The sequence below is a fragment of the Dermacentor silvarum genome, chromosome 1, assembly GCF_013339745.2.
Source record: "Dermacentor silvarum isolate Dsil-2018 chromosome 1, BIME_Dsil_1.4, whole genome shotgun sequence".
Classification (NCBI taxonomy): Eukaryota; Metazoa; Arthropoda; class Arachnida; order Ixodida; family Ixodidae; genus Dermacentor; species Dermacentor silvarum.
This window is the reverse complement of record NC_051154.1, coordinates 66,499,599-66,571,687: the sequence shown is the minus strand read 5'-3', so window position 1 is coordinate 66,571,687 and position 72,089 is coordinate 66,499,599. Positions and strand designations below refer to the sequence as shown.

Sequence of the window (72,089 nt, the reverse complement as noted above, 5' to 3'; positions counted from 1 at the left end):
GGACTATGTATACCCGCCACGCGAAGTGCGTAATTGCGAGAGAGTGCAATTTGCAGCGCTCGAGAATAACCTCTGGGCGAACTCGACTACTTACACGCGCTGCTCGAGGGGGGAGGGGAAGGCCCAGCGCGGCCCATTGTTCGCCGCACCGGCGGGGCCCACGCAAGCGGAGACAGTCGGCACGCCCAACGCCTGATTGGTCGAGGGAGAGACTCGAGCCCCTATCGGATCAGGTACGAACGAACGTCATGAAAAATTCAGCCGCACAGGCCGGGCAAATGAGGCGTTCGTCTTCTTCCCCCCTGGCAGTGATTTTGCCTTTCGTCGTTTGTTTCCTTTTTCTAATTGAGCGCTTTCTTTTCTCTTATTCCGTAGTCACTGGTCCTCACGCGTTGGGCACGGTGGGGCCTGTTTGATAGCACTTTTTTTCGCGGTGGAGGCTAGAAGGAAGGGAAATTTCTTTGCATGAACACGTAAGTTTGCTTTTAAACGCATTAGCATCACAGAGCTCTCCAATCCTTAGCGCCGCAAAATGACCTAAATGCTACGATAAGTGACAAGAGCGGGAACTCTCAGGAGAGTGGTACAAAGCTGATTCGATCTGCTTCAGGACGTGATATCCTTCCAGGTAAATTTGCGTGAAACGCCGGCGCTTCCCTTTCGTTTGCTAGAGAGCCTAACGATCGGTCACTACGTCACAGCACCCCACTTTATATGCGTACACAGTGTTATACATACTATAGTGAACCTGCTTGTACGTTCTAATGAGTGTGAATACGACAAACAGCATTCAATGACGCAGTCCGTGCTGTATAAACTCAGTACGAAACACAGCACAATCAGTTAATTCTAAAATATGCAACTGCTCTTTACTGAATTCATAGGGTGGAATTTCAAAGAAAGAAAGAAAGAAAGAAAGAAAGAAAGAAAGAAAGAAAGAAAGAAAGAAAGAAAGAAAGAAAGAAAGAAAGAAAGAAAGAAAGAAAAGATCGTGTGTAATTAGAAGAGCCAGTCCAGTTGTAGTTATCGTGCTTTTAGCCTCAATTCTATATACTACAGGTGCTCTTCCCACTGTCTCTGTCTGAATATGCTCGAAAATGTGCTCGAAATATCATGCGACCCTATACAGCTAAAAAAAAAAGGTGCATAATTTATTTTGGTCACCGGGCGCTGAAGAAGTAATAAAGCTTTTATAACCAACCTTTCTCGCTCGCTAATTACATAACGAATGACGCACACGTGAGCTGGGCACATTGTAGTGTTTGCTTATAGTTCAAGTGCTTGTAGCAACTCCTTATCATTGTAGCTTCTCTAAGCTCTGAAATAGTGGCAGCGATAGCCGGAGCAGTATTACGCGCAATAAGACACGCAGTGCTTAACACTCCAGCGTCACTTGCACAAAAAGCGGGAGGGCGAATAACCTACGCATCCTTGTCAGGGTGAAAACAGGCAGCCAACACGGTCTAAACGGAACGTTTTAGCACCCGGAACTGGCCCAGGGTTCCGAGGCAAAGAGGAGTCGTAATAGTTGAGCCAGGCCCGCATGCAACTGGACCGAGTATAGCCTTTCGGGCCAGCCCGAGTTTGTCGGGAGGTGCGCACGGGCTCAAAATAACTAGGCTCCTTTCAGCTTTTGGGTATCATATCTTTCTTTTTATTTGCGGGCTTAAACAGCGGGCCTTAAACAGGGAAATTGGGGACAAATCGGGAGTTTTGTTGTCTGGCAGGAGAACCTCAGAGAAATCTGGGTTTTCTGACTGGCAGCCCAATGTTTGAGATTTTTCTCGTAACTATTACACGCGATTAACATATACAATGTCTTCTCTTCTGACACAAACGGTCTAATTAAACAAGCGAAATCACTAATGGCAACATGTAATGGCTAATAGAGCTGCTCGCAAATCATCTGATAAACTGATCTCTACAAATCCATGTTAGCAAGCATTATTAATACTTAAAAAAACCACACGAACAAAAACAACAAATCAAGACTGGTTTGGCGATGACTTCGTTACTTTGTTCTCCGCAATTATTTAATGAAAAAAAAAAAAAAAAAGCACGGAAAGTAGTGAACAGGCGTGTGATTCGCAGGAGGTGTGATGCTTTTCCTTATCTGACAACGCTCTTCTTGATATACATTATCATATGCATTGGGAGCATTTCTGTGTGCATCCTAGATCTGTCGGGCATTTTATTCTTGTCTGTTGTAGTCTTGTTTTACTAGTTCCTAACATATGCTCTTGCAACAAAGGTAATGGAATATACGGTTACCTACTAAGTAGACAACTCAGCTACCCTTCTTTGAACGTAACGTAGTTGGGGAAACATTCTCTCAACGTCAAAGCTACCGTTCGCAATGCAGATCAATATCAGCGCTGCGTTAATTTGCTTCCTAACGCATTGCCGTCGTTTACGTGTATGTGACGTGCGGGAAATTCACTGTAATACGCCATTGCCATATCCGTGTAAACGCGGATACTAAAAATCAACAAGCTTTCTTCACTCAAGGCCGGCAGGCAATCAATTTTATTTTTTATTTTATTTACAAATACTGCTGTTTCTATTTCGAGACATATCAGGAGTGGGTACAAGATTTTAGTACAAACAAACGAACAAACACTAAGATTATACAAACAGACTAACAGGCGATCTGGTTAGGTAATTGCTCAATGAACTCTGCAAAAGGCAATGCGCGTAGCGAACCATCCAAGTTGTTCGATATTTCAACTGTGAATTATGAATTATGAGGTTTTACGTGCCAAAACCACGATCTGATTATGAGGCACGCCGTAGTGGGGGACTCCGGAAATTTGGACCACCTGGGGTTCTTTAACGTGCACCTAAATCTAAGTACACGGGTGTTTTCGCATTTCGCCCCCATCGAAATGCGGCCGCCGTGGCCGGGATTCGATCCCGCGACCTCGTGCTCAGTAGCCCAACACCATAGCCACTGAGCAACCATGGCGGGTTATATTTCAACTGTGTGCGGAAAAAAAGAAAATTTAAAACAGTCTATATGTGTCAAATATATCATATTTTTACACATTCTGGTTTTCGCTTTAGTGTTAAGCGCGAACAAGGCATGTACCATATTTATACATTAACCATAATAATAAGATGATATATCTTGACCACTTGCTCACAAATTGCTCACCTTCATTTACTATTATCTTTTACGAAGGCACAAACTTCCGGGGGAGATCGGGTTAATTCTTATTCCTATTCTTATTAATATTATTCTTATTAATAATTAATCTTATTTGGGGTGCAAAAATCAGGGATTATCTTTTTTTTTACCCAAGAACGAATGGCCCTGCAGGTACGCTCAACCATCACCAAGATATATCGTGTGTTACCCTGATTCCTCCATGCTGCCCACTCGAATCCACGTCGTTCTCGCTCACGTTTCCGCTTCTATTTCTATCAAAGCAGATCGTGAAATATGAGACACGCACAATACGTGCGCTGGAGGGCAAATTAGCTCTTTTGCTTTTCAACGTATACGAAACAACGAAAAGTTACAGTTCTGCAAGAATGACATCAATGACGACAATGCTGTGAGGACGACGACGACGCGGATGCCACTGGGTACAACCAACGCCTCCTAGATAGCACAAGGCCGGTGCACTTCGATTTATGACGTCATGATACCTTGGCCTACTGCCATAGAATCTAATGGGGATGCTCCCGAGGAAGCCGCGGCGATTTTGACGTCGCCGCTTTCGTCACGCCGGGCTTGGCAATAGAAATTTCGGTCCAAGTAGCATGACGTCATAGAGCAGAGTGCACAAGCCTGCTATCTAGGAGGCGTTGGTAGGACCTACACCGTCTATCTCTCTAGAACGCATTTATGTAATCGGAATAGATGCGAATTGCCAGAAATGGTCGTGCACATTGGGCAGATTTAGCTACACGCACGTAGAACGCAACAATGAGAACACCACCGTGGGCCAGGTGCCAAACGTCTATATACGGCGCTCTTACACTCTCATCAGCTGCAAGTGCGTAGCGAAAACCGTTTGCCTGGCGCGTGTCTTCTTTCGCGTGCACAAATTCACATCAATACAATTCCGTTACGTGATGTCACGTTGCTTAGAAAAATGCGATACAAGGAACTGAAATCCGCCTTCTGCGTTGCTTGTGGTGCCACCGTGAGGACGCTACGAGAAACGAAATGGCAGGCATCGAGCAGTCGCGATGGTAGGCAGGTACGCAGCTTGAAGGGAGCTGAAATGTGTTTGTGTGCCTATGAGCCGTGTTAAAAATCTTTGTTTTTCATCCAAGGACGCTTCCTAAACAGCACACCGATGTCAATAGCTACGCCAGAGCGATCAACGGGAGTGTGCTGGGCTTTCGGGGCGAGGCCTGCCGACGAAAACAGTCTGCCGACCGCCGCTCGACCAGTCTCCGTGCAATCTGCCGCTGAGAGAAAAAAATTGTAGTGGTAACGCAATTGTCGTAATGCCCTAATTTGTATTTCGTTGTGCCCAAAATAAATCCAAAGATGTTTCTAAATCTGAAATGCGCGAACTTTAGCACTCGCCAGACACCCACCTAATGTTTGAGCTGGTGTCGATCCCGCTCAGCGGAGAAGCTTAGCACAGCCATTGTGTGCGGGCACCTGCCACTGGCAGACCTGAAGTGAAGGTAAAGCGATCAAGACAAAGAAAACTGATTTTCCTCATCGTTCAGTTTGGTCACAGCGATGAGAACTGAACTATACTGCTGGCTACCCGCGCGTCGTCTGCTCTGCGGTCCGCTGACAACGAAAACGTTTGTGGAGCTCGCCGTTATAGCGTACGGCGGATTGTGCAAAACGCGGATTATGCATTTTAGAGTATAGCGGTATAGCATTGCTTGAACGAAACAAAAGAAGAGGCCCAATGCTTTTCTGCGAGGTACTAATTCAGCAAGTTGACTGTGGCCTGTGGCTAGGCGTCGTTTTATTGCGATAGCAATTATATGGACACTCAAAAGCAGATTTCTGCCGTCGGCGTCGCCGTCGCCGTCGCCGTGAGGTTCCGTATGACGTCAATGGAGATGAAATCGTCGCCGCGCGCCGAACGCTGTATGTGCGAGTGAAAGGGCGCGAGGGACGCGCGCTTTCACGGGGAGTGAACGCACGGCGGAGAACAAACGCGCGTTCTGCTCTGTGCTCCCTTAAGGGCTGCAGAAGTGGGCGTCTCTTTCCTCGTCTACAATCACCATATATGTAGAGCAAACGTGCCTTCTTCCGACGCACGAAAGGCCGTGGGGGGGAGGGGGAGGGAAGGGAGGCGACGTTTAGCTGCGGCACCAAGTGCCTATTTATATCAGAGGCTCCGGCAACAGTCACCAACGCCGCAAGCATTTTGAGCGAACGCGGGCAAAACGCCGACGGCGTCGACAACAGTTGTGCGTGTTGCCGGTGCTGCTGCATGTCCAAGTTTATACAGCTGATAAAGCTGCTATCATTACTCCGTATAGCTGTCTTCAAATTTGCTATCGCAATTGATGCTTCACCTTTCAGGTGAAACTGCGACAACTTTTTTACAAACGCCTCCTGTTTTCGTAATGGCATCATAGACAGCGCCTCGAGCAACATTTCTGATTACGACAACATAATTATAGTACATATGCTCATCTGTTTTTTTTTAATGCAAAGCATTTCTTGGCAAACATTTGCCACTTTGACAGTATCCGTCTATCTATATATCTATCTAGCCGGCCACCTACCTTGGTGCTCTCACGGTTAACTTGGTAGGTACCAAAATTGGCATAGTATGACAATTAAGAGCGTATGTCGAACATAAAATGATAGGTCATGATGTGAATGTCATAACATGCCTGTCATGTGGGTAATGAAACAGCCACCTAAAATGACAATGACCCCGCGGAGAAAGATTAACACTCAAAAACCACTGAAATGGGTTCGGACGTGGGTATTAAGTGAATAAAACACTAAAGGATGATGGTAAAAGTCCTAGTCATGAGCATGAGTCAGCAAAAATGAAAATGACTCAGCGAAAAAATATTAACACAAAAAAACTACTGGAATGGGTTCGGATGTGGTACTAAGGCTAAAGGCTAAAGGTTGACGGTCTTAGTCATAGTCATGAGCATGACTAAGGCTTTCGCCTTTAGGTCTTTTAGGCGTAGCTAAAGGGACTCCTGAGGAATCATGACATGACTGTCGACATGCGTGTCATGTACGTCACGAAACAGCTGCCTGTGTCTTGGTGCTCTCATGGTCGTTTAGTTAACTTAGTATAGGCTCCCCACACACTGCTTCGCATAATATCGATTCTCACAGGGCGCGGGATCTGCCAGCTTTTCTTTTGATGACAAAATGATGTCTTTTGATGACAAAATGATGTCTTTTGATGACAAAATGATGTCTTTTGATGTCTTTACATGTTGCTTTACGCTGATTGGACGACACAACGTCCACACAAGAAATGATATCGGGACCATGAACGTGACTGTCATCCGCACAGACAGCGAACAGATCCCTGTGGTGCATTTTAGAGGCGACTTGTCTCTGCGACCGATTTGGAATGCGCAGTTAATGATGTGGTGTGTGCGCGCGCATCCCCTCTTATCCCTTTATATTTTTCTGTTTATTCCTGCTTCCCCTTCCCTAAGTGCAGGGAAGCAAATCAGCTGCATTTCACTTTATCTTCCTGCCTTTCTCTTCTCCCTCTCGCTCTCTCTATTCGGCGAAAAATCTGTCAGCTAAGCTAAAATCTAAGCCCTAAGCTCCATGAGGCACACAACTCTTTTCTGAGCAAAATTTTACCATTTTTAGTAAACACCAATAATTCAAACTTCGTACCCCTTAGGGCAAGAAATTCAACCGTAATAATACAACGAATGCATTCACGACGTATGGCTATGTGCCCAGAACCTGCTTACCAACTTGGCAAGCCGAGTTACTCGCTGTGTTATAAGCACTCGCGAAAGATAGTGTTTCGTTGCTTGCTTCCAGCTCGCGCTCGCTGGATGCGCTGGCTCTCCATGTCCAGAATTTCTATCCTTTAAAAATAAAATTAATATGCTGGAATTGTTAGCTTCTATATGCATTCCAAATTGTTCTGCCATTAGCAACCTTGCTGCTGGTGCACAAAAAAATTATTAAATACTCGCAAATCTAAGCATTGGAATAGAACGCTCGCGTTTTTTTTTTCTATTTTTTTTTTTTTTTTTTTGCAAGTAGTCATATTCTTTCGGTGCTTCAGTTCAAGTGTCCCTGGCAACTGGTATTATTTAATTGGTGTACACATTTATGCACATTACGGAGAAGGGCTTCTGCTTGTATTTATCTTGCACAGAGGAATCTGCGGTACGTACTAGCGATCGAAAGCGTGCGTGTAACCCTGTTGCGTGTTGGAGCTGTTCAAAAGCTGGGAATCAAGAGGGGATAGAGAGTGCACACGTTTTCTTGTGGTTGTGGTAGCCTATAAGTGTGCTTATAAGTGTGATTATGTGGCACTGCGTAATCAAGAAGTACAGGAGGCATACGTGAATACTTTGGGAAATATCTACAAAGATTCCACAGCTACACTGGTTCTCCACTAAAAAAGCATATATATATATATATATATATATATATACATAAATGAGATGCGAAAGGCAGGGAGGTTAACCGGAAGGTAGATATCCAGATTGTTACCCTACACTGGGGAAGGGGTAAGGGGAGGCGGAAAGATAAAGAAAAATGCACACACACACAGTAGAAAGTTACCTATCAAAAAAGGGGTCAGGCAAGGAGTAAAAATCTATCCAATGCTGTTCACTGCATGCTTAGAAGAAGTATTCAAATCCTTAGACTGGGAAGGCTCAAGAGTCAGGATCAACGGCGAATATCTCAGCAACCTTTGGTTTAAAGATGACATTTCCCTATTCAGCAATAACGGGGACGAATTACAACAAATGATTGAGAACATTAACCGAGAAAGTGCAAGAGTGGGGTTGAAGATTAATATGCAGAAGACAAAGATAATGTTCAATAGCCTGGCAAGGGAACAAGAATTCAGGATTGCCAGTCAGCCTATAGAGTCTGTAAAGGAGTTCGTTTATCTAGGTCAATTACTCACAGGGGACCCTGATCATGAGACGGAAGTTTACAGAATAATAAAATTGGGTTGGAGTGCATACGGCAGGCATGGCCAAATCCTGACTGGGAGCTTACCACTGTCGCTGAAAAGAAAAGTGTACAATCATTGCATTCTACCGGTGCTAACATATGGGGCAGAAACTTGGAGGTTAACAAAGAAGCTCGAGAACAAGTTAAGGATCGCACAAAGAGCGATGGAACGAAAAATCTTAGGAGTAACGTAAAGAGACAGGATGAGAGCGGTGTGGATCAGAGAACAAACGGGGATAGCCGATATTCTAGTTGACATTAAGCAGAAGAAATGGAGCTGGGCAGGCCATGTAATGCGTATGATGGGTAACTGGTGGACCATTAGAGTTACAGAATGGGTACCAAGAGAACGGAAGCGCATTCGAGGACGGCAGAAAATTAGGTGGGCTGATGAAGTTAGGAAATTTGCAGGCCAAAGTTGTAATCAGCTAGCGCAAGACAGGGGTAAATGGAGATCGCATGGAGAGGCCTCCGTCCTGCAGTGGTGATTAACATATGATGATGATGATGATGATGATGATGATGATGATAAATGTGCGAAAACATGGGACAAACTGCTACTTAAGAGCCAGCTATGCATAATCGAAAAGAGGGTTCAACTGTGAAAGAAAGGAGCATTGCGAAAATTAAATAAGAAAGAAAATGATACGTAAGAATATAGGCTGGCACGATTATATGAGCCCACATGGCAAAAAAGCTTGAGTGCTCAACGCAACTAACGAATAAAGAAAAGGGAAAACAGCGTCCACTGTCAGAAATGTGGCGCAATCGTGAACATAATAAACTTAAGGTACAGTTTGTCATGTGGATCGAAGAACGCGTCACAGTGCACACAAACGACCGGATTATCTAAAAGGTTGAACCTCCATCCACTGCAGATGTTAACACCGAACAGGCAAAGCAAAACAGGCACGACACATGCAATGGCGTAGTTGCAAACGGCCGCTTAAATCTCAGTACAGCATTTGTATTTTATAAGATGGCACGATTAGATATTTTCACTGAAACTGGAGACGGGGTCGTATTATTAATTTTGTATTGTGCCCATCGGTTCTCGCGACCTGAATGTCTCTGCTAAACGCAGTTCTACCAGGTCGTGCCTCTCATATAGTCCAGCCACGAACAAGTCGCTGGATTTCTAAAGGAACGTTTGGCAGTGCACAGATGAGTCTTGCAAGTTGATCCTTTCGGGCTTCAGCGCTGTACATCCGGGCCTCACTAAGGAGTTTCTGTTCTGCTCAAATAAATTTCGTAAATACAAGTGAAAATTAACAGCCTGCCAAGTAAAAACTATTCGCGTGAAAGCCACCCTGAGTATAGTCAACATTTCATTATAAAACTTGGATCTGAACTTAAAGAAATAAAAAGCAAAACACTTGATGAATATTTAGTTAGTTTTATATATAGTTCAAAATCTGATGCAACTTATTGGTGATCTTTAGAAACAAGTATTAACGCGTCACGGCCCGATATCCCGCTGCAGTGCCCGAACTGAAGCCTCGGCTGCCCTATCCCACAAAAGCAGCAATACTTAAACTTTCTCGAACAAAACATAACATTACCAACAATTCTCCACACTAGCGGGCTTCGTTTTCCACGAAGAAGAAAATCTTCGCATCGGCACTTGTGGTGCAGAAGCTTGACAAGAAAAGCCGACGTCGCTAACCGACGCGAACGGACAGCGAAGTGGTCTTCGAGGGGGGCACTGTAAAGGGCGGCGCTGGACTTCAAACCCAAAAAAAGAAGGTGGAGTAGCCAGCAGCTGATGCCTGGCCCATAATTTCCCACCGCTGTCACTTTGGCCCCTCTCCATTATCCATTTCCAAGTCAAACCAACCAAAAAATGATGACAGGGGGCGGGGAGGGCGTAATGGGAGAATGCTGTTCTCGAAGCTCAAGTGTTTGAGTCCGAGGTAAAGGTTCTGCTTATCACGTATGGCTGACGTGGATAAGGTAAAAAAGTACTAAGGAAGTTTCGAAAATGAATTGAACTTGACGAATTATGCTCCGGTAAGCGCTCTTCCACTTGGCGATCATAAGCGTTGCGGCGCGAACACCGAAATGAAGCCATATTTGCGCTAAAGCTGGGACATCTGCCGTTTTCATCATGAGGTAACACTTATCTTGCGCTCAAGCAGGGCAGTTTAATAGAAGCTCTTGCACGGTAGTGTAAATTTGAATATATATATATATATGTGTGTGTGTGTGTGTGTGTGTGTGTGTGTGTGTGTGTGTGTGTGTGTGTGTGTGTGTGTGTGGTGTGTGTGTGTGTGTGTGTGTGTGTGTGTGTGTGTGTGTGTGTGTGTGTGTGTGTGTGTGTGTGTGTGTGTGTGTGTGTGTGTCTGTTTGTGTGTAACGCGAGAGAATCCCGTGAATCAGCCTCCCCGCAAACTCCCGCGCTTAAGAATTTCCTAAGCGATATTTCTGACATTCAGCAATGCCGCGCAACCGCGTACATTTTAGCGGCTGCCCTTCGTTTTCATACCAACGCAACAAACAAGAGTTTGTGTTTTTTCCCGCGCACGGGGGCGCAAACACGGAGAAGCAAACATCAAATCTGGCCACTTCCCTATCGCAGGGAGAGTTCTAGTCCGCTTCTCATATTTCCTTCGCCGTCTGACATGTGTCGTGAAAGTTCACACCGAGGGTTCTTTTTTTTTTTTTTTTTTTTGCACCGTAGCAACAGACTCTGGCCGCCGTAATTCTTGCGTACCAAACAACGTCCGTGGCGCACGGTGTTCTTGCGGAACGAGGAGCTACGATGTTGTGAGGAGTGACAGAAACCTCTTTCGAAGAGCGCGTGCTGAGACTTCTACGTTGTGAAAAATGTTAAAGCGGCGATTAGGTTGGAAAACTTATGCAGATTATGTCTCACTGCTGAGTGTATTACAGCATTATAAATGCGACAGCGTATAGAGGGATCATATGCTCGATTCTGTGCCATATTTGCAGACCCATATAGGGAAAAGTAGACAATTTTCCTGCTAGTGCGAGCTGTTTCCAAACGTTATTTTCCCAACTCTCAACAAAATGTACATTTCAGCGATGCGAAAGGATTGAGGTTAAACGAGGAGATTGTGAAGCGGTGTAATTTAACGTGCCCCTAATACAACTGTACAGGAAACAGGTGAAAACAGTCACCACGGAAGTACAGGAGTGCACGCGACATACGGAGGTTCTAGGTTCGGATTCCGCGGAAGGCTCGCCGACTTAGTTGCACTATGCTCTAGGTTGGAACAGGAACGTAAAATATACGACCACTACCATTTCAAAATATACTTCATTCCTCGTGTTCTTTCGTTGATTTAACCGCTGCTGGCTGCTGTGTTATATAGCTGGGTCAGGCAGCAGGCCCCCCTCATTCATCCGGGGTTGTTCTCGCGAAATGCGTAGCGAGGGCTGTGAATCTTACAGTGTTGCGGGTGCCCCACGCGGATTTGAGAATCTAATAGCGTGTTTCGTTCCTCACATAACGTTCTACATAAAGGTTGCTAATTTAAAGGTCGTTAAGTATCCGCCGCCATTGTCATGGACAGCGTTGGTTAGCGTCCAGTCGCCGGGTTGCGTACGCATTTACAAAAGGGAAAAAAAAAGACGAAGAAGCGGTACAAACACCACCGTTTCTTTCAGTCGGTAGACCACCGCACGCGGCACGCGAAGCTTGCGGGCCGGTTCGCATTCCTCAAGTGGCACGTAGTGTTTTCGTCCGATCGCCCTCATATTTTATTTTTTTCCCGAAAAGGAAAAAAAAGATGCAACAATGCTGCATGCCTTTAAAAGAAGAACAATTTTTTTTTCTTCGATATTGACTCTGTCTTCAGTGTTTCTTGGGGGCTTAAGGGGTTTCAATATTGCGAGAAAGGCGCGCACACAACCCCAAGTAATATTCAACGTTCAAGTGGAGCTATATTTTGAATTTGTAAACATTCTGTTGCTTCCAACAAGGCTAACATATATATTTTTATGCCGTGACGTGGCTGTCATGCTAAGAGGTCGTGAAAAACCTTCAGTGTTATGTAATTTTTAATGCTTTTATCATCATCTTCCTTTTCTTCGGTGATAGCTTTCAGCGCTTGATGGTCACCCTATAGCTAATGGATCACAAGCTCAAGTGCATTTTCTTTGCTTTCAAGACCCCAAAAGTAGGCTGTCGAAGCACTGAACATAAGAGACATTCTCAGCGCTGGGAAATAATGCGCACCGGCCACTCATTCCGTTCTCAGTCCGATATTCTTAATGAGGATTTTCTAGTTTCCCCTGTGGCATATGCTTCAGAGATATTTTTTTGAATGAAATCAAGCTCTTACTCAAACGTGGCCCCACGTCGCGACAAGGCACCTGCTCCTCAAGAACTGCAGTAAAGGCGGCGCTAGCAATAAATGACCACACCTCGGTTCTGACGCAACGGGTTCCTGTTTTTCTTCATTTTTGTTCTTTCCTCACTTACTTCAATTCATTAAACGTGCACACCGCAGATGGTGAATCCCCGTTAATCTGGGCCACCTGGCTAAAGCCTGAGTGTTAATCTGGGTAAAACCTTACTGTTTTTTAATTAAAGTTGTCTCCTGGCCACTTGCATTAATAAGTAACATCTTCTTTTTATGCGACATCATTCACGTTTAGTGCCCTCTGAAGCCATCCTAACTTCTTCTTCTTTTTTCTCTCTCGCCTTCTTTTTGTTCCGACTCTCCGACTCCACCCAAATCCTTCTTGACATTTTTTTTTCCATGCAAATATGCAGTAAAGCCGCAGTGACAGGTATGCGTTTGCAAATTGCTTCTCGCTCGGCAGCATTTATTGTAGAATATAGGTTTCGAGACAAATGCTTCGAAGGCACAAGTGAATCGCAGCAACAATTAATCTCAGCTCTGGTTTGTCCCGTAATTATTTTCTCATTAACATTTGAAGCGCTTTAATGGCAGCCAGCAGGGCGTAGGCGCTTGGCACTCATTTAACCTGCATAAGCGGACGTCTCCGTTGTCTGCTATCTGAGAGGACACACAATCAAGCAAAAAAAAAGAGAGAGAGAAAGAGAATCAACGAAAAAGTACTGAAAAACGTCCCTTCTCCTACCTGCACATCTATTGCAATCATTGAGCTTGTGTACGAAACATTTCCAGTTTAATACCCCGCGGAAACGATGATGAAGAAGTGTTAGGTTTTAATTTACATTCCTTAGCACATCTAATTCAGCCAGATAAGTCTCATAAATATCGTATAGTTTTCTTTTATAAAGCACAACTACGTTTCGAGTTTTCCTACGTGCGTCATGCAGCAGCATTGGAGATATCGTGGCTTGCACGGTCCTGCCTTAAACGCAAGTCATTCGTTTTTCTTTCTTAAAGAAGAGCATGCTTTCTCTATCCGCTCGTAAAGATGTTTTGCCTTAAAAGACACTAACGAGGAACACACACACTCGTTTGTCAGACCGTCCCAACCGCACTCCCCAGGAGAAAAAAAAAGTGAAAACAAGATATACAAAAATAAAGCCAGGCAACGACAACACGTACAAAAGAAGATCACCGCCAGGCACAAAGAAGGCAGCAGCAACAACAGGGGGGTGATAATCTCGTGGTGACTGCTTCTCCGTCGCTTATGCTCCGGAGGCAACAACAGCCACCGTTGAACTGGGCGGAATAGCAGATACGCAGATAAAAAGTACCACAGGAAAGGCCGCTCTCACGCTGGCCAACAGGGCGAGAGCAAAAGTGCAGCTGGTATAATCGGTGGCCTCTGGAGACCACTATTCTTCATGAAAAATTCACGCTGCCAACGTCGGCGCCTGCCCTCTGCCTAGCGCGCCCCCCTCAACCGCCCCCCCCCCCCCCCTCCCATCTCGCCATCCTTCTTTTCCTCTTCTTGCTCGCTTGCCTCACCCCGATTCCTGCAGTTAATCCAGACATTTATTTAGGACTTGGCTGCTCGTTATGACTTTTTAATGGCACTGCCAAAGTTGGCGGCTCCCCCCCCCCCCCCCCCCCCCGAAGTGCTCCCGCTACCTTTTCGCGTCGTTGAATGCAAGCGCGGCCTCTACAACGAGCAACTCCACTTGCTCAAAAGGCGCAAGAGCCAGCCACCCATGGCGGGCAATAAGAGACACAAGAAGGGCGTCCGACTGACCAGCGAGCGCTAAAAAAGCGCCCGCGTAAGACAAAACCAGTACAAAGGTTTCCCTGCAAAGCACAGCGCGTGAGCTGAGCAGTTCGTAATAGCTGCACGGCACGCTACGAGAACAGGGAGGGGGGAGGGGTTCGAAGCAAAGACGACAAAACGCCTGCTCGTGAAAAATGATCTTCTAGCGACTTCTGCGCAACTATGTTACGAAGGAGTTGAAGCGAGCGCCTCTCAAGAAATGCGAGGAATCCGACGCATCTCCTAGCGTAAAAAAGAAAGAAAAATAAGGGGAGGGGGGAGTAGAGTGGGAGGGAGGAGAGAGAAACAAAGCGAGAGATTTCGCAGTCAGAGGACAGTGCGTGCGAGAAGCCGAGGGCTTCGCGGCGATCGCCTAGACAGCGAGGACGCGTCTTTTTCTGTCCACATCGTCCGCCCATTTTCTCTAACAAACAAGGTGAGATGGTAAATGAAGTCGTTTCACTCATTGTCATTACTTCTTTTTTTTTTCTGGTAATGCGCAGTCTTGTTGAAAACCGCTTGCATTGCACTCAACGACTGCGACATAATTTGTGGAGTGTTACGTCCCATATATCGATGTAGGCTATGAGAGACGCCGGGTAGTGTAAAATTTCAGAATTTCGACCACCTGCAGTTCTTCGACATGCAGCGAATTTAGTTCACCAATGTCTGGTCTTCGTCATGCATATGCATGGTCATACGTCCACATAGCGGCAGGTACTTCAACAAACACTCTAAGAAAAAAACTATGTGGCTCCAGCGCTCTAAGAAAATCAGTTAAAGCGAAGGTTTCTTTGGTGCTCGTGAGGAACACTGTTCCTGTTAGCCAATCATTTGCAAGTATATAGACCACGCCATGAAGTTGGACACATTTTTAGCGCGAAAAACCTCGCTCAACGTAACCTTGTGGCGCTCCAACACCGTAAGCGCATCCGACAGTAACCCGTCTATCAAACACACAAACCTCCAGACCGAACGCCTCTTGCACGAAGTATTTTGTCAAAGTACTTGGTTGCATACGTAAGAAAAGAATAGAAAGCAAAGAAGGGAAAAGAGAAAAAAAAATAATCAAGCAGACTCAGCTCCAGTTGACATATACGTATGCGAAGCATGCTTGGTTTGGTAGATGGATGCTATGTGCGCCCCTTTTAAACGGGGTGGTGGGTTGTGCCACCAAACTCTTGCTCTCATTTTGCCTAATGTCCGACATGTATTAAAAAAAACGAAAATAAAACGAAATGAATTCCCAGCATCAAAATTTCTGAACCACTACTGGGAACTTTGTTTTTGCACGCCTCCGTTGTTTGTGGTCTCCCTGCTTTTGTGCCACTAAACCTCCAATCGCTTTTTACTAATCTCTATTGCGGACATGTTTACTTTTCCCTGAACCCAAGGGCTTCAAGGAGGCCAGCTGAGCCTAAACCAACAGCTGGATAGACATCTTCACACTTGAATAAAATATGTTCCATTGTTTCCCTAGCTTTACCGCAGTATGCACAAGCTTCTTCTTCCTTGGTGTACTTCGCTTTATAACTACACTTTCTAAGGCATCCTGATCTCCCTTCAAAAAGTAAAGATCTTCCCTTTGAGTTATCACAAACTGTTTTTTTCCTGATTTCGTTTTTACCTCTTAGGTAGTTACTCATAGCAGGTTTCTTTTCCATCGCCGCCACCCAGGATATTGTCTCAGCATCTGCGACTTTGCGTTTGACGTTCTTTGTTGCCATATTGCTTACTATACCGCGTCGCATACTTGCTGGTAAGGTTCCTAGTTCTTTGCCTCCCCTGCGAGTCTATATTTTTCCCGTACAAGTACTTCACCAATCTCGCAACCCCTTTACTTCCTTTCATATTCCTCAGTCGTACTGCGAAATAAATTCTACTCTGACCTTCCCTCACTTCAAAACTTGTCCAGCCCATATCACCCTGCACAGCTTCATTTGTAGTCTTCCCGTGAGCGCCCAATGTGAGGCGTCGCATTGACTTTTGGTTGCTATCGAGTCCTGATTGTGCCTTTGACTTCAAGCAGACAACCGAATTTCCAAATGTAAGTCCTGAAATCATTATACCTTTCCACATACCCCGGGGCACCTCGTATCTAATTGTATCTCCAGAGCGCTCTGTATTTCCGTAAGACCAGAGAATGGTCTTCATTGCGCACCTCGGAGCAACCCGAACAGAGTGAGATCGCAGGTAAGCGGACCCTTGCACTATTACAAGTGTGACCTGAAATCTAGGGCAAGGGGTGCCCCACCTTTGATGCAAAGCATGCTCTCAAGAGGCACAATGATGTCATGGTTAATTATGCAGTTCTAAGCACTTTGTTTCTGGGCATTAAGATTTTAATTTAATTCGGACAGAAGTCACGCGCGATGATTACCTAAACCATGGGTTATTTCTTTTTACTAGCTGATTTTTTTTTTTTTTGTAAACTTCACAATCTTCGGGATCGGCCCATGAAAACGCCGAGATACGCGCCAAAACACTGGGTTGACTCGGAGAACAATGTTTCGCTATAAAAAAAAAAAAAAAAAACGACATAGTCCCACTCCACTGTGGTTACATCACTGTGTATCTGGACTGGCTTCGCGTTTACGAGCAAGTGTGCACTCGCGTTCCAAGCCACTCTTCTACGCGCATCGACGCTGCTCCGCTTCGCGTTTTTCAGCGAAATGTTCACCCCGCTCCTGGCTGCTGCTCATCGCCGCCACTCGACTCTGCTCCACTTGAGATTACAAAACGCTCGCGTTCTAAGTCATGCTTTGCTGCGTATCGAAGACGTTCCTGCTCTACTCGGCGCTCCTTCCGGACCTCTGTCTCCTCCGCACTCAGGACACGCTTGGACCCCATTTTCATTGAGTTGCAGAAAGCTTTGCTTCAAAAGTGGTATCGCGTCGAACCGAGCACACCAGCTAACCACCCCTGCATACCACATGGCCAATGAGGACAGTTCGAGCCCTGGTCTTTCGTGAGCCATCGTGCAATACAGAAGACAGCAGCCAGCACTCGCAAGGTGTTCAGGAAGAGGCAAGAAGCTTTGCTTTGAAACAGGCAGTGCTGGCAACACCTCTCGCGAATGTAACTGCTTGGTCGATAGTTAACTACATTTTCGATACTTCGCGTATCCCCAGTAAAGTTCGTTCGCTCTCACAACGTACAAAAGGAGTAAATGGATTCCTTTGACCACTACGAGAGCTCTCGAACGTTTATTTTAGAAACATGGGCGATGCTATTAGTCCGAGCAAAATAGAGTTGCTAGCATTTCATTGTTTATAGACAGTGCAGCTTTACAGTTTAATGGCAAAAGAGAGCTAGAGACTGTGGGGCGGGTAGATAGGGAGGTTAACTCGCAAGGAGGTCCAGTGTTCTAACCTATAGGGGAGCGAGGATGAGGAGTGCAATAAAGGAATACAAAGCTGACAAATTTTCACATTATTCACGTGCATTAGGCGAGGCGCAGCATGTCTACAGTAAGGCACTTAATTATGTTTACTTTAGGTACTGCAGAAGCAGTCGCGTGGCTTGCTAGGCTGGCCAGGCTCCCAGTGGTGAGGCCAGGCTCCCAGGATCTTAGCATCTGTAACAGGCCAAGATGTACGTTTGTAGTTTCGTTTGTAGATGTTTCGCTACAACAGTACTCTAGACTGCGCTGGACAAATTGGACGACCGCCCCTTGATGTACGAAATAATCTTCGCAGACTGGTCCAGACTATATTCAACACAGAAGGTTTTTAACTTATAACGCGTTGCTCCACTAGTTGATGGCATGCAGACTGGGTGACCGACTCTAAACGTTGTAGCGAGTTGCATCGCCTTTTTTTGTGCACGCCTTTCTTGTATCTATCTCTTTTTATCTCTTCTCTCTTTCTATCGCCTTTCATTCCCTTCACCCCCTTTCCAATGCACAGGGTAATCAGAAGGTACATACACTCGTTACCCCTACGCGACTTTCTCTCTCTTATTCCTCCTTCTCCGATCGTCCAGTCGGATCACGGCATGCTGTAGAAAGGTGTTGTCGTTAACGGCAATGCAACAGAAACAAGTGCATACCCGGCTGTAAAAGGATATAATCATCTTTCCCGGGTAAAATCCACTGAATAAACCTTCAAAAATTATACATGGCGCTGTTGCCGCCTCTAAAAGGAAAAAAAGGAATTAGAAATATATCTTACCACTTACTAGGAAGATGACACTTCTATCCAGCGAAATTTTCAGTCGAGATAAGAGCACTGCTTAACTATTTGTGGCAACGTCTTATAAGTTCCAACCCACTCGCACCTATAGCTTATCGTGAGAGTCGCTCTTTTCCGGCTTCAAGTATAGCCCATATACTAGATATAAAGAAAGCATGGGTTCTTTATAAGACTAAGTCCAAAACGTACTCATCAATCATACAGATTAGATTTGATTTATAATACGCCAAACGTCAAGGTCCGCTACGTAAGTCGACGGAAGAGCTGGCACTCGCCATGCAAAGGGGTGGAGCTAATGACATGTACATCAGTGTCTTTTTGGCAAAGCATTGCCTTGTCGTAATAAAACACGTATGCACGGTAAAAAAGGCCATGTACTACGGTGTTCTAATTAGACTGATTCGCTGTAACTCCGGAAAATGATTTATCATGTTTGATAATACAGTGAACCAGAAGCTGAATGGTTAATGAGCCCCTTTGCAGATTAATTTATTTTGTAGCTTAGACGCGGGAAATAAAAGAGTCAGGACATTCAAGTCCTCTGTCATTCTCTGTAATACTTGTTTTAGTTTTCCTGTGAATCAGCAGGCTGTTGTATATAGCGTGCATAAAGTGAATAATATTTTGTTTTGTTTTATTTTGCGGTTAGGCACACCAATATTTCGCCAGCATGTTTGGGGCAATTTATGCTCCGAAATTTTAGTAATACCCATCATCATTCCACGTCTTCGTTTCGTCTTAAGGAGGGGCATAAGGAAACCATCTAAAATATTTACACAGTTCGCTGATGAGCCTCAGCCGCTTTTCTTTTCTAATCCTGAAAAAAAATGTATTGAACAGCTTCGTTCACGGTGCCTTCTTTCTTTCTGCTGCGTGGACATCTCACGTTGTATATGTGAAAATTACTCGCTTGCAGTCGTACCAATAAAGTGAATAGTGAATATAAGAACGTAATTTATGTGGGGTAACTATAATGACCTCTCAGTTCCGAATCGTGAATTGTTCACAAATAACACCATTTGGTTAGATCAGAGAACTTTCCTGCTTACTACAATAATTTGAGGTGGTGTATAGACTTTATTTATGTACAAATGTTTTGATCATTGCGAAAATTGTGTATGGGCAGGCATATAAGGCGTAATCTTAGTCGTCTTCGTTTCGCTTAAGGAAGAAAAAAAAATACTTCAGTACCTTTATATGTCTTGGCCTTTCGGGAATAGCGAGTCAGTTGAATCTACAAGCGTAGCTATATTTATTCCAGTTGCTGAATTGACGCCCAACAATGTCAAAGATGGAAACGATTCTTTGAGTCGTTGGTTCCTCGTCAGCGCTTGTCTGAGAAATTGAGAAACATGCGTGGACTTCGCGCATCACCACAACAACGTATTCATTTCAAATCTCTATCTCCGCACCAAGACCGACGATGATTTAGATAGCTGAAGAATTGTGCGCTAGACTTTCCAGTTTGCAGCCCCCCCCCCCCCCCCCCTCGCGCACTTACACCATGTGTCACTCCTGTGCCCTGGAACTCCCATGTGCATACCACGCCTCTGTCGGAGCTTGAAGTGGCGCAGGCGAGTTGCAGGCGTTCTTAATCGCCTGAGCTTGACAGTGCTACCTATCCGGCACTCGGCAGCCTTGAGCAGAAGGCACGACACGTGCTGATAAACCAGGGCCGGTATTTTGTAGCGACGCCTTATGCTTTATTCTATACTAGTCTTATCATCCACCGCTCACGGCCGGCTGATCCCGCTGATAACGTGAGCGGACGGTCGCTCTGACCACTAACCAAGCGCGAAAAGTGCGAACAGACATTAGCATCGGAAAGGCATGGCTACAAAATACCGGCCCAGTACAACTGGTCCTGGCGCGACGGTTTCAGCCTGGTAAATCTCGATTTTTATTGCGATAGCAATTATATGGACACTTCAACCAGATTTCTGCCGTCGTCGTCGCCGTCGCCGTGAGGTTCCCTATAGATAAAATCTTCGCCACGCGCCGTATGCCTGAGCGGAAGCGTGCGGGGACGCGCGCTATCACGGAGAGCGAACGCACTCGATCACCCACGCGCAAGCAAGGAAGCGGGAAGCCAGCGCCGGAGGGAGCGCGGGAGGGGGGGGGGGGGCGCACTTCTACTCTGCCAACAACCGCGCTCGTCGCTCGCTTGTCCGCACCTTCTCTTATCTCCACACGGCTCTGACCTTTATGCGCCGTGCATTCGCCGCTCAGTTTCCGTTGAAGCGATAGACCGCACGTACCTTCGCCCGCGGCGGCATATGCGCTCGCTGCCAGGGTTTTGACAGTCGTTGTCTCCAGTCATTCAGTGTGATCTATTCATGTTTGTTTGTGCGCGCTCACACCACGCTTCTTCATTCAGTTAGTAATAGTCGGGCCACATTTTCCAACGCACGCTAAACATGCAATGCTGCCCGGATCGGCAGTGCAGCACTACAGGTGTGTCCCTTCGCGCGCGCTGCCCACGGGAAGCGCTTCTCATCAACACCACCGTTTCACACGCGCCTTCTCGTGGTCATCGAGTCTCTCTTCATGTCGGTCTACTTACGCCGCAGCACACCTGCTTACTTAATCAGCTCATGTTTACTACAATTCATATTGCTACCAAAGCCGCTCACCTTACTTCGTATGACATTGCTGTGTTGCTATCGCATTCATTGCTTAGCCCTTAGGGCGAAACTGTGACATTTTTTAATGTACCGTCCCACTGCTCTGGCCAGTTGCATCTGAAAGATACTAGAAATGATGGTGTTGATGCGCCTGGAAGTAAGGAAGGAAAGAGTGGAGAAGGAAAGGCAGGGAGGTGTACCAGTTTAGCATAACTGGTTTGCTACCCTACATATGGGAGCGGGATGGGGGATAATTAAAGATGGGGAGGAGAGAGAGAGCATATAGCACAGCACACACATCGTCAGTCACAGTCCGTCACTCTTGCGTTGTACGTGACATCACTGTCACAGCCGCTTGTCCAAGCCCGTTTCTTTCAAAAACCTAAGTAGTCCCTTCGTCGCCTTCAGCTGCGATGTCTTCTGCGATGTCTTCTGTCGAAATTAAGTTATTTTTCAGGGTATGTTGATCAAAGTAAAAATAATAAGAAGGAGAATAATACAAAAAGCTAAACTTTGTAAGTGTCAGAAACATTTTAAGCATCTTATTTTCTTTTTCTAATAGTTTTAACTGCCGAAACAACTCTCTTCGACGCGCTTGCATCCTGTTATCACGGCGCATCGGTTAAGTGTTCTGCGAAAGGCGCGTGCGTTATCGCTGTATCAGTGTGGCAAGTGTGAGCAATATGCAGTTGGCCCTCAGTTTCCCCGTTCACCGGACGGTTGCTCCATGGGACGGGACTTAGCTAACTTAGCTTGGACTTAGCTTGGTCGTTTTGCGCAATGGCCATATTACACCACATAAATCTCCACTGACGTTGTCAGGTGGGTGATGCGCTCGAGGAGCCATAGGAGCCATCCGGAGCCATAGTGCGCGGCGCTCGCGCTAAACTTGGCCTGCATTTCAAACCCGTGTGATCTGGCTACCATGAGCCAAGTCATCGTGTTCATCCGATGACATCATCCGATTTTGGCCCAAGACAGCCCAAGTATCCTTCTACGCGGATGATATCTGCGTCTGGGCGCCTGCCGTGACACGACTGCATGTACGAACAAGGCTACAAAAGGCAGCTAAAGAATTATATTCGCCCACCGACTGACCCGGGCGAAGGAGAAAAAGCACGTGTAAATTCTCAACCATTACAAGAACACAGGAAGACTATACGCACCTCTTTACTGCAAGAGAAGCCGCTGTCACACTCATAAGACTCCAAACAGGCACATATCTGCACGGGACACTCCTACGCGCCATGTACCCGACATCATATCAACGCAATTGCATTTCTTGCATTGTGTCCAACAGCCTATACCACATGGTATGGGAGTGTTGGTGCAACTGAAGACTAAACATTACAACACCGGCCGAGAGCATTGGGGGGATCGGCTGACGTGAGCGGACATTGAGGACCAGCAAGGCTTGGTGGACAGGACCAAGCTGGAAACGCAGGTCCATGGCTTCCTAGACTACTGAAGCCACCCACCTCGGGCGAAGAATAGCCGGCTGAAATAATTGAATAAAGTTTACTCTCTCTTTTTCTCTCTCTGATGTTTTATGTGTCAAAATAATGATCTGAATATGAGGCACGCCGTAGTGGGGGAGCACCGGAATAATTTAGCCTCCTGGGGTGTTTAACATGCACCCAATACAGGGTGTTTCACTTGAGCCAAACTTTAGAAAGGAGAGGAGAGCTAATTTATTAGAAAGTATGCAAATGCTACGTAGCTGGACAGAACCGAGGTAATGTTGTTTGGCGTCGCTTGGAGATACTCAGATTATTTTTTGCATTCCGCCTAATTACATAATTAGTCTTAATTAATTATTTACTTCTCAGTTATTATAGTTAGATGAAGAGCGTCATGAGGAAATTGTAGAGCAACATGAGAAACTCCGATACAGCTTTCTGTTGCTCGGGACGTGCTACATAAAGTGTTTCTCCGAGCGTGAAAGAAGACCGCGAATACACGCAAAGTGCCTCGAGAGGCTAGTCGCGCGGCAATTTTGCGTGTATTGGCGGGCTTCTTTAACGCTCGGAAAAACACTTTTATGCAGCATGTATTGAGCAACAGAAAGCTGTATCGGAAGTTTTTCATGTTGCTCCACAATTTTCTCATTAACACCTTTCATCTAACTATAACAATTGAGAAGTTGAATAATTAATTGAATTAATTGAATTAATTGAATTGAATAAGTTGAATAATGTGGCACCTTCACAGACTATATGACAGCGCAACTTTTAGAGAGTTTTAAATTGTTCATGCTCGCTTCTTTTCTCTCTCAGCTTTCGTACACATTTTTACCTTCTCGAGTACAAGATATAGCCAACGGGAGATATTATAGTTAACCTCTCTGTCCTTCGTTTGTTTCTGTCTCTCTCTCTCTGTCACTTATCTGTAATTTCGCTGGCCACTACTATTTATATTGAACCCAAAACACTTCAGATAGTGAAGTAATTATTCTATAGATACTGCGGTAGGATGTCTCAATGTCGATTCCCGTTGACATAGCGTGTCATAAGCGCCACACAACGTGCGGCGTCGGTCGAGAAATTCAATTGGAGTAAAATATTCAGTTGGACTAGCTGATTCGTATTTTTCCAGCGCAGACGAGGCGGTGACAGAAGGCGACATAAATAAACGCTGACTTTGTTCAATAACAAGACGCCGAATATTGAGTGTTCACGCGTTTCTATTAGACTTCGCCTCTGACGATCAGAGACTCCGGACCTCGAACAAAATAAATGTTAATTTTGCTCAGCGCCTGTTTGTTCCGCCTCGCTTTTCTGTGCAGTTCCTGCTAGAAACATGAATGAAAATTCATCAACGCCGACGCTCCGTGCTCTAATACATGCGATGCGGCACTGTTGCAGCTGCAGACAGGGAAGGTGACCGTCAGTGCATGCCCACCAACCGCTATGGTCCTCGATTCCTGTTGAATGTTCGAGAGCAAGCAGGCGGGTCGCAGCCTACGAGCACCCCACTGTGTGAATGCCGGCAGCGACCACTGACGCGGCCGTCATGTTCGGCCGCAAGGTATTAATGGCTCGGAAGTGGAGTTGGCCGAACCACCCCCCAGCAACTGCGGGCGCCAGCGTGACGGCGCCGGCGGGCCCGCGCTTGGCCCGTGTCGGGCGCCGAGTACGAAGGCAGCCTCCTTCCGGCCGAGAACTGTTACTCTCGTCGCCTTTATGGATTATTAATGACCGGTGCCCAAGCCCCCGAATCTTGGCCGCGTTGCCGCCAGGTCAAACTTTCTTCATTACCACCCGCGGCCGGCTGGTTATTATTCATCAAGAAGCGGAAGCGTCCGGGGAAAGCGAGATGGCGCCGTCCACGGCGACACGCGCGCTCAGGTTCTCCGCGCCAATCTCGGAGCAGCGTTTATTTTGCATTAGTGCACCGTACTACATAATGGTTCCGGCCTGCATCATTAGCTGCAGATAAGGGGGAGACACACTTTATTTGCTCAGCGAGACTTTGCCTCCCGCGGCCATGCGCTGCATTCCAGCACCTTCGCAGCTAAGCGACCTCCGTGGCTGCCTTTATCAGACTTCCCTTCTTCCGCGCGTTTTCCCATTTCGTGCCTTATCAACATCGTCGCTGCAACGAGAAGGATGATAAAAAAAAAGCGCGAGAAGAGAGTAAAATGCAGGAAAGTCCCTTGATTCTGTTTATTGCAACCGCGAGCGAAGAAAGGTAAGGTTCCTCGGATATTATTGGGTACGAGCAGGTTGTAGAATTTACGAGCCATCGTTTACTGTCTCAGCACAAGGTTACCGGTAAAGGAGCTTTGCACAACAAGAGGCTCGGGCATGATCTCGCGGAAGGATAACGCGACCAGGGACAGGTTTAACGACTCGGCTCTCGCTTTCATCGTGCTCCCATCTCTAACCAAGGCTGGCAGCGTGGGTCATGCGCCATTATTATCGTGTGGAGTCAGCGCATTATGCACCGCGTTCATAAAAACAACAAGATGGGCGTTCATTGTGCCTGCGACTGAAACTGGCTTAGGCACACCGAAAACAACTACACTCCTTCCTTGTTACGGCCACTGACAGAAGTTTTCTTGACGGGGGAGTCACGAAGAAGTAATCTACGCAATCTTTTTAGGGCATGAGGATGTTCTAGCCTAAAGTGAAGACTTGTATCGCATGCGCCCCCCTCCTCCTCCTCCTCCCCCCCCCCCCCCCACACACACACAGACACACCAAGGTAAATACACCTGGTAGCGAAGCTTCCATAGAAGCCCATACGTTCAAAACATGGCGGTTCATCGGCGGTTCATGGGGCTTAGCGCCATCTGTGTGAGGAGTGAACACTTCCGGCGGAAGAAAAAATAATTTGACGTAATATCCATTAAAAACAGAAGTGACGTCATTTTGTTCTCATAGGCGCGAAATTTGTTTTCAGAGGCCTGTCGCCTGCCATTAGAGCTGTATATTCAAATGCCCCGCCATTCGACTTCATGGGCGTTCGGAGCTTTCAGCGCGGATGCAGGAACCTTGGAAATCCCATGTTGACAGAGAGATCGAGAGAGATAGACAGGAAAAAAAATGCTTGCTTTAATCAAACCTGGAGATGTTTACCTGGTTCATGGCTTGGAAGGCATGTGAAGGTGTTTATATATATATATATATATATATATATATATATATATATATATATATATATATTCTTCTTTCTGGGGTTTTACGCGCCAAAACCAGTTCTGATTATGAGGCAGGCCGTAGTGGAGGGCTCCGGATTAATTTTGACCACCTGGGGTTCTTTAACGTGCACTACAGCGCAAGCACACGGGCGTTTTTGCATTTCGCCTCCATCGAAATGCGGCCGCAGCGGCCGGGATGTACCGAGACACGGTTGGAATGTAGGCACGGCGGGTTGTGCCTTCACTGTCGGCTGTATTTTCTGACAAAGGCGCGGCGGAATCAAGTTGGCTGTTCGGCCCTGTCCACTCGGCACCTGTAATAACTGGCAGACGTAGACAAACACATTTATTATTTAGGTCATTTTACGCTGCCTCGCTATAACTAATTTCCCATCGGCTTGGCCATCTCTGATATTTATGAGGAAAACACTTCTAAATGCATTTGACAAATAGAACTTCATTTATTTCTGTGCAACTCTCATCCGGGAAATGATGCTCAATTCGCATGCCAGTTATAATATGCGATAGAAACCAATGCTAAGCAAACTACAAACACGATCGTCGCTGAACGAATTGTCTGCTATCGCCAGTGCATTCACAGCGATAGCTGCAGCCTTAATTGTCAGGACATGCACGGTCTCGCTGTGATTTAGCGTGACTATACTTGACTTTGACACAGGGGGTGTTTGGCCATTCGGAGGGGTCGAAAGCACGTAGCTTGGAGATAAAAGACGATGATGACGTCCATGAGAGAGACAGAGAGAAGCCCTTTATTGGACGGCGGAAATTTGTACCTGCGTGCATACGACCGTTCTCATGTGCTATATATACATGTATAATATAATCTCATGGGGAGGGGGAAGGATATTAAAGAATGCAGAGGCGAGCGGAAACAAAAACAAGAAAATACAATGAAATATAACATGAGTGAGAATAGAGAGAGAATAAATATATTTATTATGTGAATGTGGCTTGAGCGAGTAAACGCTTGTTATTGATATTTACAGTTGAGACAATGGGCGAATTCAGGTTTTCTGTATCATGAAGTGGCGTTCCTGCAAGCAACCCGTTCGAACAGACACAGAGGAATCTAAAGAAAGAAAGATGGAGGCTCGAAGTGATGGACAGTGGTCGAACAAAGAATGCACGAACGTCGCTTCATGATATAGAAAACCTGAATCGACCACTTGCCTCACCTATAAGTATCAGTGACAATTTACTCGCTCATTTTATAATTATTTTCATTTATTATACACTTTTTTTCGCTCTCCTCTGGAACCTTTTAATCCCCTTCCCCGAATAGCGGTGGAACAAGGAATTCCTTATTCGACCGCTGTTCACCAAGAAGCACAGGATGAGCGCCCACGCGCCATGATGGCTCAGTGTTTATGCGTTATGCTACTGGGGACGAGGTCGGGGGTTCGATTCCAGGTCACCGCAGCCGTATTTCGATGAGTGAAAAGTGCGCGACACGCTTGTGCACTTACATTTAGCGCACATTCTGTGACTGTCCACTAAGGGCTATTTTGTGAGTATCCGCTGAGCGGACTGTCCACTTCAGTGCGCACTTATTGGAGAGAACTCGAAGCCCGTAGGGCAGGCGCCAATGGTCACCGCCGGCTCTCAAGCTCTGTTCATTCAGCGCGCGATGAAATGGACAGTGCACTTAGTGGACACTGGCGTAATAGCCTCCGATGTGATCAAAGTAATTCTGGAGCCCTCCATTACGGCGCATCTTATAAGCCACTCGGCAGTTTCGGGGCGTTAAGCCCCGCGATTTATTTTATTTTATTGAAGGATGCCCATGAGGAAAAAATTCTGAGTCGTTGCCGCAAAATGCTTCATTATATGAATAAAACCACCTGACAGCCGCAACGATTGGAGAAGGAGCCACCAATGTCAGTAGCAATCATCATGTCAGTAACATCATCAAAGCGCCACGTCGGTAGAGATGACACGTGGTCGCGCCATAGTTGTCTTCACATAACTGTAGTCCACCTTTCCCGCTAGGGTCAGCGGCAGTAAGGTATACGATTATGAGCCTACGAATAGTGCACGTATAAACGCGACGGTTCGCCCCGCTGACATCATAAAGCCATTTTGCCAGGGCTGGACAGTATGAGAAATATATGTATCTTACATACTAAGATATTTTTGGCTATATTTATCTACATAATGATACATTCAGCGAGACGTGTATCAGTATCTGTATTCTTGATGTCCCTATCACAAAATTCACAAAGATTCACTAAAGACCAGCAATGACAGCAATTAAAGCTTATTCTACCAGACGACCATTTCATGTTCTAATTTTTCTAATACCCAAACACGACCAGCAATCTCAACAACGCACGACACAGTGCCACCTAGGAACACCGCCTTTTTTTTATAACAAATGGCAAGCGCCAGCCCACCTCAATTTTTTTTTCAGCATATAGAATGCTGTACTACCATAGTATATCAAAAATGAGAAGCGGGGTGAACCAAAACGTAAAAGCCATCCTCATTTTTTATTACAGGAGTAAATGAGCTTAAGTAACACCAGAACAATACGATTGTATAATATTTATCAATGTCCAATCATTGCCCTTTATTCAAGTGTGCTTCATATCATATCATAGTTTGGACACATAAATTACCAGAATTTAATTTATTCTTTTATTTATTGTATTTAGGGGGAATGTTGTATTGCAACAAAGCCAGTACTTGAAGCGCATACCATATTGCTAGAACCTTTGCGCGTAGAACCAGTTTTGAGAAATACAGAATGAGAATGTGTCGTGAAATGAACGGGGATTTCAGTTAAAGGGGCCCTGAACCACCCCTCGGGCTTGGTGAAATAACATATTCCGCGGGTAGCAAACGCTGCTGTGAACATCTCAGCCAAGTTCTGCTGTTGTACGCAGTGCGTGGAGCTCGCAAGCGGAGCGCGAAGTCGCCTTTCTCTCAAACGCTCTCGTTTCAAAAGACGCCATGATCCTCACTCTTTCCTGTGTGCTTTATTGCGCAATAAAGCACATTCTAATACGCGGCTGCTATTGGTCGCTGCGGTCGGTTACACCGCGGCCGCCGTGGGATGCCGCCACGAGTATACTGGCTAAGCGCACTGCGGCTAGCAGAGGACAACCGCGTTTGGCTTACGTTTAGTGCGTCGTAGGCACCAAAATCGAAAATTTGAATTGAGCGCCACAGTGACGTTTCGAAGGTGGAGCGTTGTGGCCCCGCCCCATTCCGCCGCAGCCTTTGCAGTGCAAGGTATTGAAGAAGGAAGGGGGAGCACAGTGGAGGCTGTGTTTGATTGTCAATAACTCCGCTTCTGCTGAACGCATTGAAGTACTTTTGCGGCTAAGTATTTCTGAAATAGCCTACTTTCACCTCAAATGTCTTTTTCCACTTCGATAAAAAGTGGTTCAGGGCCCCTTTGACAGGTTGCATTTTCCTCATCAAGAAACATATTAACTGGGCCAGCAATAATTCGGCTGCAGTTTACTTTGAGTGCACTTTATGAGCGGCAGATACCATCACTGTAAAATGCCCGCAGAGACGCTCCGTAGTGGGATTCGATGCCGCAAAAGCTGGTGTAAACTCGAAAACAATTTTTATTGCGTACCCACCGTGGTTGCTTAGTGACATTGCGCTGCTAAGCACGATCAAATCCTGGCCGCGGCGACCGTATTTCGATGGGGCGAATTGCAAAAAAAAAAAAAAAAAAGCCCGTGTACCATGCATTTGGTGCACGTTAAAGAATACCAGGTGGTCAAAATTATTCCGGCGTCCTCCAATACGGCGTGCCTCATAACATGTCGGGGTTTTAGCTCCTAAAACCCCAGAATCTAATTTTATTTTTATTGCACTTATTCCGTTCGCCGCGAACACCCCACCGCCACTGCAGTGGGCTCTAGCATATACAGCAGCACATCGCCCTGCACACCGTCATGCTGTTAGAAGTCACGTGATCTAACAAGACACTTGTCAGACTATTCCAAGGTAGCTGCACGGAATTATGTCAGCCATTCACCATCTGGAATTATCTCAATACTATGAGCCAGAAGAACATGGACGCGGTCACGATTAGCCAGCAGTGTGAAAGGGTGTACAAGACAAGAGAACGCTATTTCTCCAGAGTATGCGTATCAGCTACATGACTACAACCTTTACAGCCGTCTACAGCCATGCCAATTTATTGAGGGCGTAATCTGAAGCTTGATCGGGAGCGATTGGAAAACTATATACTTGCCAAACACGTAGCAAATAAGACGCTGAATTGGCCCGCGGAACAATTTATACAGGCGGTATGGAAAAACCACTGACAGCGCAGCGTACCTGGGTTGATTTGATGCACGTCCTGCCAGCCTCACAGAGTGTTGTGGAATGGCGACATACTACTTCATTAGAACGTCGAAATAATTTCATCATCATCATCATGATCATTATCACCATCATCATCAGCCTATTTTTTATGTGCACTGTAGGGCGAAGGCCATCTCCAATTACCCCTGTCTTGTGCCACCTGATCCCAATTTCCACCTGCAAATTTCCTAATTTCATCACCCCACCTAGTTTTCTGACATCCTCTACTGCGCTTCCCTTCTCTTGGCACACATTCTGTAACTCTAATGGTCCAATTTAAGTATTAATAAAAGAAATTCGAAAGGAATAAAGACTGCTGGCACGACTCAAGAAATTTGTCAGCCAACAATTGTAAACTTACAGCAGCACCTGCAGTGGGGTCGGAATTAGGTAATGTATCCAGGTACCTTAAGATATATGCAAATGGTGAGTATCTCATCGGATACAGTTAATGCGCTACTATCTCGGACCTGTATCTCAAATACTTATCGCCTTGTGTCCTATCTTACCTACTTATCATTCTGTATCATGATACATTTTCAATGTATCTCTGTCCAGCCATGGTCACTGCTTTCTGCTGTTCCGCAGGTGCACTCTCGCAAACTAATCGTGACCTGAACGCGTCAACACATGCATCGAACTATCCAACAATCAGCACCGCATGCACTAAGCTCTGGGTGAAAGTAGTGACCACTTTCTGTTAGGCCACCTTGGTTCAACAGATGCATTCTCAACACCGCTAGACAACTGTTGAAAGTAATTACGCAAGCCTCTTTACACCTTTTCCGACTTTGAATCACTTCTCATTGTTCGTATTTGTTCCTCTAGCTCTTTTTCTACCTTGAATCGCATGGTGGCGTGTCTTTCTCAACGTTTAACTTTTGATCCGCCTAGTTTGATACCTCAAAATTCTTGTGTAGGCGCCGAACCTAATGCAATGCCCATAGTAGTGTTTCTCTATCTCTCTCTCTTTGATAAACTAGAGCGAAGTTGCAGTTGTGGATAGCTCAGAAAACCAATTAGTGATAGTAAGTTATTATACTAATTAATCTTAGGTTTAAGACAATATTATTGTATTTTGGTATGAATGCACTGTCAAAGCTAGAAGCGAAAGAGAACCAAGCTGTTCTAATTTTTTTTTCTTCATGTGAAATGCTGTTTGGGCCCGGTGGAGTTAATATTTTCTTTTGAAACTTCCATTACATATGGTAGTCTTAAACTTCTTCTTTATCGCCCTCAATTCTTCATATGCTGAGCAAACAGCTCTGTTTTATCAATAACAGATGGCGAAATAATGACACCCTTTCGTTTTTTCTTGTATTGATTCTGTTGAACAAGACGTGTAAGCGAGTTGGTTCATAATACAGACTAAAGGCTGATTCACACTATAGGCCGACACGTCACCGATTTTTGTCTGCCGACTGTTGGAGAGAGCGTTTTCCTTCGTTTAAACTGTTGGCCACAGCGTTTTCCGTCCTGTAAAGACCAAAATCGCTCTCGTGTCGGCGTAGTGTGAATCAGCCTCAAGTGAGCAGAACGCTAAGAAAGACACCGACAAGACAAATAGCAGCAGCGTGTGTGTGTGTGTGTGTGTGTGTGTGTGTGTGTGTGTGTGTGTGTGTGTGTGTGTGTGTGTATGTGTGTGTGTGTGTGTGTGTGTGTGTGTGTGTGTGTGTGTGTGTGTGCGTGTGCGTGTGCGTGTGCGTGTGCGTGTGTGTGTGTGTGTGTGTGTGTGTGTGTGTGTGTGTGTGTGTGTGTGTGTGTGTGTGTGTGTGTGTGTGTGTGTGTGTGTGTGTGTGTGTGTCCGCAGCCTTGGTTTAACAAGAGTAACTACCACCATTAAGTCCCTCCCCCCGCCCCCGCCGCCACCCCGTCCTCACAATAAATCAAAATAATAAAGGAGTAAAAGCTTGCGAATAAAATAAACAAGCTCAACCATTCTGGACATGTCGTTTGTCGGTCTGGAATTAAGTACTCTAACCATTCTGCAGTTACAGCCCAGTACCAGCAGAACGCGAATTATAGAGGAGAATCTATGAGCGATAATAATTGTATTCGGTGGGCTCGATTTGTTTGTCGGTCAAAACGATACGTAATGCCTCATGAGACAGTCATTGCGGTGTGCGCTACAGTGCACGAGACGAACATATGAACCGAGGTAAAGGGAAGTAACCCGCCGCGCTGACTCAGTAGTTTTAGAGTTCTGCTGCGCTATAAGGATAGAATGAGAAAGAATAAAATAGTTGTTGCTAGTACTTCTCCGCCCTTTACGAATTTCATTCCCATACACTGCCCCTAATTTTTAGTTCACAAAGAGAAAGTTCGCTAACAGCGTTTCTTTTCATTATGTCTGATCTCAGAAACGGACATGTTACAATTGTGATATGACGATTTATTAGGCAATGACGTCTCACGCAATTGAGGCAGTCCACGAACGCTGATGGCACGCACAGCGACAGACGGAGAGTGAGGACTCTGGCGTGGAGTTGGAGGGAAGCATGAGGCCCGAGAGAGAGTGGCGAGGCGCAACAGCGCTGCGCGCAAGGACCCTTTGTCGGATAGCGTCAACCTTTCCCTTTCCTCAAGAACCACTTATCATCAGCTCATCGAAGCTCTGGCAAAGAGTGACGACAGCAGCGACAGATGAAGGGTTTCGCGCGAGAAGCATTTCAAATGCGTCGTCCTCGATGCCCTTGAGGATGTGCTTGACCTTGTCCTCTTCACTCACGGTGGAATCGACGCGGGCGCAAATATCCACGACATCCTCTATGTAGCTGGTGTAAGTCTCGCCGGGCTGTTGAGCGCGCTGGCGTAGACGCTGTTCAGCACGGAGCTTTTGTAAGGCTGGGTGGCCGAAGACTTCCGCGAATGCTGTCTTGAAAGCGGACCAGGTTTGGAGTTCCCGCTCATGATTTTGGAACGAGAGGTTCGCAACGTCAGCAAAATAGAAGATGATGGTACGTAACTTCGTCGGGCCATCCCACTTGTTGTCCATCTCACTGACGTGCTCATAGGTAGAGAGCCAATCTTCCACGTCAGTCTCACCGGCTCCGCTAAAGACAGGAGGGTCCCGCTGCCGCTGGACGGCGCCGCAAATTATGGGAGCGGCGGAAGTTGCAGGCTGATTGTCGGTAGCCGCGAGCATGGTAGTGGCTGAAGCAGTCGGCAACGTTCGGCTGCGAAGTTCCAGGGTGAGGTCGGGGATTGCAGCACCTCCACCAAATGTGATATATGACGATTCATTAGACAATGACATCTCACGCAATGGAGGCAATCCACGAACACTCATGGCGCGCACAGCGACAGACGCAAGAGCAGAGCACGTCTTCCTCTTCTTCACTACACAATAATTAGCCCACCTCATGTCCATTGCAAGGTGAAGATCTATCCCAGCGATCTCTAATTTCACCTTCCTTGCGTCAGCCAAGTTCGTCCTATGTGAAAGCATGACTCCCGAATTGCACTTCATCTTAATCCTCAATAAAGATGCCAGCTACACCCGTTTGATTTCTAATCTGTGCCGCCCTCTTTCTGTCTCTTGACGTTACGCCTACAGTTTTTTGTATGGTCACCTGTTGAATGTTCCTTCGCTTCTTTTGAGGCTTTTTTTATTCTTTTTTTATCATTCAAGTGTGAGCCCCTTAGGTTGGTACTGATAGAACGCACTAATTGTATGTTTTTTTTTTTTTCTTTTCGTAGATTATGGGAAGATGCCGTTCGCAATTTCGAGCACCTGTCATACGTGCTCCAACCCATCATTATTCGATTGTCTGGAAATTACTTAGTCGATGATCCGGGTTCACAGTCATTACTTGGATTAGATAAACATAGAAACAATAGATCACATAAAGGTGCCAATAAAGAATTATTGTTTCCTTGCCAGACTATTCAGCATAATATTTGCCTTTTCCGAAATAATCATATTAAATGTACCCTTTGGTTTTGCCTGTTCAAGTTCTCAATCATTTGTCACCAATAATTTGCAGCGTTGCTAAACTGGACAAGGTTATCTGCAAACTGCATGGTTACCGAGTTATTCCTCATTTAATCTTGCAACCATACATTTACAATCGAACATTCTGAACACTCATTGCACGTATGCACTGAATAACATCAAAGCGATTGGGTCTTCTTTCCTGATCTCCTTCTTAGCCCCTATATTTCTTTTCTTTTTAATAATTCTGGTAAGAGTGTAAGCACTATAGCTATTTCCTTAAAAATCACGTATGATTTGTCTATTCTTTCACAATGTAATGTGATGACTACTGGCATCTCGATTGAATAGAAGGCCTTCTCGTAATCTACAAAAGTCATATGTCTGTAATCGCTATATTCCGCAGACTCCTCAATTACGTCACTGATGATATGTGATCAGTTGTTCAACATACCTTTCTAAACGCAGCTTGTTCTTTAGGATGCTAGAAGTCTCGCATGCCCCTGATTCGATTCGGAATTAGTTCAGTGAATATTTTGTACAACACCTATTCAAGTTAACGGGCTTATATTCTGTCCCTTCTTTCATGTCTCCTTTTTTATGCGATCGCACTATGTTGGCATTCTTGCAAGTATCTGGTAGATAATTCGAATCGTGAGGCATGCTGCATCAATGGTCGCGAGCTTTTAGGTGCAGAACACCTTATGCGCCCGGGCTGTCGTCGTCTCCTGTGGTAATCGTCGTCGTCATCGTCGCAGTCACGGTAAGCTAGCGGCTCATGCTTGCGCTCGGCCCGCACTCGTGCCACTGCTCCCACGTTCGTACGCTCGTCGTCGTCGTCGTCGTCCTCAACAGCTGGCTGCGTTGAAGCAAGCGGTTCGTGCTCGCGCTGGGCACGCGCTCGTCCCACTGCTCCCGCGTTCGTCGTCGCCGTCGTCTTCCACAGCTGGTTGCATTGCCGCTCGTCATTCCAGCGTAGAATTTCACTTCTCTTCTGTCGTCGTAATGGGGAGGCCGCGTTTAAGGGCTTATGAGCCATTGCTTAAGCCAGTATGAGCACATTAGCGGTGCATCACTTTCACTAACGTGAAACCTCCCCAGGCTCCTCGTTAGTGGAGCTGCATTTCGCTCAATGGGTCATTCGAGGCACCGAGGTTTTTTTTTTTTTTTTTTTTTTTTTTTTTTTTTTCAGTACAATATAGCTGCCATCTTTTGTCAGATCGACTGTTAGTCCATCTTCTACTGCCACTTTTCGCATGCACATATCTTGCTAAGCTCTTCTGACTACATGCCAAGTTACACACAGCCCTGCGCTTTTTTTTCTTTTTTCTTTTTCTACAACTACGTCTAATCGGGGCTACGTGGCTGTTCTGGGTACCCTGTGGTTGAGTATAAAATTCTTTTACTGCGTGTGTTATATTATCGCCGTTACTAACAACATTGTTCTATTTATCCTCCATTCATTTATCTCCATTGCTTACCGCTTGTTCCTGCTAGGGCTAAGTGTCCTCTTGCTGATCCCCCCCCCCTCCTCTCCTTTGTTGCGTCATGAAACATTACGATGGTATAATTTCCAATTTCATTATCTCCCCTTCGTTGACAAATTTTGCTAGTTCAGCCTATTTGACCCAATGTCTACGGTGCAAGACTTAATTCTCTATCCTTTCGTCCTTATGCCTTTTGTTGATTAAATGCAGTGAGTGTAATACTAACCCAATAAACGTAATGAGCGTAACATGGCACTGGTTGTTCCTTCGGGTTGCGGTAACAATTACCTCCCCAACACTGCTTTGCAGTTTGTCTTGACATGAACCATGGTATAACACACATGCGGATTTTCCGAGCAGTGTGACTGATTTCAGCGAGCGAAAACCTACGGTGTGCTTTTTTTATCGATGGTTAGCCCAGATTTTGCAAATTGCGTCAAAGAAGCAATCAGCGCAAAAGGTTACTTTTAACTGCATCACAGGCTGCAGAATAGGTATTTCGCTGACCGCCTTTTTTCTCTCTCTCACTATCTCTCTCTCTTTTCCCCTGGTGTAGTCTCAAACTTGGCGTGCTGACAGAGCGCATTTTCGGGATGCCGTTAAAAGCTAGCCGCTTTCGAACTTGCAAAACCTGCATGCGTCATCAATTCTTACTCGCAATTCTTGTTGTTCGGCGTCGCTCGGCGTTTCCGAAGCTGTCTTAGGCATTAATTAATCATCGCACGGTATCAAAGATTGCGAGTACAGCTTGTTTTGTTGGTGTTTTGTTTTGTTTTTCGTTTCAGTCATAGTCCCGACCGCCGCTCACGACGCCTTAATCAACGCGGAAGCCGTCCAGTGCTCTTAATTTGAGCTGCTCTTCGTGCGACGTCGCAGAAGAGTTTTAGGCACTCATATCTGGTGGCGACGCCCACAAGCCTGCAGCTAAATGCTGCCATGCCCTGCGGCGCCGCGCAACTCTTCATTTATCTCCATTGGAAACAATGCGGTGCGCACTTAAGGGAAACTCTGCTTCCGTACATGGCGTTAAAAGATTCAAAGGCAGGGACATTCTTTTTTCTTTTCTTCTTAGTCAGAGTGACGCGGGAATCACTGGCTTTTGAGGGATGTTTTGTTTGCCAGGTGGGCTTTTCTTTGTTAAATTGAGAGTACAGTGAATTTAAAAACTTGATGTGTAGTAGAAAAATTCTCTAATATTTACTTACTTATTCAAGAGCACTAGCGACCAAATTGAATCATAAACAGCGACTTTAAAACAAAAGCGCGAAGAAACATTGCTATACATCAATTATCACGTAAACGCTGATAAACAACAAACCGGCCACATTAGAGCTCAATGATATCACTTTAATATAACTGCAGCGAATTCATGCACTTTGGTCACTTGCATTCAGAGGATTCATCATAGCGAGGTCACCTCACATTAGGACGAAATATTATCCCCATGAGTCAGAGTTGTGCCGTGCTCACTGACTCCGCTTTAGATTACAGGCGCAAATTCTCTTCGAGTGGTGTGTCCGTGTGCTTTTTTTTTTTTTTCTTTATTGTGTAACACCAGTTGCCGCCAGCCGCAACATTTCACCTAACTTTAGATTTCCTGAATGAAATTTTCGTTCACCACGTCAGTGAAAAAAATATTTCGCATCGCTATTACATGATTCGGTGCCGTAGCAACTTATAGAGGCGCTTTCATTATTATAACAAAAAGAAAAAGTTACGGAGGCCTCCTTAGTGCATTGAATGCGAAAGCATTCTGGGCGTGTCGACTATATCGCCGTCCATACTATTTCGACGTCCATGTTACGTGACATTTTCACATGATGTCACCATTTGGTCATGTTACCTTGCAACTTAAGGTTCTTACTTGGTCACGTGACTATGTCACATGACGTGATCACTTGGTCATGTGCTCAAATTGGGCAAAGTCAATTTTTGGGGGGTATGCCACCCATGTTTTGCGGGTGGTCCAAGACAATTTTTGGTAGGGGGCCAGGTCGGTTGTGAATGTGCGTCAACTCAATTTTTGAATTAGATGAAGGCCATTTTGGCGGTGGAGCACCCGAATTTCGGGGGTGGGCCAAGTAAATTTTGGGTGTGGGCCAGGTCGGTTTTGAACGTGGGTCAACTCAATTTTCGAATTGGGCAAAGTTAATTTTGGAAGTACGCCACCGAAATTTTGTGGGTGCGCCAAGTTAATTTTGGGTGGGGGCCAGGTCAGCTTTCATTGACATTCAAACGCGACGCCATCACTTGGTCACGTGGGCTTTGGCGCCATCGGATGTTAACGACGGACGCCGGATTTTCTGCTTCATCAGGCATATAATGTTTTCGCATTAATAACAGCAGCAATCGACTTTTTTTTTTTTTCGCGCGTGCCCACAAACAACCACGAAGTCAAAAAATCGTGTGTAACATACAGACTATGAAGTACGGTACACAACATTTGGCTCGGCACTACCCATACAGCCAGGGGCTGCACATGGGGCATTCGAGAAAGTAGGATGCGTACGTAAGCGAGTGTGGATGCATGGCAGAGATGCTCCGCTGTAAAGAGACTCCAACAAGAGACAGTGCTACTGAGTTCGGAGCGTATCAAAGATCCCGAGTACCCAAAGGATGAACAAGGGGAAAATAATAGTAACGCAATCTTTACATCTCCCGGAGATCTACTGCCTGTCATGAAAGGCAAGAAGATTGATGGGCGTATTCTACTCCTTTAATGTTAGCGCGATGCGCAGCATAGTGGCATAAGGAAGATCAGGGCCCATGGTATTTCGTGAAAGAAGCTTCTGAAAAAGAAAGCGAGACTATGCCCGTAGCTATTTGAAGGAAATGACGGGAGATTATTTAATAAATAAATAAAGTCATTATTTTCGCACCAATCAGCACATAACTGCAAGTGAATAAGCCGTAGCTTTAGGAGCTCCTGAACGCTACCCAATTTTACAGTGGTGTGATGAAGGCAAGAAGGGCACAAAAACTGAGAACAATCAAAATGACATACAGGTTTGCAACAACTTATGCATAACAAAATCACTTAGCAAAAGGGCACCTTTTCTTAAACTAAAGGGCTAGATAATAGAAAGAATAGAAATTCGCACAACGTGGCTAAATGCAGAATATTTTACAACTTATAAACACAAACACACAGAAAAAACACAACGAATCAAAGAGTAACACTCATATGCGACAAAATAAAAGAAAGACGTACACCGACCAAATGAAACTTTAAAAGGCAAGACGCTTCGGCTTTCGTACGGAAGCCTTGCTCACAATGGGGCAAAAACGTAGAAGTGCCTATTCAAGTAAGTTTTAGCACGGTGGCGCAAGAACATCGCGTAAGGGAGGGCAGGGCTCCTTCGTTTCAATAGAGCGTGTGTCCTGTTGATTGTATCTCGAGGGACTCCAGGTAGAGGCGTGACTTCCAGTTTTTTTCCTGGCCGATTGTACTAGAGTTCACCTAGTCTATATTGTGTTCAGTCGTTGCTGCATGCTCTGCTAAAGCATTTGACCCCACTATTTTCTTATCAACTTCGTTCTGATGTTATTATCTCTATTAATGGCCAGCCTATCTTGTACAAAAAAAACATCAATTTTTAGGGATCATTGTCGCCCGCGACCTCTCCTGAAGCCGCCATGCATCCTACCTAAAGAAGAGACTTCTCTCGATCAGTCACCTTCTCAAAGCCATCGCCGGAAAAGCATGGGGACCGTCGGCGCGTTCTATTCTGCAACTATAAAAAGCGCTCTTCATTGGTTCCTTGCGTTACAGCACTCCAGGGCCGGTATTTTGTAGCGATGCCTTTAAAGTAATAATGCCTTTTCGCGCTTATCGCGCTTTGTCAGTGGTCAGAGCGACGGTCCGCTCGCGTTATCAACGGGATCAGCCGGCCGTGAGCGGTGGATGATAAGACTATTCCAAAATAAGTCATAAGGCATCGCTACAAAATCGCGGCCCAGGGCCGCGATTTTGTAGCGATGTCTTGTGACTTATTCTATACTAAAATGGAGTTCCACAGCATTCATGAAAGCAGGGGGCAACCACTCCTCGAAAGGTACTTCCACATTGTCTGCTCATCGGAACTCATGTCTCCAGGTTTCGTGTAAATGCGGCTCGCATGGCCCAACAGGGGCGAAACTGACGACCTCTTGTGAGCGTCAGGATGAACAGAAATGAAGTTCAGGTACCGGCCAATACATGTACTCTGTCTGTAAACGTTGAAAGAAAGCCCACCATTTCGCCTTTTTACCAACGCGCCCAATAAAGGCAGTTGCTGGTCCACCCCCCTCTAAACCGCGAACTGAATGGAACACGTATATGTATTCACAAGAAAAGAAGAAATACTGCAAAGGTAGTCAATTTGCGAAATGAAAACTGACTTCAGTACGTGCCTATATCAAAGGCCGCGCATTTTAGGTTTAGTGGCACGATGTAACGCAAGGGCACAACCACAAAGAGATCCACAGAACACGTCACAAGTGCTTCTTTGTTATTGTCATTAGGTAAGCACCAATTAGCCGAGCAACATGCCCTTCTGCAACAAATTTTATGCTGTTGATCAGCTTAGGTAAATAGTGCGTCAACATCTCTGATACATAGTATATACATATGCGGTGCGCTAGTTCAAAAATGCTTTAGCTCTTTCCCTACCATGGGGAAAATGGGTGTTTTTTGTATGTTACGGCAGATGTTTTTTTTTGTTGTTTTTGAAGGAACTACTACACTCAATATTCAATGTAATAGATAAGCAGAAAGCAAAATGAATGCACTTTTCACGCATAAAGTTTTATTAACAAGATGTATGTCATAAAAAAGATATAAATGATTAAAATCAAGATTGTGCGATAAAATTGAACAAAATTTGTAAAGACACGCTTGTAGCTACTAAGAAAAAACGTTACGAATATTATGAGATATACAAAATGTATTGCCGTCTAATAGGCACTATCTCCGAAAAAATCCGTGAGCGGTGCGGAAGGTCTCGAAAGCAGCGTTTCAAACCATCGATAGCGGGCGGCAATTTTTTCGTTCTCCTTTGACGACCGCGAATCATCGGAGCGCGTTTAAATATCACCGCTTGCGGGAAAAAAAGCGAACTGCTTAGAAAATAAAATATAGTTCTCCTCCTTCACGTCCGATACGCAGTATGTCCGTGAGCGGCACGGAAGGTCTCGAAAGTGGCGTTTCAAACCATTGATAGAGGGCTATATATAGACCATGCCTAATGGGCGCGGTACGGAAAGAGACGACATAAAGGGTACGATAGCATGTGAAGAGCAAGTTCAGCTATATCAGAAGTGATCGAAATGTTGCGCCGGTGTTCATTGCTGCAGCGAATCGAAAAAACACGCATTGTTGACGTTGAATACCTTGACTACGTTTGTATTCTGAAGAAGCCCTAAACTGAGGTAGACTTCAAGGAGGTTAAATATAATTCAGGGCATTTTTTGAAGACTATAAAACTTATTGTGGCTCATATACGTTCCCCAAACAAGATGACAGCAATAAAGATGCGGCAGTAATAGGGACTGAAAGAGACGTTTCCCATCGGTAGGGATAAAAATCTCCGTGGCAATCGACATGCCTCTCTCAGAAAAGCTTATCTGAAAACAGTATACCTGATGTCTTAAACTCGGTTGATTTGTCGAGTGGTAAAGCCTAGAGAGAGTAGGGGTAGTGCCAGAAACCAATCAAGTCATATGAGTCGTTTCCACTAAAGTATAAAGTCGTGTCGTATGCATCTGTAATGTACACATCTCTGGCATTTTTAACTACAATTTGCATCACAATGTGAAATCGCGATTACTACTTTCCCGTGTGAATGACATTCCGTGTGCTTTCATTTGATTTGATTTATACTTTATTTCAATTTAATTACATGATGGCTTCTCCACGTTAGTGAGTTTTAATATGCTTTGCTAACACATCGATGGAGGCGAAATGCAAAAACGCCCGTGTGCTTGCGTTGTGGTGCACGTTAAAGAACCACAGGTGGTCAAAATTAATCCGGAGCCCTCCACTACGGCGTGCCTCATAATCAAAACTGGTTTTGGTACGTAAAACTCCAGGAAGAAGAAGAAGAAACGTTTCAGTAGGAGTAGCTTCTAATCACAGGTCATGCGCTGACTTTACATTGACTTATATCGCATGATCGACCTATATCGTTCTCTGGTGCAGTGTGGTTTTTTTCCTTTATTGTTTTTAGCTACGATTTTGCAATAGCAGGCTCTTCAGTAGCTTAACTTCTTATACTGTCACGTTAAATAAACAAGAACAAACTGTCCTGGAACGTGGCCGGTGGATATGCAATGAAATTATGTATAAAATCAAGACCTCTATTAGTTTATTTTTGTACACGTTAAATGGTGTAACTGACGTAGTTCCCCGCATTACCGATGCATACTAAAAATGAGAAGAACTGACAAAAGAAGAAAAAAAAAGAAAAAAAAGCAGTAGAAGAGAGATGTAGTGGCAAGTTTGGTTTAGCAACCTTCCAGAAAGCAGCTGGTATTCAGGTTAGCAACTCATTTAAAGTACTAGCGTTTTACCTTAGGTCACTTTCACTGAATGGAACGGGGAACCACATTTGCAAAAGCAAGGACACTGTATTGACTCTCCTATTGCCCCGCTTCTCAATTATCTTTTCTTAGCTAATCTTTACAATGTTCTTCGCACTACTCTTAAACATACTAATGTGTTAAGTGTTTTTTTTTATTCCGTAAACGACTTCTTGATTTTTATTTACTGTAACCCTGACTCACTTGACTTGTGTGTTCTGAGCATTCCCACCACCGTGCGTAAGTGCGCTGATCCTCTAGAAATAACGTATGAGCTCCCAGTTTCGGGAACATCAGATTTCTTGACATCATGTTTCATTGTAATAGTGACCACATCTGTTGGTGTTATGGACCTCGAGCTAACAAGCCTTTGCTACCGTTTCATTCTTCCCATTCGAAGGTTATGAAAGGGGCATTAACCTAATTTTTCGGAATGCTGTATTGAAAACATGCCCACAGTGGATGGATCAAGCGCTTCAGAGCCAAGCAACTTGCTTGTCGAAACTGGATATCCAATTAACGTACAGGTTGCTGTTGCAGAAAGATTGCTGTACTTGGCACTGTTACTTGACTTCCTGCATTACACGCTACCAATGCTATCAAATGCATGTTAAACCGACGTCCGACGGACAGCACAGAGTCCTCAATCTACGTTTCTGCGACTGATCACCGCTCATCTTCACTGTACACCATTAAATTATACACATGGGCTAAAACGTTCATTTCCGCTGTGGTGGTGCCTTTGACAACCTCCAAGTACATCTCTATATCCTTAGAATTAGAAAGACAGCTCTTCATTCGTAATACCCTATCATGCACAGAACGCTGCTATTATTGCACGAGACGTACGAAAACAGCATTCATATTATGCCGACGGTTCCACGTCGCTTACCACATGAGCAGCAACAGCTATTATTTCAGCGTTACATGTCACGCTTTTGTACCAGGTGTTACACAATACGGCATTCATAACGACAGAACATGCAGCCCTTCGCGCTGCTGTGCACTCTAGCAACGATAAAGCAGGACTGCAATGGATCGTGTATTGTGACTCGAAAGCATGCCACACTTAGAACCTCCAGTATGCTACACGCCACAGAACGTACCGGCAGTTGGGGTCCGAAATAAGAGAAATATTTCGTCAAGCTCTTGAATAAGAGCAGCACATTATCTTCCAGCGACTTTCGGGTCATCGTGTTGCCGGTAATGAGTTCGCTGACAAGGCTGCCCGGCCTGCCCACGAACGCAACCCGACGGTTTCAATTTCTTTGATGAGGACGAACGCTGCACGGAAACTTGTTTTCTTGCTGACGCAACGACACAAACTTTCTGGAATTCTATGAGCCTCTATAATTGCTGGCTGAATGACGTTTAGAAATTCTTATTCTTTCAGTATTGTAATGGCCTATACACCAACGTATGACTTTTGTGGAAGCCAGGAGACCACCCAGCACATGTTGTGCCTAATGTCCATGTCATCTCTCCCCATACCGCAAAGATTCTGGGACAAAGGCCCCAGTAGCGTGCAAATTGCGAATAGCAATTTGCACGCTACTGCACTTTTTTAAGTACATTTCCTTGAGCGACCCTTTTTAGTCGTGCTGTGCATCCTCTTGTATGCGCGCAGTGTTCGCTTTCTTTGCTTTCCTCTGTCTAACCTTTTTTTTTTTTTTTCCTTATCCCCAGTGTAAGGTAACACACTTAACGTTCGTGAGGTTTATCTAGATACATTTCCTATTTTTTGTCTTCTCTATCCTTCTTTGCTGATATAGCAGGCAGATTATTAAGAACTGCGTCCGGTTTCCTGCTCTATGAATGGATGAAGGAGATGAGGTCATAATGCAGTTAATGAAACGCGCAGTGGACAGTCAGTGCATGCATGCACATACTCTTTGTGTTAATTTGGTCCTGAATCATAGGCGATGGCTAAGAGCGGTGGACGGTGGGAAGCGTAGATAGAGATCTCATCAAGTCCATGGTCACGGATTCTCGTTTTCTCCAAGGTGTCTTTTCTCTCTAGCCGACCTAGGGTGGCAAGGAGGGCAAGCAATTGCTCCTTATAAATGAAAATCGCATAAATGGTGCTCCGTATTTATTTACAGCCCAAGCATTTCGATCAGCACTGTCTCTCTTACCGTACTTGAGAAGGAACAAGCTGTGGTGAACGTAAGATAGCTATCAATTTTCACTGTAAGCAACCGCAGATGTACAGTTGTGACCATGGATGCTTTCGGAACGCAAAACCTTAAAGAAAAAAAATGAAACGAAGTTCCTCTCCACCTTACCACACCGCTGAACTGGAAAAGAGGAATAAAAGAAAACTAGGTCAGAACTTAGCACCGAAAACTCATTAAGTATGCAATAGCATAGTAGCTATTTCCTAAGGCCGCGTCGCAAGGGCCAGGTGTGGCCAAAGAGTGGCGCAAGGACCAGGTATGGCCAAAGAGCGCCTGGAAATAAGTATTCAAGAAGCGAATATGTTTGCAGGTTGCTCATATCTTCTAACTGTCGTTGAACAAACTTGTTTTTGTTTTTTTCTAAAATGACCAAGTGAAAATAAATATATGTATGCGCGGGAGTGGACTGCGCCTGCCTCAGTCATCATGCTTCAGAGATACCGCAAAGAAGGCATATGCAGGATGTAGCGCATACGCATCAAGATAAGAAAAAAAGGGCAAGGCCCTAATGCAGATGAATATAACTTCTGGTTCTCCTTTATTGTACAAATAATCAATGATTACTACCTATAACTTTAAGCTGAATCATTTTATTTCCGCTAAATAACTACGAGGTTTTTTACAATGCTTGAAAGCGCGAATTTAAACTTTTACAGCGCTCTGCCCCCCCCCCCCCCTCTACTTATCAAAGGTCCCAAAAATTAAGGAGAAAAAAGTATTTGGTAAAGTTCCGCATCCACGGCCTTGAAGTGCTACATTCCAACATGCTGTGCACGAACTAGGTCTGCCTGTGTAATTCGCCATGTGCATATAGACGGTGGTGCCGCGGAGCGAAAGGCTTCAGGGATCATCGGCACGGTGGCTCCGTGGCATCGAGCTCATTTTCGGGTCTTTTGAAGGTATTGTTGTCCCATGATACCTAGTCTACACGCCATCGAACATAAATTTAAAAGCAACAAGATATGTTGCATGCCTCAGTGCACCAATCGCGCCGTCAAGGCCAAGATAAGCCTTCATTTGTTCCCGATGAACGCGTGTCGTGTAAAAGAATGGGTCGTAAATGTGTATGGATCTGGAAGTCTGTGACGCCACCAATGGAAGTTTGCAGAGCGCAGTTCGTCGCCGAAGTCTTCTTCGGGAGCGGAATCGGCGTCCAAAATGATAATTGGTTGTTAAAATTCTTCGCGAAATTATTCACATTTTGCATTTGTACAACACTTTATACGGCCGCTCTCTGAACGAGTCTAGTGTGGCACAAAGATACGCTAATGACTTCGCGCCTGTGCTCCACAACATAATGAAGATGGCAGGCTTAACCGGTAGCGCACCAGTTTATCATTTATAGACCCGTTGGACAGCTGTGCGTGGTTTTTGAGTACCATGCAGAGGAAACTGAAATACGCGTTATTTTGAGCGGCAGTAAATTGCTTTAACAAGCTATAGCAAGTAACATCGCTGTGTACAAAGAGGACTGTGTACTTGCACAAAACATTTAATGCATAATCGACTAATTATCAAAAATTCACTAATTAGGTTTTAACTAATTACTTTATAGACCATTTGCAATTTACAAATTCTAGCTGTGGAGTTCGCAAGGGGATTCATTTGGAACGAATTCTCAGGATGACACCAGTTTCTAGTTATTATTTCCCGAACTTTGCGGAGAAATGCATTGGCGTTCCAATTACTTACTTAACAAAATGTCGTTTTATGCATTGAAGCACAAAAGTAACTGGAACGCCAGTGCATTTTTCCTGAAAGCTCATTCGGAGCTTCGTGAAACAATATCTTTAACATGCATTCGTTATTCCGTCCGGGTCAGGTGGTGTATTTGATAACCTTAACATGACCTGTGCTACTTCCTAAGAGGATACCTCTGTGTAGTCCGAGAATGCAGGAGTGAAAGCAGAAGTTTGAAGGCGCGTTTTGAACCGGTTTTCCAATCCTTTAGCCAATTCGCGACTCAAAACAAATACTCGCCACCTAGTGGCGACACCGACAAACAGCCGATCTAGGTTCAGACTTGAAGAGAAAGAGGGTGTCCTATCACAGCATGCGCTGAATGCCTCGTAGTACTCAAATCGTCCTGATGCCGCCGCGCACAAGACCGAAAATGAAAAAAAAAAAAAAGACGGATTTCGAAACACTCTTGATCTGTACTATTATGTGTGTCACCGCGGTGGAAAAACCGCAATGTATGATTTCATCGTTTCCAGAAAGAAGCAGACGACGCGCATCGGACAGCGACTTGGATAAGAAAATTCCGCATCCTGAAAAGGGGATCGCTACTTTAGCAGTTCGTTCAAAAAACTTCACTCGGGACAACTTCTCTTTTCCCGGCGAGTAGATGATTGCTTTCGTTTTGTTTATTTTAAGTATATTGCTGGAATTTCAAATGGAGGAGTGTACTTTGTTCAGGCAGGTACTTTCATAAACTATAGTGGATAAGAAGAATGCGTGAATAAAACTTTATTTGATCTAGTTAAATGTGGTAGGGCCCCTAGATGTCCGCGGGAGCCCCCTGGCCGACATCTCTAGGCAGGCCCGGTGCACCAGCCAGAGCTGGTCATCCGAGCAAGTCGCCCGAAGAGCGGCCTCCCACGAGGAAAAGGAAGGGTTGGGAATAGGTTGTACCGATGTGGGCTTGGGGCAGGTCCACAAACAGTGAAAAAGATCTGCCCGGGGCGCTCGGCAGGTGGTACACTGTGGATTATTGAGACCAGGGAAAAATAAGTGTGCCAAATATGGGGAAATAAGAAACTTCCGCATCGTGAAAAAGGGACCGATACTTTACCAGTTCGTTCAAAACACATCACTCGGGACAACTTCTCTCTTCCCGGCGAGTAGATTATTGCTTTTTTTTTTTGTTTACTTTAAGAATATTGCTGGATTTTTAAATGGTGGAGTGTACTTCGCTCAGGCAGGTACTTTCATTAATTATAGTGGATAAGAAACTTCCGCATCGTGAAAAAGGGACCGGCTCGTCGGCCCATAAAGCGGCGAAAGCACTATTATTGTGCTTCTTGAAGATGACGGGCTTGTGTGAACGTCTGTGACTATTCGTGCAATTACTATTAGACCACACGCGTCAGCGAACTCACCCCTAATTTCCTTCTTTCCTTCCCTCCTCTCTCTCCTTGTCATCTTTGTGTTCCCCTTTCCAATTTTCCCGGTGTAAGGTAGCCAACAGGACGTTGTTGCTTGCTGGCTTGCTTCCTATGCCATGGCGCATACCCACCACGGGGGATTGGCCAAAAAGCCGGCGGTTATTCTGGTTAACCTCCCTGCCTCCTGCTTTTCTTTTTCCTCCTCTTCCTCCATAGTGATGCAGTACGTTTAAGCTTCATTTGGCTTTGATCGTTAATAGTTTTCTGCCCCACCATAAGTGGTACTAATGCTTTAAATATTCTCGCTAATGTACTTTTGTCTGCAGGCATGATAGCAGGAATGATAACCACCTCGGAAGGTCTGAAGTTGATCATGACACGTGTTATGCCACGAGGCGACATATCATTTTCATAGCATGCTTCAGTTTAGTGGTATAGGCAGAAGATGATGTTTCCTCATTCAACGCGGTGAGTTAATTCCTTGGTCCCAAGAAATTTAAAAGCAACTGCAAACAGCGCTCGTTCCAGCTTTGGAGCATGCGACCGGCGCACAGAGCCGCTTGTTTGCTTTCCGAGATTGTGCACACAGCTAAATTCCATTACAAACGGTTCGATTCGTTTCCAAGTTATGCATTTACACTAATACAACTGACTTTGCCAAAAGAAAACCCTTGCTAAATTTTGGAAACCTCTTGGAAGAAACTGAACTTGATCTGCCTGGTTGTTTTCACTTCTCTCCTTTCACCGGGTTTGAGGATTTCTACGGGCGGCAGGCGTCTGCTGCGTTCCCAAGCCCGGGCCCTACGTACTCTAACACTGCGTACTGCGAGCACGAACAAGCGCCCGTAATCGGAGGCAGACAACCTTATCGCAGGTATCAGCTAACTAAAAAAAAAAAGAAGGTGCACCCCGACTCACAAACAGAACTCTCATTTGTTTTTATATCAAGACACAATGACCACGTAACTATAGAGTTTTTAGCCTCGTTCTATCAGTGCAGAATATCCGTATTTAGATTCTGAAAGCACGACAGGCGTTACTGAATTCCGCTAAGCATAGTGCAGAGGCTGTTTTACAGCGGAGCTGTATATGGCTAGGGTACCATTGAATTTTCGTGTCCGCACACAAAAACTATCATCATCAATGGCTCATACGCTCGTAAGCACTCATACTCCCGTAAGCAAGCAAAAAATGCAATGGCTAGCACCGTGAGACAGAGGCTGCAAACACTCGGCAAAGTGAAGCGAACAGTGCTTACATTCTTTGTAATCACCCATACAACATACGGAACAGCACGTCGAAAACTGTCATCATCAATGGCTTATACCCCCGTAAGCAAGCAAAAAATGGAATGGATATTAACCCCGTAAGGCAGAGGCTACAAGCATTCATCGAACTGCAGCGAACAGTGCACCACCGTAAATCGTGTCCGAGAGGCCGACCGTAAGCGGCAGGCCAGAAGGACGACGTGTGTCGAGAATCAGAGAATGAGACCAAGAGCCGCAAAAGACTCTTCGCTGTCGAAATGCAATGTCGAAAGGTTCATGGCTACTCACTTTGCATGGATTAGTTGCGATTACACTACCCATATGGTCATTGTCGGTGATTTCAATGTGGATGTACGTGTCGGGACCGAAAAGGGAGTTTACGCGTTGCGTGTTCGAGAAATTTCGCTTGCGATGCCACACCAATCCGGTCCAACCGAACATCCAGCGGCATACGTGCATCCATTTGACATTATCAAGGAATGTGTCTGCAGTTGCGAGTATGCCGATCAGTGTATATCATAGCGACCACAAAGCCATTGTGACCATCGTTACTAAGTGACAATGAGCGATGAAATAAAGTTTTTACCACAAATTTTCTTACCACAACGTTTACAGCTCCGCTGGTCATCCAACTTCGCAGGGTGGAATTACCTTTAATTTTTTTCTCAGTATTGAACAGGCACAGTCAAGGTAAAGCTCACATGTAGATTATGGCTAGCATTGGCCCATGTAATTTAAGTACTCCTGACCTCAGGTACCAGGTCTCCCATGCAGTCCGCTTTTGGCAGCGCTGCCAGCCCTCAACCACTTGGCCCGACGAGATGCCGACAAGCTGCTTAAAACCTTACTCGGTTTGACCTACATTCCTCTGCGTACTTCATACAACTCATGTCACCTGCCTTATGAACTTTAACTGATTAGTCAATAAATTACACCCTTGGAAACCTTTTCTTCGGGCAATAATTGAACAACAACAAAGCGCATTGACAGTGAAATTTATTCCGGGCTGACTCTCTGACACGCAGGCGAAGATTTCGCCATTGCAGCCCAGGTGCCACCTCTTTTTTCGATCGTCAGCTGGAAGCCAAGGCGAAGCTCAAGTGCAGATTTTCGCTGGATCTGATCAACTTGCTTTCTCGATCACTGAGGTCTTTTTACTTGCGCTTGCCAGTTTTCTTAGGCTTGCCAGCACTCGCCCGCTTGGCCCGACGAGAATGCGACGAGGAGCTGCTTAGCGGCTTCCTAGACTTGGCCCGCTTTCCTTTGCGGGTCGACGACGAACGGGTGCTACGGGCGTGGCGGCGCCGTTTCCCGCCACTCCTGGTGCTCATGCTCGCAGTTGAGGTGCTGCTATTGGAGCGGCGGCGGCGGCTCCTGCTGCGGCCCTTCTTTCTTCCGTGGCTGGTTTCGGAGTCGGTAGTGGAATTTCCATGGCGGCTGTGTTTGCGCTTGGGGCCACCATGGCCGCTGCGGGATGAAGGCCGAGATCTTCCACGGCTAATTCCCCTTTTGGCATGATCACTGCTGTTTCTGGGGGAGTGACTACGCGAGCGGTGCTGATGCTTCGGAGGCTTGGCTATGGCAGTGTGAGCTTCGCTCGGGGAGGAGCTCCGCGGTCGCGTCTTCCGGCTCACCCTGTGCGACTTGGGTCCCTTGCTGGTGGACGGGAGATTCACATGGGCGTCGGGTGGCGGTGCCTCATTGCCCTTTCTTGCCTTTCTGGAAGACGTGGTGCCGATGGGATTTGGCGTTGCCGGCTTCGCTGACCGGGTCTTCGTTTTAGGTGTAGACGGGTCCTTCGCGGGCCTTCCCCGCGCTCTCTTGGCAGTGGGAGTCTCTTGAGAAGGACTTCCGCCATCGTCGGCAGCAGGCGGTTTCCGCTTCGTCGTCCTGGTCTTGGGCGTTGCCGCTTTCTTCTTGGCTGGCTCCTCGTCCTCCATGTTGGTTCACGCTCGGTGAGAAGCCTTGGCCTCGGGCCGCCGTGCGCAGTCGCTGCCGAACAGCGCTGTCTACCGCCAAGTCGCAGTCAGGCAACGGGTCCCGGGCCCAGCTTCGGGAGGAGCCGTGCCAGCAGTGCGAGGACGGCTGCCTGCCGCGCTCCGAGCCACCGCCGCTCTGATGATGGCGGATCGAACGGCGTTCTCGAGGCCCGTGCAACGGCTCGTGAAGTGCCGGGCTTCTTTTTCCTCGGTCGCGCCAAACTCCTGCACAGAATAGCTACCTTTTGTAATATTCCAGTGGTTGGCTCTCAGTTAGCGATGTATTTTAGATTTTCCAGCACCCTGGAATACTTATCTGTTAGTGACAACTGAAAAATCATTAATTAATCTCGTCCTTCTCCGTTAAACAACCCGATTCATGGACAATGCCTCACTGCGTACATGTGGGTATACGCCACAAATATTCAGGACAGCAGCAACAATAACAACGCTTATGATAACAAGTACAGCAACATCAAGAAATACAAAAAGCGCAAATAGTGCGCCGAATTTACTTCCTCAAAGTATGTTTTTACCCACAAAGTTTAGTATTGCCGGATGATTCAGTACATGATAAAAGAAATAGCTAGAAAGTTACACTCGGGAATTTCGTAATCGTGCGTATTGCTGAGGGTATCCGAGTAGTGCGGTCTTAAGTGACAACTGATACTGATTTACATACGCAAAACTTAGGATGTGCTCTTCAGCTTGTTTTAGTTATAGCTATTTTGCTATCATTATGTGTGCGATCATTGTTATCTTCGATACGAGACTTACAATTGACTTTTCTGAATAAATAGGCATGCCCCTTACTGAAATGATGAAATCGTCACTCGACAATACTTCTCGCCATGTTTCAAAGAAACTTACCCGGATAGATGACGAGTCCCCTCGACAGCTGCCTGTGCATCATGGCGACACTACTCCTTCGGTGTAGTTTACTATTACAGGAACATCCCGCATTTGAAAACTGCAAACAGGGGTAATCAGCTTAACCGGATTAACTGCCCGGTTAAGTTAATTTGGAAGCACGCGTTTTATGGCAATTCGGAAGGCGGCGTCGTTTTAAAAGCTCCTTTTGATCGAGCTATGACGCGGCCATAGGAAATATACTTAGATTGGGATGTCTCTACTGCCCCTGCGCGCGTGCGTCCCGGGCAACCTTGCGCACTTTCATTTATCAAAGTGACGGTTCTATAGGTCGTATCTCTTACAAACCTTCGATTTCGTGCACACTGTGCGCACCTCGCGTACGCTCAACACATCTCGCGTTTCCTGTTAAATACCTTCGAAGTGGGAGAAGTCCGCCTATAATAGTATAAAGAAATGCGTGAGTGATGGTGCAACCGAACCTCTGTCTTCCAGAGCAACAGCTCAAGGTCAGCGTGGATTCTCTCCTGCTAAAGTCACTCTTTGAAACGCCTGGCGCGTGCCTCACGCGCCAGTTTCTCGCATTCTTCGGCATCGGCCAATATTAACGCGACAGCGTTAAGGGCCCCGTGTCGCAGAAAATCCGGCGTCGGTGTCGGCGTCGGCTTCGGCGTCGACGTTAAGCATCGGCGTCGACGTTAAGCATCGGCGTCTGGCGGAAATAATCATGCCAAACCACATCATCCCGAACCAACCCGACCACACAGCCCTCCGCGTGGCGCAAGGCTTTAATGAACAAAAATTGAATTTCTCAAAGCAAAATCCGTCAGGAAAATCGTAAAGTACGACTTAATCACAACCTATAGGCGTGATAGCGTCAGATTGTAATTTGAATATACGAGAAAAAAGCCTGATAAGCAGCCACGGATCTTTGAATGCTATCGCCTTCCACTCTTAAAGGCGAAGCTTAAGCGTCCTTCAATTTCGCTGTACTTTGGATCGTGTTTCGCTGTACTTTGGTTCTAGGCAACGTTAAGGGTAATGTTGAAAACCGAGACTTTCTAAACTTTGGACACGCGCGTGCCTCGGGGCGACAGCAAACAATTAATAAAACAATGAAAAAGGCCCTAGGGCCTTCACATTTTGATATAAGACGACTTAAGTTGCTCCTGTAAAAATGTCTTCCCAGCAATGCATTTTTGTTTAAAAGTGAAGCCGACTTTATGGGGATCAGTGTAACATTTTCCACCTTGTGTATTGCAGTGAAGCATACTCATAAAGAAAAATATGATGCGAACGGAGCCCGATAACGCTGTCGCGTTCCACTCTTAAAAGCGAAGCTTAAGCGTCCTTCAATTTTTTTTTTCGTCAGGTGAATACCGACAAAGTGAGGGCAGTTTGCCCCACTAAAAGAAAAAAGCGTTAAGAAACAAACGGCATTAAATGAAATTTTAAAAAAAATTGTTGAATTTTAGGCCCCCTTATAAACAAATACTGGGCGGGTGTGAAAGATGCAGCGCGTAGGTCGCGGTGACCTACCGCAAAGAACAGCCTTCCAACTAAGGTTACGGGCTTAGACAGCTAGGAAATTCAGTTTCTCGTGGAATGCATGCTCTGCCAGCACCTACGCATGATTTCGACCATTGCTGTGGTTGGCGCATGTCGTATACTAAGAAGCTGCGCGTCGTGGACTTGTGGAATTCTCGCGAGCTTTCTCGTTTCGGCAGCGTCAAAGCAGGCTTTATTGCACTGCGCCGAGCGACTGAACGGGCGCGCCTCCGCGGCGCACGTGGGGAAGAACCATCGGGGAAAGCGGCGGGTGCGCTCAATGAAGCAGGCTCGCGCGCGCGCCAGAGCGCGTCGCGCATCGATTCGGCGCGCACGCGGAGGCGTGCGCAGTCATGCACAGGCGCACATACTGCACCGTGGAAGCCCCGTCCAGCACTCTGCACAAACACCTCATTCCTGCCGACGGAATAAACAAATCCGAGCCTCAATTCACGACGCCTCCATCGGCTCCGGCTTCGCAAACGGTAAAACCAAAGAGCCCGCGTACAAACTAAACATAACGTCGTTGCCGCCGCTCGAATCATGCAACACGGCGCAAAATGACGCCGAACTGCGCTTCTTCTCCTTCTCATTTTCATCTTTTTTTTTCTTTGTGTCTGCGATAGGTTTTTTTATTTACGATTACATTAAGCGGCGATTTTTCATGCGGGATCATTCGAGCGATGCACGAAATCCGGCGAATAATGGTGCGCGTGGCAATAGCGTGCGTGCTAAGCTGCGCGGCGGCGAGACGGGCCGGGGTGTTCCTTTGCATCAGCTGCTGAGGAAGCGAGCGCGTGTGCGCCTCGGAAGCTGCACAGACGTACAATTTAAACGAGCACGTCCGATGCCCAAAAAGACCGGCGAGGAGGCTCCGCGGAGTGAAAAGGTACATCCACATGGGGAACGAGCCTAGAAGGGGCGGGAGAAACGCGACGGCGAAAATAAAAGCAAGAGCCACATGGGAAGACAGCAGCGCGCAGCAAAATGCGACGCAGGACTTCATTTTGAAAGATCCATTGTTAGACCGGGGGGATACCTTCCGTGCCGATATTTCATTTTGCGTTCCTCAGACGGCGGAAACCGCGGAACAATGCGCTCGCCGTATACAGTCGGTAGCGGAAATGGAAAACGGACTTTGACAGCGATACCGAAACAAAAACCCGTCCATCATAGAAAAGACAACTGCGCGGGGGCGCACATTCGGAAGCTCGCCTCAAAAGACACAAGAAATCCTCGCACGAGCCTCAAAAGGAAGCTTCCATCATTCACACCTGCAGCCTGGGTGAAAAAGCGCGGGGAATTGATGGCCGGCTAAAAACTAATTGTCTGCTAGGACGTTCATTTGGCTCAAGTGAGCGCGAAGGACGGCAATCAGGGAAGAGGGAGAGGGGGCTGGCCGCGGCGAAAATGCGATTCTCAATTCTCTTGCGGACCCGATATGTCAAAGGCACCGTATTAAGTGACCGTTGCATGGTCCGCCGTGGTTGTCTGAACTCTTCCAATCAAAGCAGATGATCATTAATGAAAAAAAATTAATGCATACTCACTGAGCTTCGCTTTTTTTTTTTTGGCGTTTGATAAGTGGTTTAAGATGGTGTGAAGAGCAGTCAATTGTGCTTCAATTTAACGGAGAGGCCGTGATCCACATGTACCCTGCGGCATGTCTATCACACTGGGGGCACGACTAACTTTTCTAGGGTCTCATTTTTTACACTACTGCACTTAATTGCAGCTAGAAATTAAATATACGTCACTTGAATGCACGTTAAGTGATGAAATTGCGATTCCAGTATTTCACAAAGCTGCTGTGAGTTTCGCTGCAGATTCGGCAATGGTCCGGTAGGCGATAGTCTGTCTTAGACAACTTTTCCGACCACCAGAAGGGGCACTCTCGCCTCTTTCGCTGCTAAAGTATGTACAAGGGATTGCCGTCGCGCTCTGACTACGCGAAATCGTCGAGCGCCAAATTATAAGCCCACAATGCTCAGGCAAAGAACAAAACCACAGTAAGCACTGTTGTGCATATTGGACTATCTTTTTTTAATACCCCTCCAGAGAAAACAAACGGTATTTTAAAGCACATATTCTCTTTTTTTTTTTCTTTTTTTTCCTGTCACCTTCTTCCTCCCTCGACTCCACAACGCTGCGATCCTCTCTGCTTCTTCACCATTACCGCTCCTGACGAGCCTGCCACAGTTAACTGAGATAGCACAATCTCCCAGTGCACGTAAAACAACACAGAGCTTTTCTTACAATGCTTAAACGTTATTACAAAGAACTGTATTAGAGGTTTTCATTTTGTTTTGTACGCTAACCTGGCATGCTGTTAACTGATGAGAAATGTATTACATTTTCAATTTCCTCGTTTTCAATGCTACATTGACGTGCTGTTGTATTACATGTACTAGATTTGTAAATTACTTGTTTTGAATGCTAACTTGATATGTTGTTAAACTAATGTATATACGCGTTACCTGCCTCCAAACTTTTGCATACTATTGTTGCATGGGTCCATACTAGCATAATGCTACGGATCCAGATGTCCATAAACATGTTTTTCTGTAGCACCAGAATTTGTCAAACAAAGTTCAAAGTTCAAATCATGTCTCTCTCTCCTTCTCTTTCTCTCTCTCACACACCCTCTCTCTCTCTTCGTAAACTCATTCTTTGTTTATGCAGGAATTCTACCCTCACCTATCGTTAATAATGCATGAGGCCCTTCAGCGAAATTGTGTAGTACGTGACACACAAACACCTAAACTGAATTAAATTCCGGGGTTCTACGTGCTAAAACAACGATTTCACTATGAGGCACTCCGTAGTGAGGGACTCCGGATAAATTTTGGCCAGCAGGGGATCTTTAATGTGCTCCCAATTTACGGGACACAGGCGTTTTTTTTTTTTTTTTTCATTTCGCCCCTATAGAAATATCGAAATGCGGCCGCCGCGTTCTTAATCATAACCAGATACTATAATCCGGCTGGCATGCATGAATGAATATCATTTCAAGTTTGAGGCACCATTATGCGTAAGTAAATAAAGTGTATTTTTTGCCACTGCCGAATTCGGCGAGCGGCGACGTTTACTTAAATAGATAGAGCAGGATATGGTTACCTGGAGAGATCGATGGGACTAAGAAATGCATTAGAGAAAAACACTTTTTGACCTTCAATATCCCGGTTACCAATTTGATGGAGTGAAAATCTGAAAACGTTTCCCTGTTATGTTACCTGCACTAACATTTGTTGCAAGGCATATGCAGCCCGATGCTACAAATATGTTCTAGGTGCGTATTTACCAAATGCGGGAAGCGTTAAGACAGTGAATGGTGAGGTGGTTGACATTTACCGCTCTTTTTTCAAAGTTTGAATTATCTTCAACAAAACAAAACAAAGAGGGGGAGAAAAAGCAATCACACTGGCACGGACGCGCACAGAGGAGATCTCAGAGGAGATCCATAGAAGAAAGAGTATCTTGGACAGAGACAAAAGAGGAAGTAAGAAGTCGGAAAAGGCCAGTAGATGTGACTTGCATTGCCGGAATCCGAGCGAGCGCGCTAGCCAACGAATCGGCCGCTTTTCCTGTACACTGCCCGGGCACGCTGGGGAGCTATCGGGACAGCGGGCGCAGCCAAGGCGGCCCGAATCAAGCGAAGGGGGCCCCAGAGAGGTGGATAGATCTGGCCGCAGTGTTGCCAGGCAGAGGGCATTCATTCCGCCAGCGCAGCTGTGACCGGCATCGTGAAGTCCCCCGGCTGCAGCCCTCCGGGCGAATATATCTTTGTCACCCAGAGGTCGGGGACAGGTCCTCTTCGGTTGCGCCACCCGAGACTGTCGCAGTGCCGCGAGACGCGCTCAGCGGTGGGCACGTCGCGGCGAAGCCACTCTCAGGTGGCTGGCGGCGAGATGCTTAAACGAAAGAGGCTTGTTCCGAAGCACCGGCGCAAGGGTGCTGCAGACGGAACAGTTTTGAACAGCGGAGTAAAAAATGAAACGGTGCAAAGGGCTCCTTTATGGTCAGAGCGAAAAAAAAAGCTATCTTTTGCTTGGTTTTGTTTCTTTAACCGCACTGTTGAAACGGTAGAAATATGGCAACCATATTTTGACGCCACGTAAACTCCCGAGTTCGGTGACCATCAGAAGGCTTCGCTTGTTTCGCCTTCATAAATATCGGAAGACTGGGGCGTGACGCTCATACAGGAACCTTTGGAAGTTATAGTCACCACATAAAACGCTCGGAAATTTTCTCTGCGCCATAAACAGCACGGGTGCGAAAGAACGCTCCGTAGAACGTGCCAGCGATTCTCCTCCCTTCAGCGAAAATAAAAGAAAGGTGACAGCCCCACAGCCACTGCAGTGCACATATGCTTGCACTTATTCGACTTACCGCTTAATTGAAGGTTAAGTTACAAACATGGCGTTTATTTTCTACTTTCGTCAATTCGTACAAAAACTTTAAAAAGAAAAAGAACAAAACAAATGTACGCCAAGCAGTCCCTAGAGTTTTACTTTTCCTTCAGTTCATTCAGAAGTTCATTGAAATCGGATTAAGGCTGTTGGATATGATGGACGTTATCATGCGAACTGGCCCTCAAGTCTATCTTACTGTCTTTGAGTTGCAATGCATCCACTTTTGTTTTGGTACACAATATATATATACATATATATGTATATATATATATATATATCATAAGAAGCCAACGAACTTTTATTCTTATTTTTAGAAACAGTAGTCCGACAGTTTAAGCGGAATTTCAACGGAATGTATTTATTTTATTTATTCAAAATACCCCCAAAGGCCCTCATTATGAGGGTATGTACGTTATTATGTACGTTAGACTCTAGGCAAAATGCGATGAACAAAAAGCGTAATTTTTCTTGCATATATTTGCAACACCAATACCGGAGAGCTCAGGATAAATTTTCGTCACCTGTGGTTCTTTATGCTGCGTACCCACCAAGTGTGTAGATGCCATCTGAGTACGACAAGCGCTTTTCCATTTCGCCCCCATTGTAATGAGTCCACTTTGGCGGGGAATCAAATCCGCTACCTCGTGCTGATTTAACAGAGCAACCAAGAGCTCTTGTTATCTTAGACCCACTTGAGACGTCCAAGGAGCTCACAACTCCGGATATTAACTGACACACAAGCAGACTTCTACGTAACCAAGTAAATGTAATTATTCACGTGCAATTAGTTGCATTTTCTGGTAGTTTTATAATTAATCGCTTACTTCTTTTACTCGGTAGCGGTCACTGCAATTTAGTTAGTTTTTCAGTAACCAATTACATGTAACCAGTCACTTTATTGATAAGACAAGCTGCAACAGGCGACGTAGCTTTGAGCGCTTTAATATGGCGGGAAATATATATACAGTAGAAGGCCAGCGGTTGTTCCACGCAGCATTGTCGCAAATGGGCATGTTCAGACAGCCAAGCCCGGTTGCTCAAGATTAGTTTCCCTATTTTAACGCCCCACCATATGGTGAGCCGGCGCTTCAATGAGTGATGGCCACTTCGGACGTTGATGCCAGGACATCACCTATGGATGATTTTTTTTTTTTTCGAATTTATATTGGACCTACCAGGAGCCCCTTATCCGAGCACTGGCAACAATAGGACGGTACGTTAGGCACGATGGTAATCCATACTGAAACCATTGACAGCTCGAAACAACACGAACTATACACACCGTGTATCTTGGAACTACACACAAAACTACACACAGTGTAAATACACACCTATCTTTTCTGTGTAGTTCATGTTGTTTCGCACTGTCAATGGTTCCACTAGCAACAACGAAGCGCGGTGCTTTGTAGAGGACCCAGACATCGAGTAACCAGAATCTTAGGCCCAGGGTGCGAGGACGTTTCAGCCCCGTCTTTATCTCCATGCGCTCACATCTAGAGACTTCGTGTCGTTGCCGATTTCGTAACAGAAAACGCGGGTAGACGACCGACGGAAATTTTGAAAAGTAACGTGTCAAGGACTCCAGAAGGCGCACTGAAATAGTCGGACCAACTCGTTCTATTTACTGTATTTGTGCAATGTTAATAATAGCTGGGAGGAAGGTAACACAGGAGTAATCGATTACTTTTTAGTAATTGCTCAGTTACTTTCGTTGGACAAATCGGTCAGTGTAATACGTCATAGAACATAATACAAAGAAAGAAACCAAAAGAAAAAGTTCCACAAACATGCAAAATTTGGAAATCGAACCCACGACCTCTCGGTCCGCGACGACAGATTGCCGAGCGTTTAACCCATTGCGCCACAAACGCATTTGCAGAGAGCTACACAGACGCGCCTTATATATCTAACACTCCTCCGTGTACCCGCGCTCTTGCTCGAGGCGGTGCCGCCGCCTACGAGCAGAAAAGAGAAGTACTGCATTATGACACTAACGCGCACCGACAGTGAACGCTTCGGTGGTCTCAGCACTACGACGCCTCGATGCCAGCATTCGAAGGGACGCTGGCATCAAGAAGCACTACCAACGCCACTAGGTGGCGTTCACCGTACTCAGCACAGCAGAGCGTGGCCTCCGCAATTAGCTCTGAAAATGTTTCTGAAGTTGATCGCGGAGGCTGCAATTACGACGCGCTGTACGCGCTGATTTGACTCGGTGACGATTCAGTTACGTGCTTTGTCTTGCGCGTTGTAATAGTGTGTCAGTTACGTGCTTCGTCTTTCGCGTTGTGCTAGCGTGTGCAGCGTAGTGCAGCTTCCATATGCACGACGGTTGCTCATGGTCATCGACGTTGGTAGTCGTGATGGAGGAGACGTGCCACCAGGCGTCAGCGTGGGTGCATCAACGCCTAAGGGCGCTTTAGCCACAAAACACCAATAGACATTATATATCAATGTGCAATAAACATTACACTACTTCTGTGAAGACACGTTTCACTTTCGTGTTCTATACCGATTCCTATATAAGAGGGATCAACCACCTTTTTTTTCTCGCTGTCTTATTATTATTTTTTTAACCGTTGATGCATTTTTATCCTGGATAAGTAACTTGCGTGCTTGTCGCGTTTAAAAAAATTTTTTGCCATTCTGGATAACTGTAAACTGTGCTACGTCCGCCCATCCGTGTCCGTTAGTTCCATTACACTGATAACTGGTCGTCGCGTACATTCACGCATTCAACTATGTCACTCGCTCTACTGCGGCATTATTGACTTCGAGGCTGCGGAGACCAGCTCCTACAAAATTATCACATGGACTGCGGCACTCGTGTGACCGAGGCCTGTTGAACGCGGAATCCCATTACGCAACATGTGTTTGATGGATAAGCCTTTCACAGCGGAGGACCTGCGGCCGGGAATGATTTTAGCTAAAGGGCCGTCAAAGAGAAGTATTATTTGAGCTGCTTTAGTAAATTACCACTCTACAATATCAAAAGAGCCAGTCTTACGGCGAGCTTGGTAATCCAGAAAAGATGCAAAAACAAAGGACAGGTGGCGACGCCACCTTGAAGTTCCCGCATCAGAACTCTGTGACGTCATGAATTTCGACGACGTATGCCCGGACCCAGGTAAATTTCTTGTTTCAGTAAAAATGGATTACGTTGTATTCTAAATGAGTCAAGCAGTGAACCTCGGGACCTTAAAGGACTTTTACGGAGCCACAACGGCCGAAAGGTTAAATAAGTTCTTTGAAATCCGTGACGTCACTGTGACGGAAGTTCCGGCCCTGGGGTTTCGGCTTGAAATTTGAAAAATTAAACATTAACCTTCATTCCTATTACCGTAATTACATTGCATTGCATTACATTACATTAACCTTCATGGTCCTATTACCGCGAAATCGATAAAAATGTTTTTTTTTGTTTTTTTGCAGGAACCGTTTAGCAATGTAAACTCATTTGGTGTTTCTGTTTAGTGTCCCTTTAAGGAAGCATCAGCACCGGTGGACCAGGGGGAATTAGTTACGTCTGTTGTCACATCTGGGAGATAAGGTAGAGGTTCCATTGCTTCATTTATTCAACAGCTCTTGGCAGGCATGTCTTGTTGAGCCTAGCTTAAAACACGCTCACGTCATAGCCGTTGGCAAATTCAAGTATTTGAATAGCCTACACTGATATCACCTCAATCAGTGGCGTAGCCAGGGGGGGGGGGGGGGGGGTTGGTTCAACCCCCCCCCCCCCCCGTAATTTTTTCCGCACCCCCCCCCCCCCTACTTACCCACCCTTTGTTTTCGTCGCTTCGCGCTGACATAATTCATGAAACCGTTGCTACTATCACAATTTAATTCCTGGGCGCTTCCGTTTGGGTTGGTAATTTACAGCGAATCATGTCTGCATATGGAAAAAACTGTCACGGTGTTTGTCAAGGCTTGCACACTCTGTGAAGTTTTGGGCGAGAATGTGGCGGCCGCATTCTGAAGCAACAAATCCGCAACAAATGAAGCAACAAATGCGGCAGCCGCATTTTAGATGATGGTAAAAACGCTCGACGCCCGTTTACTTAGATTTAGGTTGCACGTTTAATACCCCAGGTGGTCAAAATCTCCGGTACACATTTCCGCCGCTTCCCTTCAGGTGCCGGTTAGGCCGCGCTCTCGCAGGATTTTAGGCTACGTTCACACTTGGTCTCGAAGCTGTAGGAAGCGGCAAAATCTCGCCTAGGCGGCAAAACAGGCAGAAAAACAGGCTGCGAGCCAAATCGGTGTCGGGCCGATTTTTTCGCCATGGCGAAGCGGAAACGCGGCGGAAAGTCGTTCTGCTTCACTGGAAGCTACACTAGCATGTAAACAACCGGTCGTAAAATGGCACCGGGCACCAAAACCCTGGCACCAAAAGTGTAGGCTGTAATGCTGATCGACGCGATCAAGAACCAGCTCTTGCTCTACGACAAGAGTGGCACTAAAACGTACTGTCAGCAATACTCACGATAGTATTCAACGTCGCGCGACCGGAGGTGCGGCAACGAAGCCTTGGCGTGACCCAACTTCTCGCGCTTTTGCAAAGCCAGGCGAACCCACCACCGCCGTTTCCGAGGTGTCCGCGTCTTCCGTTTATTCATTGTCCATTTCTAGAAAACAAGTAGGTAGAAGTATAAAAGCCATTTCTTCTTCCACTTCCATGGCAGACAATAGTTAGGCAGATTCCTCGTTGGCGCTCCATAATTCTCCTCGCACGTGTACGGTATGTTGCAGAAGTCGCGGGGTGCTTTTCTCGTCGCGACGATAGATTGGGAGCGTAGGTCTCACGTAGGACGCGCAGGCTTTGGCGAGCCCCAACACAAGGGCCAGCCCGGGTTTTAGCTGTGGTGTTCCCGTTGACCCTTTGGTGTCCTGGAGGCGCCGACAATACGAAATGATGAAATGTTATTACAACTTGTAAATAAAAGCTATTAAAGAAATATCACGCCTAGGCACCAACCTGTGACTCAGCGATACCGCGCCCGTGTACGGAGAATTACGGAACGCCAACGAGGAATTTACCGAAGGTCGCAGATGACACGCGAAGTTGCGTAAAATGATCACTTTTTATGACGGTACGTGGGTCAAAGAATGGACATACCGCTCGAAATAATGCGATAATGAGCGCCACCACGCCGACAAACGTACGCAGACTAGATGGATCTGGACGAAAACGGCAGCGGCGGCCGCGGCGGTAGCAAAACAAATGTGAACAACTTGGACAGGTGCGGAAAAAATTTTCCGGCCGCTTTGGCCTTTCCGCCCACTTTGGCCTTTCCGCCCGCTTGCCGCTTTCCAAGTGTGAACGTAGGCTTAGTCTGCGCGAGAAACGTCTCTTGTTTGCGATTGCGCCCCTACGGAAGGCTGGTAATTACTGTTGTGTTGTTGAATCCCAAACCAGCAATTACGGAAGGCTAGTAGTTGCTGTTTTGTTGTGGAATCCCAAACCAGCAATGTACACACGAAGGGGTTGATGACAGCAGTGAAATTCCACCGACTCGCAATAGAATGCACGAAACAGACAGCCGACAAGCATGAATTACTGCTGTGTGCAGTACAGCGTAAGTAAACTCTTGTTGCAGACGCTGACAGTTCTCGTCGGAGTTCACGCGTCCTGAGAAATTGATTATGTGCACTATGCACTGAATAATACCGGAGTTCATTCCTGTATCACTAGTACAGCAATCAGTCGAGATTCTGTGAGGTACAAGGCCGCTTCCTGTTTGCACCGGCGTAAGTGAAGCAGAAATGAGTTGCACGCACTACTTAAAATGCGTACACATGCCATATTTATGCTGTGCGGTGAAATATTCTGTACAATTCTGAATCTGTTGACGTAAAGGCAAATGATGGCTGCACGCTCGCACACAGCGGAAGACACAGTGGCCCATGCACTTGCCGCAGCAAATTCAACCCTCTCGTATGAGGGTTGCGCAAAACGCAAATACGCGCAAAAACGCCTTACGCGTTTTTGCGCGTATTTAAGTTTTCTAGTGCAAAGACGCAGCGAACAAGCTATTGCTATGGGAGTAGGTATAGCCTGGTCACACGTGCATTTTCACGCGTATAGCCGTCCTTGACTTGTGAAACGCACTTCGCCCCGACGAGGACGACGCCATCTACGCTTAACGGAAATTAACAATTAATGATGTCTTCTCAGATCGCACAGATCGTCTCAATGATGCGTTTTCGAAGACTGGTCCATTCAGTGGCGCGATGAGAGACCGTTGTTCCAAACGCCCACTGTACCTGTCGTACTTACTGTATATACTGAGCTTACTTTACTTTTTACTTTATTTATTCACAAGCACACGCACACGCGAGGGGGGAGGGGAGGGGGGAGGTAGGGGTGGTCCCATGTCTTTGATATACATGTATAGAGTCTGCTTACACTACCGCTATTTATTATCGATCACGTGACCTAGAGGAAAGCAGAAGCTTGCCCCCCCCCCCCCCCCAAAAAAAAAAAAATTTTCTGGCTACGTCCCTGACCTCATTGCTCTCTTAAGTTGCGTCGAGAAGCACTCAAAAATGTTGTCTCGACACTTGTAACGGGAAATAATAAGCAAAGGCTGCCTTCAGCAGTTGTCAGGATTAAGGAATGGCCAAAGCGGTATTGACAACACCATATTATTATGACAACAATACTGTCATTATATAAAACGTTAATACGCCCTATTCTAGAATACGCATCTGTCTGGTTTCCCTACAAACACTGTGAAATAATTTCACTCAGTAATGTTCAACGTAAATCTATCCGTTTCATTTGCCAAAATTACAGCCGCAATTTCTCGCCTACACAGGCTCGACAATCTTTGAACATCGAGCCATTACTTTCACGGTATCGCATCGAAGCCTTAAAACTTTTATATGCAATTATTAACTCCACTTGTGGTCTTTCTGATTGTAACTACATCACATTTACAAACGCAAGTTGTACCCGTAGCTCCCACGCCTTGAACATATCACCTATCTTTGCCCGTACTAACACATTCAAATACAGTTTTTTTTTTCCACGTACAATTGAGCTATGGAATTCTCTCCCCGGCGACATCCGTTCACTATCATTAAAAGATTTTATAGCTACCACCATTAAGCACCTCGCTAACATGTAAAGCGCTTTCTTTTCTCATTTTTTTTTGTGTGTATGTGTATGTTTTTATTGTGTAGCAATGTATAATGTTCCCACTCCTGCTATAACCCTATGTTGGGCTGCAGTATATGTAAATAAATAAATAAATAAATAAATAAATAAATAAATAAATAAATAAATAAATAAATAAATAAATAAATAAATTGCCCATGTGAGCTACGATAAGCGTAAAAGAGTAAGGTGCGCTACCACTTTGCCTGTGTTCATTGATATAAAAGGAGCAATTTTACAACCTAGAACATAAAGCATGTTCAGTGTGCCCATGGCATCTGTGCCATTTTAGCGTCGTCTGTGTGTATGTATGCATGCGCACTGTTTCATATAAAACCATTTGCTGAAGTTAGCGCATGTGTCGTGTCCTTCCTCAGTCCGTGTTTTATTTGCGCCATTTCTTTGCAATATGCCCCGTACCAGCAATGCAGGACCCCTCCCATTCTCATGAAATATTCCGTGTCGGAGAAGACCAGTGGATATCACACTATGTGACTAGCAGGTCAGTTTATATTTCGGCATATGAGGATGTTATGAAAATATGCACGCCGTATCTCATGGTGTTTCACGAGAAGGTGTTTTAAAGGGAAGCTTTGTGAGCCCCTTGTCCCAGCATTTTTTCTTCTGTGAACGCTCTGTCATCCAGTCGGCTTAAAGAGGCACACGATGTGTGTCTTCAACTGTCAAAAGGAGGGATAGATCAGGATACGTTCTATGGTCTCGTGACGATCACAAACGCTGTACGAGGCACTAACCTTCATGCGGATACGGAAGCAGTAGGCGTTCGTAAAAGGTTTACGCCCAACCACACGCGACACAGTAAAGTTCCCTCGCATCTAAATAGACCAGGTGGTAGTCGAAGGGGCAATGAAGGGTCAAGAAATTTCAGTCACCAATTGGCACATTCCGGCAAATTCCAATCGCTTAATTAATTTTCACGAGAAATTATGCGATGTTACCGCGCTGCATCAGGCCTTGACAATGGCGCAGACGCACGCCGGACTTCTTGGTGGGTGGAATGCGCTGCTTGGCCGGTTCTGTCCCCTTTGGTACACAAGGCAACGTCCAGGCTCACTGTGCTGACACAGCTGCATACGACACTTCGGCAGAAAACACCCAGATACCGCTCTCGAAAAAAGACGCCGCGAATGTGCTAACCGCATTTACTTGGCGTTTGCTGCGATCTGTCTGGTGTGACGCAAGATATCAGTACGGATCCCTCAATAAAATCGATCCGTCTTGGGACTTTTATATGCCGTGAGGCTTCAATAGGCAAGATCAAGCATGCCTTCGCTCCATCAGACTTAATGTAGCCTGTACGAACTACGTCAAGTGCAAAATTCAACAGACAGACTCGCCAATGTGTTCTTTGTGTAACTCTCCTGAAGACTTGCAGCATTTTTTGTGTGACTGCTGCCGTTAGTCGTCAAAGGCGTCTTTGAACGGCTCGAGCTTCGGGCTGCGGTAAATTCTCGGCCCGTGCAAAGCACCACCTGCACGTTACGCGCCACGACAGTACTGCTGGTATTTCTGAGGTCCACAGACCACAGCGAAACTATGTGAATATCTGTATTGTTTACGTCTGTGTCTGTGACTGCATGTGCTATTTGTATGTTTATGTGATCACTGCGCATACCATAATTATCACCAAGAGCTTGGAGTAGCATGCCAGACGATCAGCCAGGCTCTCAGCTCCTGCATTATCCTTAAAGTTTGTATTTTCTCTCTCGTCGGCTCTGTCGTTGACAAAGATGTCGCAATGACCGGGTTGCCCCCCTGAAATTTGATTATGTGCCCGCTTTCAACAGCCCGAGGGTGAGGTTCTCTGATTTCGAATACCAGCTGTTTATTAAGACCGAGAAGTAGTCTTGACAGCAGAGTCTGGAGTTTGGCTCCAAGCCTGGAGCCAAAGCTCACCTCTCTAGTTAGCATTCAACTTTATCCCGCTTTATTTCCTGTTATGCTCAATGCATCGCTTATTTAGTATTTAGTATATGTAACATTTTACCGCGACAGCATTGAAGAGCTCGAAACATGGCATGCTACCTCCGTCCTGTTTTATCATAGAAGTGCTTCGTCATGCTGCCTTCATCGAAGTGTCGCCGTCATGCAGCTGTTGTCGTTGTCATCGTGTTGTGGTAGTAGTCGATCCGCCGTCATGGTGCGGCTGTCACCATTGTTATCGTGTCATCGTCGTAATAGAGACCCGTCATTTGTGGGGCGTTGGTTATTAGGACGGGGGGATAACGGCTGCCCCAGTGAATGAGTTCAGAGGCGCATGAATCAGCCCGGTGGGCTGTTTTATTATCAATCCCATGTCGATTGAAGAAAGAAAAGAGACTAGCAATTCCAACTTTTACGCACAAAGAAAAGCTAATAGTGCTGATTCAATCGTCAAGCCCGAGCGACAAACTATCAGGAACGAATCAGGTCTACTGGTGTCAAAGACCTTTTCCTATGCTCTCCATTTACCCCGTCCGGCACTCATCTCTCTTATACCGTAGCTGAGAACCGTGCTCCCTGTCAGCGCTACGCCTTGCGCGCGCACAGTAACACGTCCCACATCATCATATTTTGAATAACATAGTTTTAAGGAATAGCTTGGCACCTTTCGGTGGCACCAACTACTCCTAATACAAAGTCCTGCTTCATGGCGTCTCTCATAGCCTTGACGATTTCTTAGGGCATTAGGCCCCGCGAATCAATCAATTTTATCTTCCAAAGTTATTCTGGCTTCAGCGACTTTACGCTTTCCTTCCGTTAGTGCTCTCTTCATTCCATTGGTTATTTGTTCCAAGCGCCACACTCCGCACCCAATTCCTCCGCCCTATATTTTAGTTGGAATAACAAGTGTTCATGGACGAAGTAACACGCCCAATCTTCAAATCTCGCCACTGATCATCAAGACATTGCTCTATATTAACAAGGTATACAAGCTGTACAAGCGAAAAACACGATCTGTCTCACACAGAAATCATCGCCTCGAGCGATGGATTGAGCTACGGCGTCGGCGACCGAAGGTACACCCGGCGACATCCGCGTATGCCTGTTGACAGCGCAGGTGCTCTGGGAGCGCGATGCCATCGCCGCAGCGCGTCTGCTTCGGCAGAGAAGGCGGCGCCCATAGGACGCCGCCGCACCAAGAATGCTCGCCGCGGAATGGGGGGTCGTTAACTTGATTTATTGCCCCGGGAAGTTGCAGCGCTGAGGCGTGTGTAGTCTATACGCGTGCGGCGGGGGATTGAGGTGCTACCGAGAAACGACTTGAGCCCCGGCGATCGGCGGCGTTCTTCGATCTATATAAATTCGCCATTCCGTCGGCGCGCAGCCATAGCCGGCTGGCGCGCGCACTCCCCGGGGCCCACCATCGGAATGGGCAGCCGGCGGGGTTTCAACTCGCTGCGCTCTCTAAGCTGGAGATTAATGAAGCGCGCGTGAAAACAGAGGCCGCCTCGTTACTGGCTCGCAATTAGCCGGGCAGAGTGCGCACTTTGATCCGCCGCGGGATCGCATCTGCCCGCACCTGCGCGTGCGATATCCGAGGCTGCGCGCACTTGGCACGGCACGGCGGTTGGCGAGGCGTCGCGTGGAGACCTCGAGAGCCGGAACGTGGGCAAAGCGCGAAGTCGCACCCAGCGGCATCGAGGTGACTGCGGTGTTAACCATCATACCGTGGAGACAGACAAAACGTGCCAGAGGCTTGCCCATTAGGATCGAGAACCTCGAGGTATTATGCGAAAACCACTGGTTGCACTGGTGTACCCGTGCTGGTTAACGCTGACATACAAAGATATAGAGAGTACATCTCGCGCATTGAGACGCCGGAGCTGGTTCGGAATGATCGGAAAGAAAAGACTGGGTCCTATTTACAATAAAATCCCGAAACTCAAACAGTGAGGTGTCTTTGGAGGAAGGTTGGGGGCGATGCGGCCATGTTACTATGAGATTGTTCAGCCACGTTACATTCAAATTGATTATAATCTCATCTTGAGAACCAATCAGCCTTTTGATATTCATATCAAACCTTCATTCATTTTTGCGCCCTGTGTGATCATTCCAGGGCGATTTCTCCACGTTCTGTCTTGGATTAGCATTTTATGCTGCCGGAGCATCCGATAGAAAGCAGAGGGAGCGATTACTAAGCCAGTATAGGGGCACTCAATTTTTAACGATGAGAACTATACTGGCCAGATGCTCAGTGCGTTGTGCTCATGTGACAAAGTTTGTATAGGTGGCACTGCCTCGTGATCAAACCAAGGGTCCCCTCATCCCGAGACTGGATATCAACCATAAAGGCACACGGGGGGCGTACTAAGCAGCATGCGCTATAGGAGAAAATGATGTGCGAGCGAGCATGGTCTAAGCGATAATGATGGTAGCGTTTGGTAGCCCCGCTGCTCATTCAGGTCAAACGGGCGGCGTTATGAGCAGCGAAAATAGCAACTAAGCATGGATTGGCTGCCAGAGAAGTGGATCGCAAACAGCGCCACGTTGAGCATAGCTTTCATGACCCTCTAGCGTGGAAGGGGGATTAAGAATAGAACCTGTCGTGATTAGCGAAGCGGAACGAAAGTTTGTGGCGACAAAAGCAGTACGTGCGCTCCGCGGCTGGCAGGGCAGACGACAGAGAGCAGCAGAAGGAAAGACGGATCGCGCAGGATGTGGCGCGGCAGACGAAGCTTAACGACGTGCAGAGAGCGATAGACGTACGCTAGAAGCATATGCAGCACGGGAAACGTCGATTACAGACTACAGACGCTCTGCGGTAGACTCCGCCGAGCAGCTGTGTTAACCGACTGATAATGAAGTTTTGCTTTTGGAGTGCATTTTTATGTTTTTACGCTGTGGTGAGGGGTGCCTGATGTAGTATACAGTGCGGCAGAAATACGTATCTATGTGACAGTGATGTTTCGCATAAGATTAACGAGCTGCTGGTAATTTTCTTATTCTTGTTAAGTGTGCCACGAGTAAGCACAAAGAGTATAACAAAATTTGTCTGTGAGTCGGAGAAGGAAGTCGGACAAAAATGTCCAGCTTGTACGGTTCCTTCAATTTTATACCTCTCCTGCAATGTTATTCCAACAAGTGCGACATTGATTTTTCGCTGATTTGGTTGATGTCCTCATTTATGCATCACTGTGGTTATGTGGGGGATGCATATTTATGCTTAATCTCATCATTCAGGGGCATTAGCTGTCATGTTTAGCGCAATATTATGATAGAACCAACAGTAATTCTTACACTTTCTATGCACTTGTATAGTTATTCGTCATTTTTGTATTGTCATAGTTACTGTTTGCGCAACTTGCGAGGTCCTTTAATTTCTTACTAGCTGATATATGTCCTGTTTGAGCGCACTTTTACTTTATGCCCACCTGTACACTTCCTTATGAATTAATTTATTCCATATCCAGCAGTAGTGGCGACATCCCGATAGCTGCAAAATGGAAAAACAAAAATTGTGTAGCGAGCTTGTGTGGACCTTAAAGAACTCCACGGTGTCAAAATGAACCTGTAGCGCTTCAGTATGGCGTCTTTCAGATCCCTTGCGTATGTTTTGGGATGTGAAATCCCATCAAGAAATCGTCAGATGGCCTTATGCGCTATGAAGAAAACACTCTCGTTACTCCATTCAGTTGCTCCTTTATCCTTTTCCTCTAGATGTTATGACGAGAAAAAAAATGTGCGTTGTTTGAATGAGCATTGGAAATTTGTCTCTTGAAATATGGTTACATGGATTTTATTTCAATATTACATTGTACACACAGTTCTATTCATTAGGTCAAGCAATTTGGAATGTGTCCTAAATGTTTGTGGCCTAGTTCCACGCTCTCATAGACGAGGAGCTCGGAAGCTGTTGCGTGTACGCGCGTCAAGCACAACAGAGGTCCAGGAATTTAAATTCGTGGCCGCGTCGCCAAATCTGGCTGCTGTTATGCAACGTCAGTGTGTCAACTGTCTGTTAACGACTTTGGAAAGATCTCCAGCATCCACGTGGTGTTTCAACGATCTCGCCAGCAACACCACCCGGCATATGAAGCACTGAAAAAAATTATCACGAAATTTAGTTGTAGTATAGCATTTCGGCATTTTACCTAGACGCATGCAAAAAGGTCACTATATACACACGTGTTCTCAAAAATGTTGTAATAGCTTCCGTTTGGCGAATGCATGCCAACGGCAAATGCTGTGGCGCCATCTGGTGTATAGAAATCAAAGCCCTTTCGTGGAAACGGCGGCGTCTTTTGTTACACTTGGCAGCGTCAGAACAGACGGCTGATATCAGTAATGACGAAATATGTCGCCAATACTTTCTCCTCAGAAAGCGATTAATCTGAAAGCGATTTTACCATTTTATGTTTTGCTGTCGGGACAAAGAGCAAGTAACGAGGCCGAATTCGGATCGAAGCGGGTGGCCTCGGCTGCCACCACGTGTTGTTACGCGAACCACAAAAGTCCGCAACGCTGTATTCGTTCGTACGTAACTCACAAAGTTCTTCATGGAGGTCTGCGCGTACACATTCAGGACGCGCTATTTTATAGCGTGCGTAAGGGCGGTGCGCACGCTATACTAAAACTGTCTATTGTTATAATTCATTATTTAGAACTTGTCTTACATACAAGGTATCAACCCAGCTTACATTAGTCAGTTTTAAATATTGCGCGACTAAAACATGTTGTTGGTCACTCTATGAATAAAAGTCACACTATTTATATTCTGTTCCATTGCATAATTAGTCAAGATCAAGTAATCATCTTCGCAAGTTTTAATTTTATGAAAAAAAGTACATATTGAAAGTTATATAACGTGCTAGAAAACGTTTGATTCAGCGCTTTATAACTACTCGACTATACACGGTATATATTTACCGCATCATAAATAATGCCCGTGAAATATGAAAAAAAAAGAAAAACGTAATTAGCTGTTGGCGCGCATAGACGAACAGTGCTTTTTTCAACCTACTGCGCTGCTGCTGAGATAAAGATAGGCAGCGGAGCAGTTTAAGTTACGCAATGCAAGACAGCAATCAGTCTGCTTGAGGCAACAAGCCCCACGGATGTTCATGATATATATAAGCACACTGAACGGGACCCGAAATCGACGCTGGTATGTCACTTTCTGTGAGGTAGCAGCGGTAGATAGGAAGTTCAAAATAGCCCAATCCGACGCTTCCTAGTACGCTGTTCACCTTTCTCGTCGGAAGATTTTCTCTGAATATCAGGCTTACGAACTTGAATAATTATTCTTGAATATTTATACAAATAAGTAAAATTTTAAAATCGTATGATTTGCACCCTAAACTCGTTATCAGCATGCTTTAATTCGCATTCCGGTCTGCGGATTAATATTGTCCACATAGGCTTCTTCAACATGTGCCCTAAACCTCGGTACATTACTTGCGTAAACTCCCCTCATTATTCACGATGACTCATTCTTAAGTATCCTTAAGGTGAGTTATTAATGCGATTAGCCTTCTTAGGATACTTCCCGCACTTTCCGGTAGATATCTATTGATGTCTCTA

At 45.9% G+C, this 72,089-nt stretch overlaps 1 protein-coding gene across 1 annotated transcript; it reads right to left on the bottom strand.

Annotated features, from left to right (window-relative positions):
- Nucleotides 1–49,751: 49,751 nt before the first annotated feature.
- LOC119444888 (serine/arginine repetitive matrix protein 2-like) lies at nt 49,752–50,537 on the bottom strand. The gene has a single exon (XM_037709260.1). The coding sequence runs from the start codon at nt 50,535–50,537 to the stop codon at nt 49,752–49,754; it is 786 nt and encodes a 261-aa protein (XP_037565188.1).
- Nucleotides 50,538–72,089: the final 21,552 nt, after the last annotated feature.

Coding starts and splice junctions, on each gene's coding strand:
- LOC119444888 (XM_037709260.1), bottom strand. CDS start 50,537: ATGGAGGACGAGGAGCCAGCCAAGAAGAAAGCGGCAACGCCCAAGACC.